Source organism: Schistocerca nitens, chromosome 4 (genome assembly GCF_023898315.1).
Source record: "Schistocerca nitens isolate TAMUIC-IGC-003100 chromosome 4, iqSchNite1.1, whole genome shotgun sequence".
NCBI classification, from domain to species: Eukaryota; Metazoa; Arthropoda; class Insecta; order Orthoptera; family Acrididae; genus Schistocerca; species Schistocerca nitens.
In genome coordinates, this window is record NC_064617.1 from 614,693,140 (window position 1) to 614,765,228 (window position 72,089).

The window sequence follows — 72,089 nt, forward strand, 5'->3', positions numbered from 1 at the left end:
CCTATCCGCATCCTCATCTGAGGATGATACGGCGGTCGGATGGGCCACTTGTGGCCTGAAGACGGGGTGCTTTTATTTATTACTTTTAGAAAAATTCTTTTTTCTCTATATATGACCTGTAACTACACGTTTAAATGACAATATAAGGTTCTGAAGCTTGGGAATTATTTACGTAGCTCTAAAATTGCACAATAGCCTAAGGTATACTTAGAAACTAGTTTTACTCACTTTTCGACTACACCGCCACATGTGTTCAGACTTCTGGTGTGTCACAGTACGAACATTCCTTTACCATCACAGTACAAGTATTTAACCACATCTCTTACCATCGTTGAACCTCATCATCGTCTGAAAAAGTCTTTGGAGAAAGAATTTCTTGCCGGCCGGTGTGGCTGAGCGGTTCTAGGCGTTTCAGTCTGGAACCGCGCGACTGCTATGGTCGCAGGTTCGAATCCTGCCTCTGGCATGGATGTTTGTGATGTCCTTACGTTAGTTAGGTTTGAGTAGTTTTAAGTTCTAGGGGACTGATGACCTCAGATGTTAAGTCCCGTAGTGCTCAGAGCCATTTGAAAGAATTTCTTCATCTTTGGAAAGGGTGAGGGTCACTTAGAGTAAGATCTGAACTGTACTACGGATGATCCGAAACTTCACACCCAAATGACGGCAGAAGGCGAGCAATTGCTGTTAAACACTCGTTGTGCGGACGGCTGTTGTGCTGTACACAGACGCTCACGGCAGCATTCCTCGCTGTTGAGTCTGAATATCTTGACGGAATTTTTGTAACATCTCACAGCAGTCATCAGGGCTGATAAAGAGACCTCGAAGGAAAAAGCAGTTGAGGAGACGTTCTTTTCTATCCTTAAAAGCGCATGCCGTGGTACTTCAGTTGCAATTTTAATTATTTATGGTGACTGTGTATGGCACTAATCAATTGATGAACAATTATTTTCTCGCGGGTAGTGAGTTTCTTAACTTTCATTGCCACCACATATCCGCCTCGATATAGTAGTACGAAGTTTCCACTTGGCGGAATTTTGAATTTATTTAACTGCGCCAGAAAACGTCATATAATCAGAACAATACATAGAGAATTGCAGCCTGGTACTATACGCATTAACAGCTTATTACAAACAGATGTTATATAATAAAACGGATTTTAAATGTTGTCTGACCAATATCGAATCACCTGGCAGGCTTGATGGGTAGCTGCCATTAGCTCCTTTAGGGAGCATGTTGTTGGCAGAGCTTGCAGATGAGGAGATGATCCATGGTTTGTTCTTCTCCACGTCAGCCAAGGGTGGGGTCGCAAGAAAAATCCCCACTTCTTCAGGTTGGTCTTTCACCTGCAGAATTCATATCGTAGCCTCTTGAGAGTTTTCCATTTCGACCAACTCTCTTCAAGGTCAGAAGGCAATTTCTCAAATGGTACCATCGATTCTCTTATGTTGCGGCCTCCGTTACACCAGGAATTTAGTTTGAATTCTGAGAGTTGTTCAGTAAGGATTTCTGTGGTATGGAGGATACTTCGTCTTGATTAGAGAAGGGCAGTTGCTAGTGAGTACCCACACAGAGAATGATTTATTCCTTTTAGTGCAGCGGAACCACAACTGAGGTTTAGTGAACTGTTGGGCATCATGAAAGAGTTCAGTATTTGACAATGCCGAAAGTTGAGAAAAATAATTTTCGCTCCAGTATTTGTTAACTCGTTCTTCTAATTTATGAACAATCCTCCGAAACTGAGTACATATCTGTTAAAGAGAAAGTATGAGGAAAGAGAACATTTGTAAACAGTGTTTATCTTTAGTATTATCTTTCTCCAAGAGTAATAAATGGAAAATGATTAATTCATTGAAATACAAAACAAAAAAAGGTACGTGGTGTTTAAGCAAAGGACACCTACTAAAAATTTGATACCTCATGAAAAGCTCTCCAAAGAAACAACGCTAAGCGTGTTCTAAGGTTAGTCAACAACGTCATCTATATGAAGGAATGCACTAAAAGTGTCCGGACCGAACGTGGGCAGAATATTTTACAAGCTATGGGTTGTAAAAAAGTGCAATTGATACGAGCAAAGAAGGTAAGAAAGTAATTTTTTTAAGGAGAAAGAAATCCTCTTTGAAGATATGAAGCATATTGTTAACCAACGAACCTTTTCACTGTGGTGAAAGTAATTAAACAGCCACCAGCGCGTCAGTTTTCTCAGGAATTCCGTAAAATTCGTTATTCAAACTTCAAGTGCCTTTCTGTAACATTTTCTTTGGAGGTTTACACCTGGAAACGAACAATTTCTCGAATGTCATTACGCATCTAAGGAAACAGCATTTTTCTCGCGCGTACTACGTGTCTCTTAATTGCGTGAAAACTGGAAAGGTAAGCTGTGGAACATTGCAAATATTAATCCCACTGAAACAGAAAAATTAATAAACTATGGATAACGTGTGTTGTGCGCGACGAGTTTAATAACATTACTCGTCACCAATTACTGTGTGATTTAGCGCAAGTGAGCCAATATATTCACGAGAAGTAATATTATGATGGAGCTTCCAAGAGGTAATCGTTGCTCCCTCTGAATAATTAGACCCTTTAGGTCCAAGAACGGATACCTGCATCTCCTGCGAGTTCATTATTCCACGCTCATAATATTATGCGCTGGTCCGATCGGAGGGGACCGGTTTTCACAATAAAATACGTCAGCGTTAATTAATCCAACCTTCAGGGAAGTTACATCTTTAACACACACACATCTCACCAATCGTGCGCTGCGTTGTTGAACATGGACTTTGCTATACTCAAAACCGTCCGTTTCCCATAAATCTATCAAAGATTATCTTGACAATGATGTCACTATAGCGTACTGTGGTATTCATAACTTCAGTGAACTGGTGGAATGTTCTGAAGTTCATCCCTCCGTCCTGTAGCCAAGTAACGGATGTCAGTTTTTTCATTAATTGCCTTCGTGCGTTGTGCAAAGTCACTCAGATTTCAATGAGGATACACATAGTAGAAGATATTTGTTTCTTGTATTTACACCAGTCATCCATGTAAGTGCATTTACTATTTCCAGTCTCCTGGATTTGGCAATTACAACTTGTTTCATCATTCATTGGGTACTTCAGAAGGAAGGAGACCAACTTTAAAGGAATAGTACGGACCATAATGACGGGAACACCTCACGTAGTCAAGTATTCTAGCCTAAATTGTTTCCGAGATACAGCTGAAAGTCACGGTGATTGCTGTAGTATCCATGTGACAGCCCACGGCACCTTGCCTTTCTCCTCTGATTTATTGTCTGTGGTAATAACGATGTTTACAGTCGAAAAGTATGAAACGAAGGTGAAATTGTTTGTTCGCATTTTAAGTACTTTTGCGCAAGTTAAAGAAGAAAAATTCTGTCTACATGAGCTGTAAATTCATTGCGTGGCATATTAAATTTAAAAAATAAGCGGAGATCTAACGCTAACTGTGGGCGTTTGCGTGTCGTACCATACAACATCAATCATCCGCGCCGTGTTCGGCCTCCCAAAATGAACTAATGTAAATCAGTAAAATAGTTTACCACAAAGGGTTGCAGTCAAGTGCCAGTGTCTTGTGAGAACATACGTTCGGTCATCGCGTTTCAGCATCATCAACAATGAGCAGCGTCGCGACGGTTACGCGCACGCTCGTACGAGAGAGAACTGTGAACTGTCAATTAACTTTTATGAACAGTGTTATATTATCACAAGTGTCTAGAAGGGCTGGTGCAAGATATCGCTGTGCGTGACGAGCGTAAGAACTTTCGTTCGACCATTCGGCCTCTGCATCATCAACAATCACCCACGTCGTGCCGGTTACATGTACGCTCGTCCAAGTGATGGATAAATTCTAATGTCCGATACCACCCGTCGGCTTTGACCAATGAGGTCATACGTAAGGCAAAGATGCTGCAATGGACAATCTATGAATGGAACGGATCATACACTTAAACAAACGAATGTAGCATGTCATAAAATGGGTCTAGTGAAGCAGGGGATACAACCCGTCGGCTTTGACCAATGACGTGATACCTTAGTCATAGATATTACGTCTTCACTTCGAGCCATATATAATAAAACAGTTCTGTGTTCCAATAAGCGCTATCATCAAAGTAATTGAATGTGAATCTAAATTCGATCGCTTGGTATCTCTTAAATTATTCATCGTGTGATTTAATTAAGTTAATTGCTTGTTTCTTATTCAAACAGTACTTAATATTTTTCGTAATTATGTTGAGGTAATTTGGAGTATTACTTTTTTATTGTAGAACAATTTTTAGTGTCTTATTTTCGTTTATAGGAAGGATTTGTCTATACCAACGAATCTTGACGATTTAAGAGAAGCCATGGGCAAAGACATGTTGACCACAATTTGCTTCTTGCAAATGAGTGGTCTCATGGCTGAATAAGTCCGATGTGAGTGCGGCGAACATATGCGCCTCACCAGTGTATCAAGTCGCCGTACTCACGACTTATTTGTATGGAGGTGCAGCAGAGACTGGTTATGGCGATCTGTTAGGAGGGGAACGTGGTTCGAGAAATCTAAGCTCGCCCTGAGAGACATAATGAAAATCACATACTGTTGGTGTTTAAGATATCCTGTGTGGCTCTGTGTGCATGAACGTTGTGTGAGTGAGCGTACGGCAGTAGACTGGTACTCGTTTTGTGCGGAAGTTTGTGGGGAATATATGAAATATAGGGGCCCGTTGGGGGGGGGGGGGGGTTATGGTCGAAATTGACGAGTCGCATTTTGGGAAAAGGAAGTACAACAACGGGGAACCTCAGGTGGAATTATGGGCGTGGGGGGCAGTAGTTTCAGGTTAGCATTGTGACGATGTAGTGTTCAGAGTGGTATCAAACAGAACTAAGGAAATTTTGGTTAGGTTAATTGAAGATCAGGTTGCAGAGGGTTCTATTGTTATTTCAGACGGATTTTCTTCATATAGGGATTTAGGAGATAGGAGTTATCAACATCTAGTAGTAAACGACAATATTGAATTTAGATCTCTATCGACAGGTGCCTGCACTAACAGCATAGAGGGGTACTGGTCAGCGGTAAAATCTCTTATAGGGAAAGGGAAACGTCAGATTTCGACTCTTCAAAACCACCTAGATGAGTATTCGTGGAGACAAAGTATTCCGCGGACATATCGCCCGTTTAAATGTTTTATTAAACATGTTGGCAAAATGTACCGTCCCAAACATCTCAGTTAATTTCAGAGAGGGGGGAGGGTGGGGGGGAGGGAAGAGGGGGTTGGTGAATGAGTGTGTGTGTGTGTGTGTGTGTGTGTGTGTGTGTGTGTATGGGAGAGAGAGAGAGAGAGAGAGAGAGAGAGAGAGGTTTCGTAATGTTGTGTTTGTTGTGAGTATGGGTAAGTGAGTTTTGTTACTGTCTGTCTAGGCGAGCTTCCGTTATTCCTCAATATTTCCATGTGGTAAGTTCACTTTTCCATTTGCTTCTTTTACTGTATTTCATATTTTGCCATATTTCACTGTTTTAATCCACCAATATGTGTATTTTCGTGTTGTGAAGTACGTAACAGAAATTTGACAGCTGTCGATCTTGTTTCGTTTTCCAGCTCTAGTATCAGTACGACATTTTCGAATGTGTACTTCCGAAACCCCCGACACAACTAAAATTTGTATCCCGTGTTTCATTTAGAGTTTACTGAAGCGGAGGATACACTTCGAATGAGCTTTTAATTTGTATAGGGTGTTTCATTTACAGTTTAGTAAAACAGGCGATACATAGTTCAAATGAACAACAGGACAGCAATGCTTCTTAAAACCAAGAAATTGACGTACGCTAAACTTGTATCCCGTACTGCACTTAAGCAATATAGTTCGAAAGAGTTTCGAGATACAACTGACATACATGTAATGTGATGTATTCTTTGCTAGTAATATATTTCATTCATTTCCTTCCATTGTATTTTGCGGAGAAATACTAAGATATAAATACCCGATATAGTTAACGTGAAAATACTACTGGCCCTTATATATGTGAAGTACAGTTTTTCTCTCTCGCATTCCTTTGTCTCTGATCATTCTTCTCAGCTCTTTCATCTTTGTAATACATGCTCTCTGGCGAATTCTGACGTCATTGGTCAAAGCCGACGGGTTGTATCCCCTGCTAAACTAGACCCAAGTGGCTACATAAAAAGAAACTTACCGCATATGAACTTCCAAAGGAGTCAAAGATCGAGGCTGACAAGAACGAAATAAGGACATAAAAGAAATAATAATGTCAGAAGGTCAAACTGTAACGAAAGAAACAAAGTCCAGAATAACTAATGAAAAAAATAATAAGAAACACAAATGCCAGGCACAAATGAGGTACCACCCAAATTAGTTCTTCCCTACCACCCGCCCTCAATCAGACGCAAAATTTAAAAAAAAGTAAAAAAAAAATGAAACCACGAGTCAATAACATAAACCTTCCGGCAAAGACACAGCAATACCCCTCGGCCCACCATTGTAACTGGAAAATATTAAAACGATAGAAAAACCTGCCTCCCGAGAAACCAAAAAAGTAGCAGTAGCACAATACAGTAACATAAAAAAACGCAACATAATACAAGAAAAAAGTATCAGACCCACCAACACCTAACTAACAAAACGAGGCTTGTACATTTTACTGACTACTTTCATAAATGCAAGAAATAAACAATGGCTTGCAACACAGAAATACTCCTCTTTCCCCACCCGACAACAGATTGTACAGCCCCCTAATACCCCTCGATAGCATTAGTACATGCCCCCGACTTATAATCTTTAAACTGAATATTGTGATTCACTACCAAATGATAACAACCCCTTTCACCCAACCACCTGTATGAAGCAAACCCATCCGTCATGGCTACAGAACCTTCTTCCACATATTTTCTATTAAAGATGTCAAGACTTCCTTTGTCCAGTTTGGCACAACCCTAAATACAACATCAGCACAATCTCCTCCAGAAACTACTACCCCAAAAACCCAAAGCCCAACAACCTCGTGCCCCCTTTCGTACTTTCTCTTCTTTCCAAAATGTGATTCATCGACTTCAACTATAACCCCTACCCCCCCCCCCCCCCCCACGCAATGACTCCTACACTTTATAAATTCGCCGCAGACTTCTCTACAACACCAAACCCCTGCTTCGTGCTTGGCAGATTTGCAAGAATATTCATAGCAAAAATAGTAGGTTAGCATGACAATTACTTCTAAATTCAGCCACGATCTTTCGAACCACGTCTCCCTGCGTATGGATGTCGATATGTTATTTTTTCTGCACCTGCACATGAATTCGTCGGAAGTTCGTAATGACGCAACCTTCGTCAAAGACATATAGTTTCCATAGACACTGTACTTGCAAAATTCAGCAATGACGTCCAATTATTGCAAATAATTTATAGTGTCACTTATTTTCTGAAGCAGAATTTTCGCAGTAAAAACAACTGACTCATCCATAACGAACAGCGTCAGAAATCAAGACCTTATAAATCACGACGTCTTATAAATTACGACTACTTTCATTAACAAAAGATGCCGAAAACAAATTACGAGATGAAAACAAAACAATCTACATCGAATTTTTAATATACGCGCGTAAAGAGGAAATCCAGAGAAATCATTTAACGTTCATCGACAGCAATCTGTGGCACAAACAAAATGACATCACACATTACGTCATTGTTCAAAGGCGACGGGTGGTATCGGACACTAGAATTGACCCCAAGTGATAATTGTGAACAGATAATCATCATCATTGCCTGTGTATCTATCACCGAAAGTTCAACCAGGGTAAGTCTGTGAAATACGTGTGACGGCGTGAAGCAGTGACAGACATTACGATCGTCAATAATACGGTACAGTAATAAGCAAATTTTAATTATGACCTCTCATCAAATCAGCAAGAATGTTAGTCGGCATCAACACTTACTACTTAGTGTGTAAACAGTTCAACCTGAGATTTTCTTATCGTCTCAGAATATAATTGTTCATAGCAGACGTAGGACAGAGTTGTCTTTAGTGTTGGTGGCGCCCCTAAACCCGTCTGCATATTTGTATATATAATTTCAGGCAAGGCAGCAGCAGTGTGTAGCAGAACTAATATGACCGCCGCTGGAGTATCAGGTACGTGGCGTGGACAGGGCGCACGGTCAAAGCGAGAATAGTTTAAGGGTTCAAATGGTTCAAATGGCTCTGAGCACTATGGGACTTAACTACTGAGGTCATCAGTCCCCTAGAACTTAGAACTACTTAAACCTAACTAACCTAAGGACATCACACACATCCATGCCCGAGGCAGGATTCGAACCTGCGACCGCAGCGGTCGCGCGGTTACAGACTGAAGTGCGTAGAACCGCTTGGCCACACCGGTCGGCAGCATTGTGTAATATGCACAGCAGAGTCGATTTTTTGTTTCAGAATGTCAATGCACCACGTCGTAAAGCAGCATCTCTGAGGCGCTGGAGTGTGAATAATTGCGTCTGTGAAATAGACTGGCCTTACAAGAGTCCCAACCTAAAGTCAGTAATCACCTTTGGGATGAGTTAGAACATCTTCGCTCCAGATTCTTCGTCCAATATCATTGTATCACTAACTCCTCTGGTTTCGGCTCTCGGCTAAGAAATCTGCCATTTATTTAGACATTCAGACACCTTACTGAAAGCGTTTCCAGTATAAAGGCGAAGGATGGACACATCCCATATTGATGTCCAGTAAAACGTGCCTGGATAATTTTGAGCAGATAGTGTACTTCGTTCTAAACATCAGAAATTTCCTATGATCGATATAGCCTTGGTTCACAGCATTTTTGTTTGCCTGTGCTGCGGCAAGTAAGGAAACTGAATAATGAAAATTGATTTCTGAGTGCCTGCGAACGCAGGATGCATTGCAGAATACGAACAATATAATCGTCCAGCTGGACATGAGGAGAAAGGGAAGAGAGCCCTTCCTGTTAGAGTGAGCAATAAACTCAGTAAATTATCTGACGTAACCTGAATTTCGTTCCTCTGCAAGCGTGGGAAGTATCGCAGAAGGCATATAATAAGCGAGGCGCCGTTAACGGGACGAGCGCTTATTCCGCGGAGCGAGCCGTAAACTCAGCAGGAGGTTTTATTCTTCTGTCGCCGCACAGTTCCCTGGAAAAGCTGATGGCTACCCTTTTGCGACAGACTCGCTCGTTGGAGGTTTAACTGTCTGTAACGAAGCAATGTGCCTGGTTGCGATAATTCCAAAGCGAATGAAGTTCTGAAATGTGCATGAATTGGCTATATGTTTAGTGCGTCCCTCCTAAGAGTCGTCAGGCGCATTTCCTCTGGTGTTGCGGTAGATATTTGCAACTTCATTTTTGCAGCGTGTAGCTGGAGTCAACCCAAACAAATACGGATCATCATGTCTCTTTCAAGCAACGTCCAGCGTCGGTGGAAAGTGTCGGCTTGTCTCCCGTTACAAACAAAATTGTTCTTAAATCGGAATTTTACGTATCCATTCGACAGAGCGGTTCCAAATAAGTCTAGTGCGATATTTGTTTCAGCGATACGTATTGACAGGGACGGTAAAACACAAGGAATAATGAGTGGTCCTGCAGCGACACCACTGTCATGGCCCGCGCTGACTGCTGCCGTCATGCAGGACTGCGCTGCGCATTCGCTGCTGGAGTACCACCGGCTATTCCTCGTGTTTTATTGTTCCTACTAATAAGAATCGGTAAAACGAATATCGCACTAGACTAATCTGGTAGCTCTCTGTCGAATGGGTACGTGAAATTCCAGTTTAAGAACAATTTTGTTCTAAACGGGAAACAAACCAATGCATTCCGTCGACACCGGATGTCGCATGGCCGGCCGCTGTGGTCGAGCGGTTCTAGGCGCTTCAGTTCGGAACCGCACTGCTGCTACGGTCGCAGGTTCGAATCCTGCCTCGGGCATCGATGTGTTTGATGCCCTTAGGTTAGTTAGATTTAAGTAGTTCTAAGTCTAGGAGACTGATGACCTCAGATGTTAAGTCCAATAGTGCTTAAAGCCATCTGAACCATTCTTGGATGTCGCATGAAAGACGTGATGAGCAGTGTCTGTTAGATTTCTACAGTTTAGAGAGGTAGTTTTATCGTTGTTCTCGGTTATGGAAGCAAAACAATAAAAATTATGGCACCTAGAATAAGGGACAGCTTAAAATGCTGTGAGATCTTTGAAGCACTCAGTAAAACAGTACAAGCAGTAAGGAAGAAAGGGTAATATACTGAACAGTATATTCAAGACCCCCCGGAGGGAATAATAAAAATGGAAGATCAAGAAACATGTTCTCGTATTATAAAGGTTATAAGACATGGATACGGGCTTTCTGAACCAGTACATCGAAGATGCAATGACAGAAATAATAGGTAGGTTCAAGAGTGAGACTGAAACGCAAGGTGGAAGGATATGAAATAAGATTTGCTGCCGATATTGTTACCCGCAGTGCGGAAGAACTGCAGGGCCTGTGTGCTGAAGATAAGATGAAAGTAATGAGGAGTAGAAGAAATGTTAGCGATTACATAGGGGATAAGAAGCGGACAAACTGATAAATGGTACCTTTGAAGCAAAACAACGCATGGCGGGCAAAGCAAGGAGACTGCACGGGGCAGACTTCCACAGACCGAGAGGGATTTCCTCTTTAAAGGAAGTTGCTAATAACGGACATAGACCTTAATTTGAGGCAGAAATTTCTAGAAATATAAGTTTGGTTTGTAGAAAAATCTGAAAGAACGTGTTCTAAAAGTTTGAGATGTTTTAAAAATTTTTTTTATAGGGGTCCACAGCCTCAACTTGTTGTGAGAATTGAAACATGGTCTTAGGAACAGAACTAAGATGCATTTCCTATCCACATGAACCGCCATATACTGTAATGTAAAGTGAAGCTGGAAGCTTAAGTAGTGCTTGAAAGTTGCCAAAGATCGAAACTGGCGAATGGTATAGATAATAAAAAAATAAAAGTCTACTTGGACAATACTGGACAATATCTTCAAAAAGTTTGAGATGTGGTTCCATAGACTGCTGAAAATAAGCGAATTGATAAGTTACGAAAGAAAATTAGAAATTGTAAATATGTGGTAAGGTCTTATGGGACCAAACTACTGACGTCATCGGTCCTTAAGCTTACACACTATTCAGTCTAACTTAAACTAACTTACGCTAAAGACGACACACATACCCATGCCCAAGGGAGGACTCGAACCTCCGGCGGGGGTAGCCGCGCGGACCGTGACAAGACGCCTCAGGCCACGCGGCTACCCAACGCGTCGAAAATTAGAAATTTTGTAAAAGTGCCGCTGGGAGCTTCGAAAGTAATAGCGGAATTCAAGACAGAATATCCCATGGCTTTTGACGCAAAAACGGGAGACAGGCAAGGAGATGGAACGTCACCATTCTTGCTGAACATAATAATACAGGAATCTCTGAATACAATAACCGAGGTAGAATAGGGAAGTAACGTAGGAGTAAAAATGCGTGTAGGGACAGTATTGTATCTCTAGGATAGTGTGCTTTGACACACACGAAGTTTCGTGGTCCGTGGTTCAGTGTAGTGACCGATTTCAGAATAACAAGAAGGAATGGGCACTGGAGACCACAATAATCTGTTCTCGGCATTTTATAATGTTTTTATTGTTGTGAGACATGAAATTGTATTTTGTGTAGCATTTGTAAATATTTATAATTCTACCCTGTTAAGTGCCGTATAATATGTGGAAGCAGTCTGGAAGACATTGTTCTTCTGTTACAAAGTTTCATGCTGAGAAAAATTCTATGCGTTTTTAAAACAATGTTATATAACATGCGGGCAGCGAGGAGCTTCGTGGGTCGTGCACCTTGAAACGAAAGGTCGTCTTCCACCATGAAACATGTGATACTGTTTTAGCAGATGAGCTGATTTCTTTAATGTCTTATCAATTTTACCTATTTCTAAAACGCAAATTCGTTTTGGTTTTGCGTAGCTTCTATTTAAAAATGTATTTAACTTCTAACTAAGGTTTGATAATATTTCCACTTAATCTGTTTTGTCTTACTTATAATTGGTACACGTTAGAGTAATAAAAATTTTTCAAGAGGAACCAAAATAAGAACACATAAAATTATAATCAGACCAGTGCACTGTGTGGGACAGACGTACAGAGAACACATAAGTAATCAGAGAGAAAGATAAATGGTTTTGTAAATAATATTTGTACCAGTTTGTGAGGGAGGAGAATGGCGAAGACAAAAGAACAGGGAGGTCGAGAAGATACACACGTCTAGGGATTGTAGAGGGAACTTGGTAGATCAAGTTTTACGTAGTAACCTATGTCCGGAAACGTCATCCAACGATGCTACAGACTGTCAACGTTAAAGGCGTTGGCGCATGTAAAAGTGTGTATATACACATTGATGCCGTGATAGTATTACAGACTTTCAAGGACGATGGAGACGGATAAATAGATCAATTTGAGGTAAGAGTTCCTGGTTCGGAAACTAACAAACAGAAAGTTACAAGCGAAAATTATTCTGATAACTCTGACAGTGAAATAGACGTACCGGTACAGTTCTTGCTAAGAATATAGGACATGCGACTTTCAGAGGTGGCTATACCGACCAAGACAAAAAAGTCAATTATACATGGGCTCCAAAATTTATACTTGATGAGTTCACTTGTTCATCTTCGCTAGTATGAAACACATCTCCTCTATTGAACAACTGCTCATAGCTCTTAAGGTATGCATTTTAGAGCACATGTTTAAGAGACTCTTTCCGTGCTTTGGTCCATACTACCACCTCTGAAAGCTGATTACCCTACACTTTTAGCAACAACAGTAGCATTACATGTATTCCACTATCAGAGGTAACAGAATCGTTTCCGCTTATAACTTTCGACTCGCTCGTTTCCGATACAGGGTCCCTTGTCTAGAATCGACCATTTATCCTTCTCCATCATTCTCAAAAGTTTGTGACGTCATTACAGAATCACCGTTTATGTACGTACCATGTAATTTTACAGGCACCCATGCCTCTAACTATTATGTTCTGTAGCGTCGTTGCATGACGTTTCCGGACATGGGTTCCCTTGTAAAGCATGATCTACTAAGTTCCTTCTACAGTGCGTACAATGAATTGTGAAACACCCTGTATAATGAATAAGCTACTGTTGGAGAAGTCAAAACACGGAGACTTATATGGGGAGGCTATGTCTGCAGAAAAAACGAGGGATCAAAATTGAGAGAAGTGTCAGAGAAGAAACCAGAAGGACGAAGACCTTTAGATCAACCGAAAATAAGATGAAGAGACCAGGAGACCACGGATCTTCATATACTTGAAGAAAAGGTAGAAGACGCCATGGACGGAACGCTGTGGAAGAGGCTGCTTGATGAGGTCAAAAAATAGTCAGCAGTTTGTGGGGCCAGCAGAGTAACCATGTAACATAAAGTAAGAAATGTGGACGTTCTTCGCAAATTCAGCGAGGATAATAATATATGGAAAATACCAAGAAGGGGCAGCATGATAGGACATGAGTTAAGACATCAGAGAATAACTTCCATGGTACTAGAGGGAGCCAGAGAGGTCAAAAACTGTAAAGGAAGACAAGTACACTACTGGCCATTAAAACTGCTACACCACGAAGATGTGCTACAGACGCGAAATTTAACCGACAGGAAGTAGATGCTGTGATACGCAAATGATTAGCGTTTCAGAGCATTCACACAAGGTTGGCGCCGGTGGCGACACCTACAACGTGCTGACATGAGAAAAGTTTCAAACCGATTTCTCATACATAAACAGCAGTTGACCGGCGTTGCCAGGTGAAACGTTGTTGTGATGCCTCGTGTAAGGAGGAGAAATGCGTACCATCAGGTTTCCGACTTTGATAAAGGTCGGATTGTTGCCTAACGCGATTGCGGTTTATCGTATCGCGACATTGCTGCTCGCGCTGGTCGAGATCCAATGACTGTTAGCAGAATATGGTACCGGTGGGTTCACGAGGTTAATATGGAACGCCGTGCTGGATTCCAATGGCCTCGTATCACTAGCAGTCGAGATGACAGGCATCTTATTCGCATGGCTGTAACGGATCGTGCAGCCACGTCTCGATCCCTGAGTCAACAGATGGGGACGTTTTCAAGACAACAACCATCTTCACGAACAGTTCGACGACGTTTGCAGCAGCATGGACTATTAGCTCAGAGACCATGGCTACGGTTACCCTTGACGCTGCATCACAGACAGGAGCGCCTGCGATGGTGTATTCAACGACGAACCTGGGTGCACGAATGGCAAAACGTCATTTTTTCGGGTGAATCCAGGTTCTGTTTACAGCATCATGATGTTAGCATCCGTGTTTGGCGACATCGCGGTGAAAGCACATTGGAAGCGTGTATTCATTATCGCCATACTGGCGTACCACCAGGCGTGATGGTATGGGGTGCCATTGGTTAGACGTCTCGGTCACCTCTTGTTCGCATTGACGGCACTCTGAACAATGGACGTTACATTTCAGATGTGTTACGACCCGTGGCTCTACCCTTCATTCGATCCCTGTGAAACCTACATTTCAGCAGGATAATGCACGACCGCGTGTTGTAGTCCTGTACGGTCCTTTCTGGATACAGAAAACGTTCGACTACTGCCCTGACCAGCACATTCTCCAGATTTCTCAACAACTGAAAACGTCTGGTCAATGGTGGCCGAGCAACTGGCTCGTCACAATACTGTAGTCACTACTCTTGATGAAATGTGGTATCGTGTTGAAGCTGCATGGGCAGATGTACCTGTACACGCCATCCAAGCTCTGTTTGACTCAATGCCCAGGCGTGTCAAGGCCGTTTTTACAGCCAGAGGTGGCTGCCCTGGGTACTGATTTCTCAGGATCTATGCACCCAAACTGCGTGAAAATGTAATCACATGCCAGTTCTAGTATAATATATTTGTCCAATGAATACCCGTTTATCATCTGCAATTCTTCTTGGTGTAGCAATTTTAATGGCCAGTAGTGTAAAATGAGGATGTTGGATGTTACTGCTACTCTGTGGTATTGAGGCTGATGCAAGAAAGGAATTGGCGGCAGGTCGCGTCAAACCAGTCAGGAAAACCAGCCCCTCAGCTCCCCCTGCCCCCTCCCCTCTATTCCCTCCCGAAAAAATACGTAAGGAGAACATTGTCCACTTGAGTCACCTTATGACGAGAAGCCGTTGCGAAATCGATTCGCTCGGCAGCTGGGGTAGAATGCAGGGCAAAAGGAGTACGCTCTTTTCTCCAGTCGTATCGCACATCAGAAAGAGGTGTCAAGTCAGCCGGCCAACAAGAAACTGATTCTACGTGCTCTAGTGCAACAGCTTCGTGATAAATGAAGACCGGTTGGCCGCAGGGATGCGATTGCGGTCAACGCTACGGGTCGCAGGCGGTGGGTCGAGCCGCCAGGGAATAGGATAGAGAGGATAAACAAGACGTAACGCAAATCTAATGGTTTTCGTGGAACGAAAAAAAAAAAGAAAGAAACACACATACAAACGCCACAATCTTTACTTTAGTGGCTTTCCATGTGTGTGCGTAACTGCTTGCCGAGTCTGCGACCGCTACTGGCAATAAATTCAAGTTTTCTCCATTTAAGCAGTATTCTCCCATACGCTAGTGCTAGTCACTTCATACCGCACACTGTAATGAGCAGCTGCCACAGTCGATAACCATCGCTGTGACGTTGCGAAGGACATACACGAACCAGTTACTCTGACGAGTAGTTTCACGGTATTATTTGAAGAAAGACCTGCAGTGACGTGTAAAGTTAGGGGAAGTTTACAAGGGACTTCTGCAACCGATGTTAATGTATGCTTGGCAGGGAAGGGGGAAGAAGGCTGTTAAATATGCCCCGTGGCGGCAGTGTACTGGAGGTCAAGCGGTCAGGATTTGATAGTGGGAATGACAAAACAGGAAGTTAAGTACAATGAACAGGATATATTTCAATACACGGAGTACAAAGGGCGCGCCTAGGGTCGGAAGTTAGCAGGTTTAGGCCAGTCTAGGAGGTCGAATAATTAATTAAAATGGGTGACGGAAGGGGAAGCGGTTCATGTTAACTTACGTTGGTGGCCGGTCGCGAAAGGCAGAGCCGGAGGCTCTACCTTCCAAGAAGACGTCTGTTCTGCTCGAGGTCTGGATTCCAAGAGAGAGAGGCGTCCATACACGTGATCGGTATCCCGCGCACGCTATTGGCTAAAGTCAATGGCATGAATTCGCTAGCAGTTGCAGCAGAGGGCTCAGGGCGTCTCCTGTCAGCAGCTTTAACTGTACAGAACCGCCTTGGTTTTGAAAGGCAAGCGATTTGTGTCACGTAGACACGGCGTGAATTACTCTGGGAGAAAACGTGTAAAGATTCCACTGGGCCTTTGAAATAAATTTCTTAAACCAATTCCCTAAAATATTCCTTGACTGGCTGCCATCCTGTACAGACGCTATCGAGATGATGTTTTAATAATGTTAAGTAAGACGTTATAAATCTGATCAGCTGAATACTGTGCAGAATGGCAAAGCTAGGAGTGTGGCCGATAGGAAAGGCTGTGAATTTAGGACTAATACGGTGCGATTTATCGGAAAGAAGGGATACAGAGGTTCTGTATAGGGGGAGCCATTGTGAAAAACTTCAGTCCCTCCAAGATCGATCCTACGCTTGCCAAAACCAGTAACAGAGAGAAAGATCTCTTTCCCAGAATCGCTATAGCTAAAAACTCGCCCCATCTGACTGGGGAAAGCTCATTGGTCACCTGTGAAACACCGCATCGTCCTGACGCAGCAGCACGGAAGAAGGATCAAAAATATTGAGGCTGTTACAATACTTAATAATAATTATACATTGTAAATTACAATCAGTTTCATTGTCTTCTGTTCCGAAAAAAAGGCAGGATAGATTTCTAATACTCACACATTATGGTCACAACTTCTGAATTTTTTTCTTGGTTTCAAAATTATGAATAAATTATTATGAATAAATATACAGCGATTCACTCGTCTTTGACACAGAGGAGAGACCCACGTGACAAAACGGAGATCGCTGATAACTTCGCTATTGAGGGCCGGTAAGCACCAAACACCAAACAAAACAGCGCCACTATACATAACTGAAGCAACATAATGAATGGCAAAGGTAGAGTACCTGAGGACAACGTGCGAAATCTAATAATGGATAATTCTTGTAGTATATCGAACCCACTGAGAGCCATCCATCCCCATATTTGTGCCGACACAGAACGTGATAAAATTCCTTCCCAACGCGGACTGAAATCCATACAGGTTAAATAAATGTTATCAAAGAAGCATCATGCGCTCTCAAGAATGTGATGAACTCTGAACGAAAACTGCACTTTCAGGAGAATCCGAAAATATGACCGACAATTGCTCGGATGTTGAATCTATTCCGTTAAATGTGGGAAGCAGCACATAGAGTGCCAACAGAAAGCGACATCTGCTTAGATGTACTGATAAACACAATGCACGATCTCCTCGTATACGTGAATATTAAGCAAAAGAGCAAGCATACAACCAAACAATTCTGCCAAGAAAGTAAGCTAATGCTGTATTTTGTCTAAAGGACAGGTATCTTCGTTCTTCTTCCACAGATAACTGAATGCGTCATGGACATTCCTTTTTACGTGTAAATTACTCAGGCCCCGTTGAAATATATTAGCATTATTAATCTTCTTGACACATTCTTGTACACCATATATACCGCCAGTAACCGAACAATAATGACGTTCGTCATATAGCGAAAGCTAAATAACGTCATCGAGAATTACGAGAGAGGCATATGAAATAATGAATAATATGCATATTTCGCAACATTCAAACAAAATAGAATTCTCTACAAGCATCATGCGACAGTTACCGAGCATTAGCTGTCAAACGGCTTTATGAAACGCTTTGTTTATTGCTGATCTCTATTGGATGGCCAGCAACTAATGTGGAAATATTCAAAATGAAATTTGTGTTTATTCGTTCCGTCTGTTAACAAAGATGAAAATAAAAATAACAGAGTCTATTCTCAAATATGTTGTTGATCCCGTATCGATTCTCATTATCATTATCAAAGTCCTATCATTAGGCGCCACAGATGAATATTGTAGCAATATAAATGAAACTTTCCGCGTTAACGGTATTAGGACTGTTTCACCAGAGAGAGCAGAAAAGAGAGATTGCAAGAAATGGCGAGAGCAGAATCAAGAGATCAAACAGAACTATGTTCTAAATGAAGGCCGCAAAACTAAGGAATTGTGTTCGTGTACGACGATAGAATCAACGCTCATGTTAAAGAGCAACAGTGTGAAATACCTCTTTATCCTTGTTTTTTAGTGTGTGTGTGTGTGTGTGTGTGTGTGTGTGTGTGTGTGTGTTGAGTGCATGGGTGCGTGTCGTTCCGCCAGAGAGCTAGTATCGTGCGGAAATCTAATCTACAAACGGCAAGCTCAGGGTATTCGACTGACTGAAAAGATCAAAGGGGACCCGCGGCCCGGCGTTCCCGTGACTGTGAAAGTAAGATCACGACACCGCCGGACGAAATTGCCTGCTTAAAGTAATGTCTCAATTAGGTCATGCGATCGGCACTACCTTCTCTGGCTCTAAAGTTAAGAGGCACGACAGCCCAAGGAGAAAATTGCGAGAGCGTCGAACATCTCGTGCAGATGGGAGTGCGGCGGGTTATTGAGGATCAGTGACCAGAACGCTATACAAGTTTCGTTGAATTGCCCACCCCCACCCCGTCCCTTCTCCCTTTGACCTTTCCAGTCATACCCGTTATATGGGCTACACGTCCCAACGTAAGGTGAACTGGTACCACAACACAGATTTTTCTTGGAGACTAAGTTCGTCGTGACGACATCCTCAGATAGAACGTTCTCAACCTTAGTGCCGCGTCGCATTTGAGCCCGAGACCTATTTTACGAAAGCCCAGGAAAATGAAAGGCTGTGAACGGTAAAGGCAGTTCGGTCTCGGAGTTCCTGGATATTACATTCCCTGTGAGTGTGGTAGCAATTGTTTTGGTCATTCCGTATGTACTGTCTCAGAACTTTGTGCAGAATACAGTGGCACATCAGATATCGACATCTGAACAAAACAGCGGTTACTGAGATAAGACTCTCAAATAAGTACAAAGGCGAGTCACATGGGAAGAAAACATTCTCCCCACATCATCGATCTATTGGAATTCCGTCATCAAGGAGGCCAATGAGATCAGAATATGCAGGATCGAATAAAAAGTAAAAATTTAGTAAAAGTACGCAGAGACTGTGCCTTTGGAACGTTTGGTATTCTGGGCACAGAGATAAACCAGTTTTCAAGACGGAATCCCTTTTGCCGGCCGATGTGGCCGTGCGGTTCTAGGCGCTTCAGTCTGGAACCGCGTGACCGCTACGGTCGCAGGTTCGAATCCTGCCTCGGGCATGGATGTGTGTAATGTCCTTAGGTTAGTTAGGTTTAAGTAGTTCTAAGTTCTAGGGGACTGATGACCACAGATGTTAAGTCCCATGGTGCTCAGAGCCATTTGAACCATTTGAATCCCTTTTCGGACATCCATGTTTTCGTAGCAGTGGGACGACGAAGTTGCAGAACGAGTCGGATATGGTGATAAGTCAGAAAAGCAATTGCCGAACAGTACGTTGTAAAAAGAATTCATGATATTTTCTCCTACTGTTGCATACACCGGCTGTGAAGAGACTGTCGCACGTGACGAAATAAGGGCAACTTTGCATTCACGAATTCAGTGGCAGCATGGATTCGAGCGACATTCATGTTACGGAACTAGCAAACACCATAGTCTTCATAGCATGCTACAGAAGATAGTCAAAAAGTGTAAGACCTTATGAGCGAGGTGGCAATGAAACAACGCCACCTCTGTGTTAATCGATTTGGGTATATGGCGTCCACATTTGCGTCAATGTGAGTTCGATTTCCGTAGCTCCATCTCGTTCAGCAGAGTAGGAAGAACGCCTCTCAGATGAACGAGATAGATCGGTCTAGTTAGCTCGGTTGGCATGAGACACAGCCCAATGATCTGATCACAAATTATATTCCGGCGAGAGTTTGGAGGCGTCGGGACATTTTGTTAAAAATCAGAACTCACCTGAAAAAATCAGGACGACTGGGTGCCGCACTCTAAAAGTAAAGAACGTTTTAATATGACGAGTCCCGCAACGCCCCTCCCATTCCCAGTTTTCGTAATCGTTTCATTGGCCTTCCTAATCGTTAGCGCCAGTATGAAGCTCACAGCAAGCAGGAACTGTCGCTTACTGTTTATTTCAGCAATTTTAAAATGTTTGACAAAATTAACGATCTCACCAAGTGTGAAGTCCGTAGTTAAATACGGTTCCTGAAGGGAAAAAATGTCCGTCCTGTTGCAATTTACAAACTAATAACCGAAATTATGGTAATGTGATGAATGGAGTTTCAGTTCGACAATTCTGTATTATGTTTAATGAAGGACGAACAAATATTGTCCTAATACAATGATTTATCCGCCTGAAGTTTTGGGTCGTTGGCATTGCGTATAATTCTCACGAAAAAACTTAACTGTATTGGCTGTCGAATTCGATGTAATATATATCGATTCCTTGCGAAACTCGATCATATCGCGGTCTTGTAAACATTCCACCTGTTCAAAGTTTGGTGCGTTGTGCTGTTGTACGGTAGCTTAATGTTTCCAGTGCTCCTATACAAATGCAGACTAAACAGTAAAACGCTGTAAAAATTCTCGTTGATTAAAGGACACAGTGAGAGTGCAGAGTGCACAGGTTGTGGTGCACTGACATAAGAACTCATATGAAGTCCAACATACATCAAAAAGCTCCTCTTCACATCAACAAATCAAGATACAAAATCAGTAACGATAAAGGGTGAACAAAATGTTTCCGTTTGACAGCGTTTGGGCAGCGTATATGCAACCCAGCGCGACTCGTATGCGAGGAGTCGAGGCCTTTGTGTGGCCTCCGAACGGCAACTTTTTGATCGCGCATTGTGCTTATCGGCAAATGTAGTTTCAAAGATGGATATACAACTTTCGGCAGAAGAAGCCACATTTGCATACTCTACTGTGCTGTAGAACTAGAGTTTCAAGTCCATCGACTGCACGATCGACATAATTAAATCACGCTTCAACAATAAGTTGTGGTGTTCGCAGGCAAAAACCAAATCAGTTATTATCAACGTGTTTAAGGCGTTTGAAAGAGTATAACAGTGATATTTGAATCTCCCAGCAACGTGAAGTTCAAGCGGATTCCTTAAATGGCTAGGCTTTTCCGTACAGATATGCCACTGCAAAGAGTGTTGAAGTGAACTTGGTGTGGAGGGCGTTTGACTTCATGTGTATTAGAAGTGTTGTGAAAGTTCAAACTAAAGAAAACTGTTGTAGCAATTTCGATTAACAACACCTATATAAATTATGGAGGAAAGACAGGGACAGGTAAAACCAATCTTCATTTTTGGTTCTAACAAATGAGTGAAAATAATTTAATAGATTTAGTACGTCCTGCGCATGTTGTGCACAATGCTGCCAAACTGACGGAGATGGATTACCCGCTGATATAGAGCTCAGAATTAGTAAGATCATTCTGGGTCATAGTAAAACTGTGGGTCACAATAAAACTATGGTCATAGTAAATTTTTTGGTCATAGTGAAACTATGGGTCATAGTAAAACTAGAAGCAAAACTAGATGGTTCTCCCTTCTACACGTGCTGAAAGGGTCATTGTTGTTTTCCGAGCATTAAAATACTGCTTCCTGTCGCTTGACAATGTCCAATCAGCACGAAGATTTTTTTCGAAAATCATCTCTCCCACCCTTTAGTGCCTTTAAAATCAGTTAAGTATTTTCTCTAACAGTGTTCTGTGCACTGAAAAAAAATGTAACTGTAGTGGAACTTGCAGTTAAAATCATCATGTTACTCTTCACATTAGAAGCGAGAAAGTATTACAGATCTATAAAACCCGCAGTAAAAACAGCGTTACATGAATTGTAAAACGAAATGTTTTATCTGTTCAAAAATCACTACAGTTCCCTATGATATTTGCACTGCATACAGAGTGAAGGATGTGAATGATTTATGGTACATCTTCAGGCCATAAAATGGATAGTCCTAAATAAAACCACTAACTTGATTAGTGTTCAAGAACTGCATAATTTTGTAAGATCTAGTGCCATTAACTTCACTGTGGGTAAAGGAGAACTGTTTGACGAATACTGTTGAATAAAAAAATACTGTGAAGGTAAACTGCTGGTTCATGATACAAAATCAAATGTTAGTATCAATAAAATATGGCAGGAAATTTTAACCGACTTTCACAATGAGCGAATCTGTCTAAAACGTATTAGGAGCTTGGTTGAGATCTCACTAGTTATTTCAGGTAGTGATGCATCTGTCGAAAAAGTGTTTTCACTAATTAAAACTTTGTATATGGATTAAAACAAGACTCAACCCGTAATAGACCTGAAAATGATAAAATCTACGTTTGTCAGTCTGCCTTGTTTGGGCATCTACAATTTGATATTAAATGAAAATAAATGTCCAAGCAAACACACAACACTAAAAACTACTATCCAAGAACCGCTAAGAGTGTACCATCATCTTTCAATGTAAACTGTGTGAAATTTGTGTTTATAATTATTTCCAAACTGTAAATATGCAGTTCTGCTCTTAACGTTTCATCAGTGGTATGTTACATTATGTGAAAATAAATTACTATGAAGTTTATATTGATGGTAATTCTATGATGTCCTCAATTTTTTGTGCAGTAGTTTGAAAATGTCCTGAATTTGGTTGAAATGAATGTGAGAAACCTGTTTTAGAATAAACCTCGTAATGAAATAGTTCCTTACAAATTGGTTAGTTACAATACTGCTACAGTGGTTTCTGTGCCCGCAGTTCGTGTCCGCGACGACGATATTTTTGTAAACGTATAGATAAAATCATAACGAGTGTTTCTCATTAATGTGTAATTTAAATATCAATCTCTTTAAAACAATAGTTACACAGGCTAGTATAGTGGCTCCAGAGAATCTCAAGTTTATTATATGCTTTGCGGAGTGATGAAGGAAAACAAACGTATCGAGTGTGGAAGGATATTTTTCATACAACATACAACCGCCTAAAGCAGCAAACAAGAATACATTATTTGAGCTTCGGTGGGCTCGGTGTAATACTGCCCAATGGCCCTTTGCCTCGTTTTTCCATTTGCTGTTTGAGGCTGCCGCAGCTGTAGTATTCGCTCCGTACTGGACTTTTTTAGGCTCTTAGCATTCATTTCCACGCGAGATTTCTTTTGACTTACGTTTTCTATAATTCCAATCATAATTGTATGTGAGACATCTTTCACTATTTTGTGGTTTTCAATTTAATTCCGACTCTCACTCGGATCACAACGAATATTTTTATCGTCTCACTCTGGATCCTAGTGGTCCTCTGCAAGATCTTCCGTATATGTGTCTTACGTAAACGCGTTTCCATGTTAAATTTATAACTATACACCAAGCTAATTCGTAAGAATTATGCGCGTGTGCCTATCGTACGATGGCGTCACAGACAAAACAATTATCGCGTGACAAACTCGTACAGACATGATCCATCTGATATGGACTCAACCATTTTTTGTGCATTATTAGTGCCGTAGTTACTAGCGAGTCAAATTTAACGGTATTTTGTCGCACAATAAAGTTCGACCAACGAGTGAATAGATACTTTTACATAAAAAAAGAGTACTTTTCTTACATGTGTCTTGTGATATTTTTGCCTTTGGAGCCAAAAGAATCCTTCCCAAGATTCACCCCATAGTCTGGTTAGGATTGCAGTAGCCGAAGCATGACATTGTAAGTGGAATGGGAGGAAAGGAAATAGACGGTACAATGAGTACCAGTTGCGTGAGAAATTGCGCCAATTTAGTAAGTGGATAATATGATTGGCTGCCACCAAGGGAGAAGCGCGCAAATTCTCTAAGATTCAGTTACTAATATCTAATAAACTATAATTCAGATTTAATTGTCTATCATGTTAAATACTCTCCACATAATTCAGATCTCTTTTTTAAAACAATTTTAACTAATATTAGATTAACGAGACTCGAACGAATTATTTCGTGCATCATCGGCTCCACCAAAAATGCGTTACGAAACCAAGTGATACGGGCTGTCTTGTCAGTCGCGCACGAGGGGTTGGACAGTATGGTTAATGTTAAAGGCTGCAAAGCTGTATTCAATAACTGCGACTTTGCGTGCATGGCAGAGAAGAACAGCATAGAAGTGTACATCATTTTTGCGAATATATTTCCCGTAAGAAATTAATGTAGCAGACTACACGAAATGTGAATCTTGTAACCCTATAGGTGTACGTTTGTAAGATACATTGTTTACTGTTTGATTCTTTATTTGCGAAGTGCGAGTAATTCATGTGATGAGACAGTAAAAGAAAGTTTCTGACATCACAGTTTGGAACTTATTAGATAATTTAGAGGAAATGACAGACATATCACCTGTTATTTTACAGCCTCACCTAAATAACAATGAATTCGCGACCTGAGCACTGATCTGCGCTGGGCAAAGGACATCTATAGACTATCTCTCAGGCTGGTGGAGTATTACAGATTTCCATGGTCCTACATTGAAGTGGCAGAACAGTCCTAGGCATATTGCATACCTTGCATTTCCAGTACAAATGGAAACAGTTACTAGTCGTTTGCGGTAACAGGGAAGAGGGAGAGGAAGTACGAATTAACGTGGAGAATAATTGTTGCTTTGGAAACAGACTAAACTCGTCACATTCGGCAGCTGGCGCTCAGTTAACGTCTGACTTCACGGGAATTCCACACAACCCCTCATATCGATCAAATCCGATTATTCTTCTTTCTTTTGTACTGCCGTAGCCTACACATTCAGCATGCAACACCAATATCAAACCGAGCGAGGTGGCGCAGTGGTTAGATACTGGACTCGCATTCGGGAGGACGACGGTTCAATCCCGCGTCCGGCCATCCAGATTTAGGTTTTCCGTGATTTCCCTAAATCACTCCAGGTAAATGCCGGGATGGTTCCTCTGAAAGGGCACGGCCGACTTCCCTCCCCATCCTTCCCTAATCCGATGAGACCGATGACCACGCTGTCTGGTCTCCTTCCCCAAAACCAACCAACCACCCAGTATCAATATAACTTATAATTATCTCACACAACTTCTTTGTCTGCTTGTGTTTAATATGGCTTCTGTATCACGATGATCTTTGATGTGTCGTATATGTGTTCTATTCATTATTTACAGGGTGGCAATTATTGAACTATATGAAAAAACGTAAATTAGTTACAAACTACGGCGTGAACACACTTTATTCAACGTCAATACAGATATTCGGATTTAGATAATGAGATGTTCAATATGCCTGACATCATTTGCAATGATGTGGCGAAACGAATAGCGAAGTTCTGCATGAGCCACTGAAGTGTCGGAACATCGATGATGTCGATGACCTCCAGAATGGCTAATTTCAGGGTTGTTGGGGTTGTTGCTATACACCTTGTCTTTGATATAGCCACACAAAACAAAAAGGAGCCTCATGTGTTCAGATCCAGAGAATATGGCGGCCGACCGAGGTACCCCAGAACCAGAATGCGGTCCCCAAAGTGCTCCTCCATGACATCAGACACTCTCTTGCTTCGATGGAGTGGAGCTCCATCTTGCATGAATCATATATTGTCGAGATTAGGATCTCTGTGGACAATGGGGATGAAATCATCTCTCTGAATCTTCACGTACCCTTCGGTAGTGCCGTCAAGGAATATCGCACCGATTATTCCGTAACTGGACATTGCATACCACACAGTCACCTGTTGAGGATGAAGAGACTTCTCGATCGCTAAAGTTGCATTCTCAGCCCCCCAAATGCGCCAATTTTAATTATTGACAAACCTATCCACATGAAAGTGGGCTTCATCGATAAACCAAACCATATTCACGTTAGGATCCTGTTCGTCGATTCTATGGACAATAGTGTTGGCGATACACAACCGCTGTTCCATGGATCTGGGGTTCAACAGCCGATGGGTTTGAATTTTGTATGGGAAGAGATGCAGGTCTTCAATAACAATTTGTCGCAGTGTCTCTCGGTTGACTACCACCTGTTGTGCAGTTCGTCTGATCGATTTCCTGGGGCTGGTTTGAAACACAGCGACTTCTCTATGTTTTCAGGCGTTTTCGCCCTTTTTGGATGACCGACACTGCCAACTCCGTCATCACGAACACTACCCGTTCTCTCAAAGTTGCGAAACAAATTCCTGATTGTTAGCACACTTATCTTCAGCTTTACCTCGGTCACAAACTTCCTTTGAGCCACAGCTGGGCTGTCAATCCTCGCATAGTAGGCCTTCACAAGCGCTATACGCTCAGGCACGCTGAACCGTGACATTTTCACGTGCATATGGCCGACAACAAAAAGACGCGTGCGCATGCGCATACTAGTTCCCATCACACCCTACGGCCAACCGTGCAGTTTGAACGTCCTAACGCAAACCGTTCTGGAGTTATGACGATTTAATTTCTTACAGTTCAATGATTATCACCCTGTATGTCAATATAATTAATCTGTGCACGTAATTTTAAAAGTAATAAGAGTAATAAGAGAATGGAATCGTTAAAATTTTATTTATAATACTGGTTCAGGCATAGGGTACTTAGGTTTTTAATCATGTGACTCATGGAGCAAAGTCCCTCTGCAAAGAAACCTGCGTGGTGGGAATAGAAAATGTGGATTTGGCGATCGGACTGCAACGCTCTCCTGTGGCAAGAGTTAGTCAGTGGCTAGCACGTAAAGTGTTCGAATCTTATGAGCTGAGTGAGGCAAGGAGAGCAGCCAGATTTTTAATACAGCCTTGAATGTGGATGAAATTTGGATCATTCTTGATGGCACCCGCTCCGCACTACGAAAATCCGACGCTAAGAAGAGAATTTTCACAACATGTTATACAACAAGAGCCATGGGTACTTTTGCTGCCTTTTTGAGCAACCGTAGGAGATTGCCACACCCACCACCTTTGGCTAAATTAACCAACTGCGTACGATAATACTGGATGGACCAATTGTTTGGTTTTTTTCCCAGATAATAATGTACTTTTGTTTAAACTTTGTGTTGAAGACATATATTTTATCCTTAGTCATTTACCTAGATTGAGTCCTGTTCCAAGTGCTGCGATATTCCCGAGTATCCTACTTTATTGGACTGAAAAGTAATTAATTTCCATAACAACATTTAATAACTTCGTGCGGTAGTAGGTTTCTTTACCAATCATTGAGTTTTGTTTCTAAAGAACTCCACATGTTTTCACAAGAGGATAGTAGAAGTTTCACTAAGGTGTAATTGCCAAGAAAACATCTAAAGTGCTTATGTCATTCTTATTGAATTATCACTACAGTACCAAAGTTACCTGAATAAAACTGTTATCAAACGAAGTACGTATTGTCTAGAGACTTGAACGGTTAGCCCAAGGAATAATTAATGTACAGGTTTGTAATAATATGCATATTTCATACGTTTGCAGTTAATAGTGTTTTACATACTGTGTGATAACAAAACCAGTTAGCCTTGATCTTAGTCACTAATAAATTTGTTTTAAGCTCGCCATAAAAATTGTTGAGCCACCTTTACTTTACAAATTTCAATTACTGTTCTAATGAAATGCAATTACCAATTTTGCAATATTTTTGTTCTGTAATAAGTAACTGGTTCAAATGGCTCTGAGCACTATGGGACGTAACATCTGAGGTAATCAGTCCTCTAGAGCTTAGAACTACTTAAACCTAACTAACGTAATGACATCACACACATACATGCCCGAGGCAGGATTCGAACCTGCGACCGTAGCGGTCGCGGGGTTCCAGACTGAAGCGCCTAGAACCGCTCGGCCACATCGGCCGGGCAAGACAAGCCGCTCGTACATTGCTTGCTAAAGTGCACTACTGTCTCGAGCTCTATAAGCAAAACTAAACGAGCGAGGTGGCGCAGAGGTTAGCACACTGGACTAGCATTCGGGAGGACGATGGTTCAAACCCGCGTCCGCCCATTCTGATTTAGTTTTCCCGTAATTTCCCTAAACCGCTTCAGGAAAATGCTGGAATGGTTCCTTTGAAAGAGCACAGCCGACTTCCTTCTCCGTCCTTCCCTAATCCGATGAGACCGATGACCTCGCTGTTTGGTCTCCTCCACCAAATCAACTAACCAACGCAGAAATAGTAGTTCAGTATCAAGTAAAGTAGACACCAATAGTTAATTTGGTCAAGAACAGTGCAAGTACTTTGTAAAACTTTGCCTAATTAGTATGGCGACTGTTTCCTTTTACCCAATCGAAGTTTACTTGGTTACTAATAGAATCTTGGTTCGACAGCCGTTTTTTCTGCCATTACTCCTTTCAATAGATGTCTTTAGAAAAACAAAAATAGCCCGATACCAGTTAAATCTAATTCCTTTCACAGGAGTAACATTATCGGGTGTGTTGCTAGTAGCAGCCGGTAGTGTTTTAAGAACATTTTGCTCTTCGAGCCGAAATGCGGAAGTGAAATCGTCTATCCGCGTATTCCGTTTGAGTCGACAAAGTAAAAGTGGATGTTTAGGCAGAGGGAGTGTTTCCGCGTTTTGGCTGCAGCACTTAGAGGCTCGTCCATCTATCAGACGAGGCAGCGGTGGCGGCTGAGAGCGCTGACGCGCCGACACGGGCCCCACGCGAAGCGGACACCGCATCGGCATTACGGCTTGTCCGCCGACTGCCCCAGGCCACGCTGGCTGTCCGTCCTGCCTCATCCACTGCGCCAGCAGTCCTCTGGCTGCCTGCTGCACACCCGCCAGTCGCGGCTTCGTGCTCCGCTCCGCAACCAACCACTGCGGCTCGCTAATTATGATAAATTGCACGTCATTAGTCTTCTCGTTTATTTGACGCAGCTGATGCAAAACAGCTGATAAAGTCCTCGTTATAGCGAGTGCGTCATTAGCGAACTGCAGTAGCCCAAGATAACTGTCTAAAGTGTCTCTTGAATACATCACAAGCGGGAACTAAGTCCTCGATGCGGTTAGAATCGTTATACAACTACTTAGTTGTTCATTCTATTTGTACCTGAAGATCTTGAATTTTGTTAAGATTAAACTCATCTTAGCACTTTTGCTGAGAGGTACGTATTGTGAAATATGGAAGTCAAGTTTAATACAGCTGTGTCGTTGGTTTAACGTACATGATCGCTATGCTTCGATTAGACCCGCTGCTACATTCACCGAAAAGCTATAACTTTTCTTTGAACTTTATACAAAAGGTGGTTTCGGAACCACATGACTCCAGGAGTGCAGGAGAACTCATACGAAGTTTTGAAGTTAGGACCGAAGAGCTTTTAAAAATAGACTCTTCGAAGGGTTGCAGACGCGGAATGTTTTAAACTTTTGGCTAGACCCTGTAAGGTTGATGCATTAAGTTGTTCTGAAAGCGGTGCTGATATTCTAGATAATAAAAGCGAGTTAAAAGCTGTGAGCTATCTGGGGAAGTGAACCTTGCATTACTGAGCAACTGTTTCACCAGGTATCAAGTCTAGCTTACCAAATTCCCAACCAGACTAACATTAATTATTTAATTATAATCTTTTAATAGTCATCTTACGACAATCGGTGATATATATAAAGAATTATCAGTTTATATTTGGACATTTATTTTAACATTGATCATTGTTCCGTTAAAATTTCAGCATATTAAACTTGATTCATATCTAAACTGGTACCTTATTTAGGATTGTGAAAATGTGAGTTTGTAATCTTACGGAACATATCAAATATGGAGCCAAGATTGGGAGACTGCATACAACACAGCATTCATAAAATAACACAATAAGAACGTTGAAACATATGCAGGAGGAAATTAACCACAACCAACCGATTCAATTTTCACCCAAAGAAGTTACGGTCGTAGCGCAATCCTGTCCGTCATGAAATTACCACATATTGGTATACTAAATTCATACTAATTGTCTGTGAAATCTTCTCGAATAGAATAGCTGAGGGCTACTTTGATGATTACACCACATGCTTCACGTGGTCAACTTGGTTTACACAAAGAGTGTAACTCCACAATAATTTTGATAGTTAAAATAAATTACATCGAAACGCAATTTACAAAAGAAAAACCTCGAACTGGTTACTATCGTCTTACTAGTAACCTGATGGGTCAAAATTTCTTGTAGTATGTAAAAACAAAAATTGCTGAACAGGCACTGGTTGTAGTTTGTTCAACAATTAGTTGGTATGTTGTAGTTAGATACTGAAATGAGACGCTATATTTATGATATAACGCAAAGGAAAATGTGTTATAAATTTAGCACCGCGATAGTGCCTTTCAAATTGTCCGCTGTGCACGGTAGACCACTTACGGGGTTGTGCGGCGTTAGATAGTACAGAACTACCTGCGGAAGAAAATCTTTCAGGCCGGGTCGGAAGTCGTGCTTGTATAGCTCAGTCGGCAAAGGTTCAGTTTCGAGTCTCGCTCCGACATATAGTTTTGATCTGCCAAAAATTTTTAAGTCAGCGCACACTTCACTATAGATACAAAATTCATTCATCTCCATTATCATTGCCGTATGATGCTCCAGAACGATTTCATACCACATATGTCTCTTATGAAATGCTGCAGTGTAGTCTCAATATGTTCGAGCAACTACCACAGCATGGTGTTAATTATTCTGGGAAGCTGTAGCGGTGGCTCTAGGATGTGGTATGAAGTCGCAGCATTGATAATGAAATATAAGTTATCAAAACCGCTTACAGAATAAATCTGAAAGAAAAACTTTGGCATTCGTTGGACCTTCTTTCCCCACAAAAAACCTTAGAGGGAATTTGACATATAAAGAGCAAAATTCTTAGCCTGGCAGAGAAAGCCTATCTTTTCTTGTGTAAAAAAATCTCATCTATTTCCGACTCTGTCTCCTTTTAACATTGGAATTCATCTAACGATGTTTCCATTGAAATCCAGTTCTGCAAGATCTGCAGAATATTCATCTACGACCGCCATTACATTTTGATAGACTCGAAATGTTTCGCACCTATAAATTTATTTCGATGTGAGAGAAAGCCGACGTATGAGAGTCTATGTTTGCCTGTTTAGAGATGGCTGGATCTGTAAACAGTGATACCTCAGAACCGCTGTTCTCCCAGTGCCAAAGTACCAGTTTGGGTGGAGCGGTAGTCTTAATGAATAATATTTATTTTTCTTCTGAATGCGGTCCTCATCTAGAGTATATTTGTATCCATTTGGTACAGAAGAAATGGCTGCTACTCAACACCTGCGGCCTTCTTAAAACGTGCTGACTGGTACTACTGTCGTTTTGTGGGGCTGTATGTGACTTCTGTTAGCGAAGAATCTATGTCACTGATGTTTAAACACCGCCTATGCTCAGAAGTCAGATATATTAATATAAGACTTCCCATCTTTGAAATAAACTGAGCGGCTGATTCCGGCGGAGGTTCGAGTCCTCCCTCGGGCATGGATGTGTGTGTTTGTCCTTAGGATAATTTAGGTAAAGTAGTGTGTAAGCTTAGAGACTGATGACCTTAGCGGTTAAGTCCCATAAGATTTCACACACATTTGAACATTTTTTTGAAATAAACTGAAATCACTGAAAGCCTTATAACATGCCAGGCCCTGTTAGATTTCACACGAATTTGCTGCGGAAACAGCCCCTTTCCTGGCTCATACTCCTAGAAAATTTCTTGTGCAGTGAATACTCCCGTGTGGAAGGGAAAGTGCGAAAGTCACTCCTACTTACGAAACGGGTAAAATGATACTACAGCCCATCTATTACAGGATCGCAAAGATTACTCTAAGTTCGAACATTATGACGTGCCTGTAGAAAAAGAAGCTTTACTGAAAGAATGAGTAAGAATTCAGGAAAAAAGAATCATGCGAACAACTGCTGCGACAGCTTGCAAATGACGTAAGTTAAGAGGTAAGTTCCGGCTTCCTCGATGCCCGAAAGGTGTTAGAGTCTCTTGAAATACACCTTACGTCGTAGATCCTTTAATCTCTTTTATTTCTATTAGATTATTTGTTTTTAAATTGTTATTTTTTGTTTTATTTATCACATCGCATAACAAAGCTACTGCCGGCCGCGGTGGTCTCGCGGTTCTAGGCGCGCAGTCCGGAACCGTGGGACTGCTACGGTCGCAGGTTCGAATCCTGCCTCGGGCATGGATGTGTGTGATGTCCTTAGGTTAGTTAGGTTTAAGTAGTTCTAAGTTCTAGGAGACTGATAACCACAGCAGTTGAGTCCCATAGTGCTCAGAGCCATTTGAACAAAGCTACTGTGTCGCAGAATAGCTTCAGAGATATGCGTCTGTTGCGAATTTTTTCCTATAGTATGTTACATAGAACGGCGAGTGTTCAACAGAATAGAAAGGGACATCTGTTGTCCCTAAGGAAAGTTAATATGACCTCTAATGTTCCCAATATAAAACAACTTATTAGAGATGCTCACCATTACTAGCAGATTATTCTGTAGGAGTGTATTGTCGCTGGACAATCGTAGGAAAACGCGGAAAGACATGCACAAAATTTCAATTTAGAACAATGAACAGCACATCCATGCGTTGATAAACGCAATATCATGCCCGTAACAAATAAGAAAAACCTTATAGCAGCCGACTACAAAATTATTCGTGAACATCTGGAGCACAACACATCGAATAAATATTTAAGAGCAACATGAAATGCGAAGAACAAGTTAAATCTGTACTAATTAGGTTAATGGCAGAATTAGTTATGTTGAGTCTGGAACTCGCCATTGTATTAGGATATGTTCCACCTTGGGCAATCACAATTTTTTGTCGTTCTGCCTAGACACGTTAGACTGAATAATGGAATATCAGTAGTATTTTTCTCATAAAAAAAAATGTTTGGATGGACAACGAAACCGAATGTGTTACACAAAAACAAATTTACTTTAAAAATTAAATTTGTTCGAAAGGTTCTGGTACAATGAGCGTGATGAGGGAGGATTCTAACCTCCGCCGGGACCAGCCGCGCAGTCCATGACTGCAGCGCCTTTAGACCGCTCGGCTAATCCCGCGTGGCAGTGATCTACAGCTGACTGCTCTAGGATCCTTAGGAAGTAGGAAAGATATCAGAAATCGAATGAATTCAGAGAGGCGCAGCTACGATCGTAACAGGTTGGTGCACAGTAGCCTATATGAAAGTGTAAACAGATAGATTAGAGAATTTGAACGGTGTCTTAAGCAGAATTGTACTGTCATTTTTGCAAAACGTTTTTTCACTAAATTTAGAAAACCAATTTTCTTTGTAGAGTTTGCGACTGCTTGCACTAATGCATAAACCGCGCGACTGCTACGGTCGCAGGTTCGAATCCTGCCTCGGGCATGGATGTGTGTGATGTCCTTAGGTCAGTTAGGTTTAAGTAGTTCTAAGTTCTAGGGGACTGATGACCTCAGATGTTAAGTCCCATAGTGCTCAGAGCCATTTGAACCACTAATGCATATCTCGCATAGGAACCGTGGAAATAACATAAGAGAGATTAATGCGCGTGCAGAGGTATACAGGCACTGTTTTCCTCGGTCAGTATGTGAATAGAATAGGGCAGAAATTCACTAATACTGGTACTATGTACCGACCTCCTTGCAGTGCACCGTGGTTTGTGAAGCGTATACATAGACGAACACACTGGCGTCCATGAAAACTTACCACCTAGCAGGCCCATGCACAAATGGTTATGACTGCTGAACTGTAAATCATCCATGCGAGAGGAATAATATAGTGTGAAGCTCCAATATGATGCAGTTAGAAGTTCTATGCGTAAATTATTGAATCAAGGAAGGCATGGATATACAGGGTTGTGAAAAACGGTATGGCCAAACATTCAGGAAATATTCCAAACACATAGATGAATAGAATTTGTTGAACGCACATGGGTCCAGAAACGCTTTATTTCCATGTTAGAGCTCATTTTCTGCTTCACTTTATAACAACATTAATCATAGGAAAAACAGAAACAGAACGTAACAGCATTACATGTAACGTTTTCTTACCTGAAATGTTCAAAATACTCTCTCGGTTTACGTTTCGTTAGAATGTACAGTAAGTTGTAATTCTTAGGTTCCAATGGAACGAAGGTAATGTTGACATGTAAATCACTTCACTGCTGTGTTGACAAGCGACTAGCCTCGTGGTTCTCCAAGCATCAAAATGGCTCTGAGCACTATGGGACTTAACATCTGAGGTCATCAGTCCCCTAGACTTAGAAACTACTTAAACCTAACTAACCTAAGGACATCACACACATCCATTCCCGAGGCAGGATTCGAACCTGCGACCATAGCAGCAGCGCGGTTCCGGACTGAAGCGCCTAGAACCGCTCGGCCACAACGGCCGGCTCGCACGAGTACATTTCCGCGAATTGTTCTTCCAGCAGTGAGTCAACACTAACTTCAGTGCAAACGTGCTGTTCACGGATGGGGCTTCGTTTCAACGTGATTAAATTGTTACTATTCACAATCACCAAGTATGGACTGTCGAGAATCCTGACGAAACTGTGCAACCTCGTCATCAACAAAGATTTTCTGACAACGTTTGGGACTGAAAGTTTGGCCACACCTTTCTGTTAAACCCTGCAGTTCTGGAGCAACTGTTTGAAAGCGTTTTGTATGCGAGATCACACATCATTAATGATGATTAGTGGAGAGTATTGGCATGAATACTGGTTACTAGCTGTGTTTCAGACATGACTGAAGGTGCATGCCACGCAAATGGTTGTAACGTCCGCATTCTGAATGCGCTTCGGTAGTATGCGCTGTTTAAATACGAAGTGAGAACTTTCCCTGTCCAGCTGCGGGTGTTCGTATTAACATTAGTGTGTAGGAGTCGTGATCGTATGTCGTATCCAGTGGCGCCAGAAAACGACACCCTTGGCGTTCGTCCACAACGCTGTCCTCCAGTGCATGCCAGCAGACTGCGGTCAGCGCGGTAGCGTGCAACACGTGTGCGGTCACCACTGTAGAACAGGCTGAAGCGGATCTCGTCTGACCGCATCTCGCCACTCAGCACTCCAGCGACATCGTTCACGTGCCCGCTGCAGTCCGAGGCATTTGTGGTTTCTGACAACGGTACCAGGGACAACAGCACAAGTGCCATTAGCACACTCTGCCTTGAATGGCGCTGTAAACAAGCTGAAATGTCACACTGCGAAGGCCCCATCTCTTAGAGACTCATCATTCTACACTATACAAACTCACGGACCTGCTGATAATGCTTTCTTTAACGTCGACAAGGAGCAAATACATTTGTTTCCACATTCCTACAGTGTCTGACGATTCTTCTGAGATTGGCGTAAGACTGACCATTTTGGTCACACAAATAAGGAACCTCAAGTTAGAATGAGTTAATCAGTCAACCAGTTAACGGAAGGACGAGAATGACAGTCCAATAATAGTACCAAGTGGCTTAATTTACGTTTTTCTCCTACAAAGTCCGCAGGTCGTGGTCGTGCGGTAGCGTTCTCGCTTCCCATGCCCGGGTTCCCGGGTTCGATTCCCGGCGGCGTCAGGGATTTTTCTCTGCCTCGTGATGACTGGGTGTTGTGTGATGTCCTCAGGTTATTTAGGTTTAAGTAGTTCTAAGTTCTAGGGAACTGATGACCATAGATGTTAAGTCCCATAGTGCTCAGAGCCTTTTTTTTCTCCTATAACGAGTGTACCCGTAGTAGTGTATTCGAACAGTAATCGATCTATCTGCCTATTTATGCACACTGTGTTACATTTATTTACGTTCAGTTGAAACGGTACAGTAGTTTCAGCTCCATAAGCAGCAGGTTTCGCTGCTCGCTCGCACCGGGAAACACAAACGGAGGCCAATTTTATTGCACGACGCGGCCGGCCGCGGATGCAACAGGACCCATGTGGACGGGTGGAAAGAAATGGGTCAGGCTTCATAATACATCTTTATATGTGTCGTGTATTATGCATTTCTTGTACGTGAATGTGAATCTGCACATGAACTTTCCTAATCCTCCTCACACCTTTCCACAAAGCGTGGCCAAATCTTAGTTGGGAAGTAGTTCTGTAGTATAGTAGTGCCAACCTTACTCCTGGGTGGGGATCAGAGAGACAGCACAGGCAGGTAAAAGTCAAAGACTTTCCAGTGTCACAAGATTTGCGGTGGAGAGGTTGGACACGGCCAAGTGGTTCGACCACTCCCTCCACCGGCGCCCGCCATATTCTGGGAGTGTTACAAAAGACTGGTAAGTGAGCAGACGTACCATCAGTGCGTCTGTCTCGATGTTCACGCGTCGAAGAGAGGTGTTTGAATATTTCCACTAATTCTTTTATTTCCAGCTTCGGATTGTGTAAGGAAATGAATGTTATCGTTTAATTTCGGAAATTTGACCCCCCTGTGTTAATGTATCTGGTCCCCAGTTTGCCCGTTATCCTCGTCACATAGTGGATGTCCCATGCAAAATATTGGGAGACTTTGGTGGTATACATTTGGCCAACGCAATTCCGTCTTCCATGTAGAAATGTGCGTGCAGATTAGTATATAACATACCCGAGCTATAAGTTGTAAAATTGTAATATCTGTAAACTGGAACAATTGCTGCCATCGCTGTAAAGTCGAGTGATAATGCTTAAAATAAATAGGTAATCAATTGTCATCAATCTTTAACATACCCTAAAAATCACGAAGGAGTCAAGTTAAAGGAATTCATTTGAAATAAAATATATAGAACGCAGGGACCTACACATCAGCGTGTGAGCCCTCCAGCCCCTTGTCTAGTATAGTACAGATGGGACACGCTCTCTAGGTAGCCCTCTCAAGCTCCCCTCTCCTGTTATCCGTTGCGCAATTTTCCTTCAGGGCTTGACGACATCAACTTTCATCTAGCATCCCTAGGCAAGGAGGTTTGACGGTAATCTTTCACAGGACCAACTGGCAGTCTCTGCACCACTCACCAAAATGGTTCAAATGGCTCTGAGCACTATGGGACTTAGCATCTGAGGTCATCAGTCCCCTAGACTTAGAGCTCCTTAGCCGGCCTCGGTGGCCGTGCGGTTCTAGGTGCTCCAGTCCGGAGCCGCGCTGCTGCTACGGTCGCAGGTTCGAATCCTGCCTCGGGCATGGGTGTGTGTGATGTTCTTAGGTTAGTTAGGTTTAAGTAGTTCTAAGTTATAGGGGACTGATGACCACAGCAGTTGAGTCCCATAGTGCTCAGAGGCATTTGATTTAGAGCTCCTTAAACCTAACTAATATAAGGACATCACACACATCCATGCCCGAGGCAGAATTCGAACCTGCGACCGTAGCAGCAGCGTGATTCCGGACTGAAGCGCCTAGCACCGCTCGTCCACAGCGGCCGGAGCACCACTCACCGATCCTCTGTATAATAACGTGTTGAATTCTACCTGCAAAGATCCACTTATAACCCCCGTCCTCTGCCAGGTAAACTAGCATTTTGTTCACTAATCAACAGTCTACTACACTTATTTACATAGCTTTTATGTATCCCCTCCAGACTCTAATTACTGAAATGAAATGTCGTATGGCGAGGGCCTCCCGTCGGGTAGACCGTTCGCCTGGTGCAGGTCTTTCGAGTTGACGCCACTTCGGCGAGCTGCGCGTCGATGGGGATGAAATGATGATGATTAGGACATCACAACACACAGTCCCTGAGCGGAGAAAATCTCCGACCCAGCCGGGAATCGAACCCGGGCCCTTAGGATTGACATTACGTCACGCTGACCACTCAGCTACCGGGGGCGGACACTTTAATTACTGTTAATCGCTAGAACATAATCACAGTGATTAAGCGAGATACCAGAGTCAATTATGTAGGCAAGTACGAAAGGAAGCTGATGCCTCGGTCACGGTCAGGACTGGAATCTGGAAGGAAGGAGCCGATTTTAACAGAGAGGAAACAACGCTCGGAGAGTTTAACAACGACTTGCGGAAAACTAAAGAGGATTGGAATAGATAACGACGAATGTAGTTCTGAGATTTATCCCATCTAGAAAACGTCTGTAAGAAATTCGAGAATTCTTCTGATTCATGTCATGTGGTATGTCGTTTCGCTTGTCAACAGGCCAGGGATTACAAGGCACTCTGAATATTCTTTCCGAGAAATGTTCAGGATTAAGGAAGAAAACGCTGTAGGGGAGACAGAGCAGGTGCAAGGGACGGCGCCGCGAAGCGGAAGCGCGCGGATCATCGGCGCGGCAGGTGCGGTAAAAGTGGCCGCCGGGGCTCGAACTGGCTGCCGCAGCGCTGAACGTGTGACGTCACGCCGGAGAAAGCTCGCCGCCGCCGCCGCCGCCGACTAGGGTGACATTTCTCCGCATGCCGGCCGTGGGACAGGGCACGCACTGCTGCCACGCAAAACTCATCGCTACGTCTCGCGGAACCGCGTCCTGCCTACACGATGGAAGATCCTACCGCGTCCCCACACTTGAACACTTTGCAGATGTGTTTTTGCACGTATGAATGATTTTTGTATCCTTCTTATCTATTGAATCTGTGCAGCTATGTAATATCTGTATAGTGAAAATAATTTAAACCTACAAACCCTGGGAGGTTGCACAGACACCGAAACAAAAACTTTTCTCTACTATCATATTTTTCTGTGAGGATTTCTTAAAAACGGTAGAGGGAGTCTTCTGTGGATGATAATTAATTAATCTACCACACTCTGCAAGGTTTTCTGGTCTGGGATAATGAAAACACTTTTTCTAATATGTTTTGCTGTGCGGACGAAAAGTAAAACAAACAACTTTTAATTCCTTATTACCAAGAGTCGACATTAACACAAATTCTTCAGTTACAGTAGAAGTTCAACAATGTCTTCATTGACTTGTAAACCTACTACGCTGGGTCGTGTCGTGTCTTACACCGTCAAAGATTGCGGGAATGTCTTTCATTCCTACTGCTATTGCTACTATTCGGGCAACCACATCCTCTTCTGATTCAACAGAGGTTCTGTAAACAAGGCTTCACATCTTTTGTCACCCATATGGGGCAGATCAGGGAATCGAGCAGGCCATGGTACAGGACCACCATTGCCAATACACCTCTGGAAACTGTCGATCAAAAATGGACCATTGAAGTATACCGCCTCCCCGTCATGCCGGAACCACATGCGCTGTCTTGTAGCGAGAAGCACATAATCCAGAAATTCTGCAATGCTCTGGTGAGGAAACAGTAATAATATCTGTCATTTGATGGCCCACCCAATTAAACAGTGACCAACACCAGTCCACTCATTCACGTAGAACGGCAACTGAGGAGCGCGAGTAAATGTGGCATGTGGATCAGCCTCACTCAAAACATGCCAATTGTGGGTGTTGAAGACCCCTTCAGGCCCGAACGTTACTTCGTCCATAAACAGGACGCGGGAGGGAAATTTATGCTGCATTTGACACTGTTCCAGATACCACTGCAGAAACTGTGCTCCGGTTCCACGTTGTGCAAACGCTGTTAGTAAAATGAATTAACAATTCCTCATGAAGGACATTTCTTACACTGTCTGATTCATCTCCACTTTACGCGCAATTGCCCGAGTACTGAGAGAGATTACGCCCTTTACCGCTTTAAATTATACTGACAGACAATTATGACATTAGAGAAAAATGGTTATTTTGATATCCGCTGCAGTCTCCCATAGCTTGTCGGTTTAAATAATTTTCACCCTGCATATATATCACTAAATTTGTCCGCCGCCACGCTTTCTGTCTGTATGTGAAGGCTAAACTCGGTAACTATTGTGGTGGTTTTTATACGCTTTTCACTAACAGTTCGGACGGGACGCTGGTACAATAAAAAAACTTCACAAGTACCTATTTTTTCCTTTCCTTCCGCAAAGCGCATTTCTTTTCAGAATTCCCATTGCGAAACCATACAAGGTACAAATGATTAGGAGAAACAATCCTGTAGTTTTCAAATACAGTATTGATTTGCTGCTTGATGTAGTCACCTCGATGAAACATCTAGGCATAACGTTGCAAAGCAACATGAAATGGAACGCGCACGTAATGTGAAGGAGCATGCGTTTGTAGCGAACGTAAGTGATCGTCTTCGGTTTATTCGGATAATTCTGGGAAATTTTATCTCAGCTGGAAAGGAGGCCGTGATCTTGAGTATTGTTCGAGTATTTGGGACCCCCACCAAGTCCGGTTAAAAGAAGACATCGCAGCACTTCAGACGCATGCTGCTAGATTTCTTACCAGTAGAATCTGACAACACGCAAGTATTCCAGGAATGCACCGTGAACTCAAATGGGAATCCGTGGAGGGAAGAAGTTCTTTTCCTGAAACTTTTGCTTTTTTTGAGGAATTTTAGAGAATCGGCATTTGCGACTGACTTCAGAACGGCCGGCCGGAGTGGCCGTGCGGTTCTAGGCGCTACAGTCTGGAACCGAGTGACCGCTACGGTCGCAGGTTCGAATCCTGCCTCGGGCATGGATGTGTGTGATGTCCTTAGGTTAGTTAGGTTTAATTAGTTCTAAGTTCTAGGCGACTGATGACCTCAGAAGTTAAGTCGCATAGTGCTCAGAGCCATTTGAACCATTTGAACTTCAGAACGATTCTTCTACAGCCACCAACGTATCTGTCACATAAGGTCTTCAACGAGTCAAGATAAGAGGGATCAGGGCTGGTACGGAAGCATATAGACAGTCGTTTCTTTTTTCACGCTCCATTTGAAATAGGAACAGGGAAGGAAATGTCATGGTAAAAGGTACCGTCCACCACGCGCGGTGTGGTGTCTTGCAGAGTATGTATGTATACGTAGAGATAGATGTCTACATCTATATGATTGCTCTACAGTTCACAGTTAAGTGCCTGGCAGAGGATTCATAGAAACACTTTCAAGTTACTTCTCTACCGCTTCAACCTCGAACGAGCGCAGGAGAAACGAACATTTAAACATTCCCGTGCCATCTCTTGTTTCTGTTATTTTATTACGATGATCATGTCTCTGTGTGGGTCGGCACCGACGAAATAATTTCTCATTCTGAGGAGAGAGCTGGTGGTTGAAATGTCATGAGAAGATCCTGTCGCAACGAAGAATTTGAATGATTGTCATCCCAATACACGTGTCATATCCGTGGCACTCTCTCCCCTATTTCGCAATAATAAAAAACGAATTGTCCTTCTTTGAACTTCTTCGATGTTCCCCGTCAATCCTGTCTGATGCGAATCCCATACCGGGCTGCAGTACTCCAGACGAGGGCGGACAAGCGTAGTGTAGGCAGTCTCTTCAGTTGATTTGTTGAACTTCCGAAGTTCAACAACAATGGAAATCACAAGAGTAACGTCTTTTGATACTCAAACCCCTCCACTTAGAGGAAGAGGAGCCATCCTAACACCGGTATTATATGGCAGTTTTGTTAAAGAAGTTGTTTACGAGAGTTATTATTATTATATTACAGCTCCCGTGTGGAGTTGATAGTCTCCTATCGGGCGCCTCCCCAGGTGGCGGATAGGGGAATGCTCTCCAGATATGGAGGGTACCGGGGAAATAAAATACCCGGGGTGGACCAAACCTATCAACCGAAATCCACTAACGTCTGCCTGGTATCCAGCGGTTAGGGGTCAGCGTCAGTTCGCCTAGATGGTGCGGCTGCAGCAATCTTCTTGATCTCAACAATCAAGTCGTATTCCTCGTGATCTTTCCTCGAAAGGACCACCACCAAGTTAGTTTTCAACTTGAAAACCAAACATGATGATAACACAAGGAATGAATCCACTACCCCGGGCACCAGTCGCAAGGGTGGCTTTACCTGGTCATCGGATTCCGGGGGACCAGGAGCATCATGTTACGCCTAAGGTTGAGAACCAGATGACGTCCAAATTATTACACACAAAACAAAGACACTTCATCGGTACACTTAATACTAATAATCTTTTCAAACTGGGCAAGATCAAACAACTTACAGACGTGCTGCAAAAATTCCAGATCAAAATCCTTGCAATCCAGGAAACACGATTTACGGACGAAAACCATTTTGATACAGACAACTAAAGGATCTACAAAGGAAAACCAGCATTTAAAACTAATGAGAAAGGACTCAAACAGTTTGGTACAGCATTTGCAGTCCACAAATCTATCAGTGACTCTGTCATTGACTTCCAGTCTGCCTCAGAACGTATATCAACGCTCTCCGTCAAATCGGCCAACAAAGCATATACCTGATCAACGCACACGCACCCACAAATAACTATAACAAGAAGAACCGCCAAAATGTGGATGACTTCTGGAATGACCTTGAAGAGACGACAAACAAAATTGCCAAACACCATGTAATAATCTTGTTAGGCGACTTTAACGCACAATTAGGTAAAGAGAAAAAATACAGAAAAATCACCGGAATCCATACAGCTCACAAGAGAACTAACAAGAATGGGGAAATATTGATAACCTTTTGCGAAAATTTCGGCCTCGTAATTATGTCAACACAATTCAAAAAACCCAACAAGAAACTGTATACTTGGAAGTCGCCCAACACAATGTTGGGTGAATTCCAGATAGACAATGTGGCCATCTCCAAGAGTAACACAGCAGAAATTCTGAATGTGAAAACGAGAAGAGGATTTTTTGACTCAGACCACCATCTTCTACAGATAAAGACCAGATTACAACCCAATAGAAAAAAGCCAAAACTAAACAAAGTGCTGAGACCAGACCCCGAATACATAAAACTCAACAAGGAAAACATCTCACAGGAAATTAGTCAGACAAACACCACAAACTGGACAGAACTTGTGGACGTCCTCAAATCCACAATGAAATTGGGTCAACTCCCGAGAAGGAGAAAAGAGAGGTGGTGGAATATAATATGTGACCAAGCAATAGAAGAAAGGACCAATGCCTGGAAAAACTTCAATAGTCACAAAACACCAGAAAAATGGCAACAATTTCTAGTAATCCGAAAACAAACATCGAAAACTATTCGGAGGGAAAAAATAAATTATGACAAACGGCGACTAGATGAGATAGAACAAGACTTTAAGAAGAACAACACCAGGAACTTTTGCCGGCCGGGGTGGCCGTGCGCTTCTAGGCGCTACAGTCTGGAACCGCGTGACCGCTACGGTCGCAGGTTCGAATCCTGCCTCGGGCATGGATGTGTGTGATGTCCTTAGGTTAGTTAGGTTTAAGTAGTTCTAAGTTCTAGGGGACTGATGACCTTAGCAGCTAAGTCCCATAGTGCTCAGAGCCATTTTTGAACCAGGAATTTTTATAAGACGTTTAAAGAACATATTGCAGGATACCAGCCACCCAATCTTTGCTTCAAGAAACCGGATGGTTCACTAGAAACTAACACGAAGAATAACTGCCAAATCCTCGCAGACTCTTTCCACAAACTTCTCAACTGCGAAAGACCTACAGAGGATATTCACTACGAGACGTCTACACCAAATCCTGACGCTAAACCGCCAACCATCAACGAAATAGTAGAAATTATCAAGACACTGAAAAACAATAGAGCCCCAGGAGAAGATGGAATTATTGCAGAACTATGGAAACTAAATGATGAAATATTAACAGGAAAAATTCACAAAATCATATTAAACATTTGGGAAACAGAACAGATCCCATCTGAATGGAAATGCGCACTCATCCACCCACTCCACAAAAAAGGGGACAAAACTGAACCAAATAATTACAGGGGTATCTCACTCCTACCGGTCACATATAAAATCCTATCAAAAGTTCTCATGAATAGATTAGAAGAACAAGCTGACCCACAAATAGGAGAATACCAGGCTGGTTTTCGCAAGGGACGATCATGCATAGAGCAGATCTGGAATCTGAAAATGATTCTCCAGATGAGAAACACCCGAAACACAGTGGTTACTTTTGTAGATTTTAAAAAGGCCTACGACTCAATAGACAGAGTAGTGCTATGCAAGACGCTCGAAGAATTCAGCATTGACAGAAAGACAAGAGCAATCATTCAGGAAACATTAACTGACACAGTCTCCAAGGTTAAATTTATGGGGGATATCTCGGAACCATTTGTAATCCAAACTGGAGTGCGACAGGATGACGGACTTTCACCATTACTCTTTAATATCATTCTTGAAAAAATCATCAGGACATGGGAAAAAGAAGTCAAAGGAATCCAAATTGGCATTAGAAAAGATAATAGATTCAACGTGAAGTGTTTAGCTTTTGCATATGACCTTGCAATCCTCACAAATAATAGAAAAGAAGCCACTAACGCCATAGAGAAGTTACACGAAATTGCACAAAGAAGTGGTCTGCAAATCTCATATGAGAAAACCCAGTACATAGAAAGAGTGCCACAAGATAAATTGCCTATTGTGACAAACCATGGGAAAATCTTTCAAGTACCACATTTTAAGTACCTGGGAGAAATCATCCAGCCATCAGGGATCAACCTAAAGGCCAATGAGGAAAGAATAAAAAACTACAGAAAGCATATAAACTCACGTGGAACTATTATAGCAAAAAGTCCATATCCATTAACGCAAAATTGAGGCACTACAACACTGTCGTACTTCCGGAGGCACTGCATGTATCTGAAACAACACAAATAGCTGGGCAAACTAAAATCAAAGAAATAGAGAAACAAGAAAGGAAAATTCTCAGGAAAATTTTTGGCCCGATACAAGAGCAAGGAATCTGGAAGAAGAGACCAACATCAGAATTATATAAATACACAGACAAGATTACGGATACAATAAGGAAAAGAAGAATGCAGCTCTACGGACATATCCACAGGATGAATGAAAACAGAATTTCAAAGCGAATTCTTAAAGTCATCAACTCAGGCAGGGGAAAAACAAAATGGATAAAAGAAGTTGAAGAGGACCTCAGACAAGCACACATAACAGTAAACGATGCAGAAAATAGAACTGAATTCAGGAATATCATCAAAAAACATAAATTTGACACCACAACACAGAAGAGACCAGGATGCAAATGGACAGCGGAGCGAAAGAAACAATACAGTGAACACATGAAGAAAATTTGGGCTCAGAAAAAACATAAACAATCATCATATAGGAATTCAAGTTCAAACGCTCTCTTAAATGGGAATAATCGAAAATAATAATAATAATAATAATATATTACAGCTACCTATATACGATGTCACATTCACTGCCCGTAATTTTTCGTACAAGTGCATCTATGATCTGTGAATTTGTTTTTCTTCTACAAATAATTTTGTCACCAGGTGACATATTAACTTGTTGACGACATATTAACTTCTTAACCAAAGCTGAATTTTCCTTTTTGAAAAACTTTCAGATCCGAAATGGCTAGATATCTCTTAACTGAATAACGTTTATTTCTGTGCTGAGAAGGAACAAGGTATACAGGGTGGTCCACTGATCATGACCGGGCCAAATATCTCACGAAATAAGCGTCAAACTTGTCTAGCTTGAAGGGGGAAACCAGATGGCGCTATGGTTGGCCCGCTAGATTGCGCTGCCACAGGTCAAACGGATATCAACTGCGTTTTTTTAAATAGGAACCCCCATTTTTATAACGTATTCGTGTAGTACGTAAAGAAATATGAATGTTTTAGTTGGAATACTTTCCATTCCATGGGAAGAATAACGGGCCCGGCCGCGGTGGCTGAGCGGTTCTAGGCGCTTCAGTCCGGAACCGCGCGACTGCTACGGTCGCAGGTTCGAATCCTGCCTTGGGCATGGATGTGTGTGATGTCCTTAGGTTAGTTAGGTTTAAGTAGTTCAAAGTTCTAGGGGACTGATGACCTCAGATGTTAAGACCCATAGGGCTCAGAGCTATTTGAACCATTTTTGAAGAATCACGGAAGTCACTCTCTACACATCTATGGAGTCTGACAAGAACATTGATCGGGAGAGAAGGCGTTCATCTTCTTAATTTCTGTCTAAAGTTGGTGAACCTCGGCTGATCACCTATCAAGAAGCAAATGATATTAGCTTAAACAGTATTATTATGAATGAACTCAGTTTTGACGACCCTGAGTGCTTGAAGATATCGCTCTCTGGATGTGAGATTCTGTTGCTTTATCGAAAATGGAAGAAATTCATTGACGTGCCAGAGTGGAATGGATTCATGGACTAACCGACAGTTAGTTCGTTCAAAAATAATGTGCCTCCCATACTTAAACTGTCCCATCAATCACACAGATGTCAAAATCGACGTTATCAAGGATGAACTGGATGAATCCTTCACTGGTTATGTTAGGATGCTCGGGTCACGCAATCGAACATCTCAAACAAGAAAGCTTCCATATTGGGAGCCAAATTCAATTGAACTAAGAGCGTCGACAATAAGTCTTAATCCGAATCTTTTGTAAATGAAAGTACTGAGCCCAATCAATAGTGAAGCTAGAAATGACCGTGGCCTCACTGCAGAAATCACTGCATGTGATCAAGCAAGACACATTTTTATACATTTATCTAGAGTTCGTCGTTTGTTTTTAAAAATCAACGACACAATGAAATGGAGAAATTACTCAAGCGAGGAAACGAGAATTGTGCAGGACACAAGGAAAAAAAATCGTGGTAAGTTCCTATGGGACCAAACTGCTGAGGCCATTGGCCTCTAGGGTTACACACTACTAAACCTAACTTAAACTAACTTATGCTAAGGACAACACTGACACCCATGCCCGAGGGAGGACTCGAACCTCCGACGGGGGAGGCCGTGCGAACCGTGGCAAGGCGCCCTAGACCGCATGGCTACGCCGCCCGGCAGGACACAAGGAGTTCTGAACGTGCCCATCGCACAACTTCTGAAGACTGGGCGCGGCTGACAATGGAAACAATAACAAAGGAACGGAAAGGATGGCAGCCTCGGCTGTTTGTGACATGTCAGACGAGGGAGATCTATAGATACCTCTACACCCGAAGGTAGGACATAGGTATGTGTGCCTATTGGAAATTTCATTTCGTTGAACAACTTTTACTTACAAAAAATAACAAAATGGAATTACTTTGGTTTCAAGTGCATCAACGCTTAATAGCGCCTAAAACTGAAGAACTATATGCTACAACTTTGATGAACTGACATTTTTCATTTGGAGTAGCCGTTTTTGAATTACAGACGTTGGAGCCGACTTTTCTGCCAAGTTGGTAAAAATGACCAAATTTTGACAGCTAATTGCTGCCAAACGGTTGCACCAATTTTGACGTTTAAGTAGGTCATTCGACGCAAAATTAAATGCTCTTTCATTTGGTAATGATAACTTTTTCAGTAGGATGCATAGTTTCCGAGTAACAGACGAAAATCTGAAAAAAGTGCCAAAATTTCGTTACTCTTCTGCCACAGAAAATTGTGCAGAAGGTTTAGAGGGTCGAACACTTGGATGCTACATACTCTCAAATGTATACACAAGAAAAAAAAATCTTCTACCTTATTTTTCTAAGCAAAGGGTGTTTTTGTATCGCCGTTACTGGACTGTTAATCACTAATTCTCACTGTTCACCGCCACCTGAGTCATAGTAGGAGCTTAGCCAAGTTAGCCTGTGAAAGTAGAGAGCAGGTGAGCTCTAGAAAGGATACTAGCCTTGAGATGTCCGGCTTCTAGTAAATCTGCTGCGACGCGCGCACTGAATTTAACACACGGCACTGGTATCTCCCGCGTAAACAAGTGCTGATGTTTACAGTATCTCCTGATAAAAACAGCGATGGAATTTTTGTTAGCTGGTGTTCCACTACTTTTGATATGAAGTTAATGATCTGAAATTTCAAAACGGCTACGCTATGCTACAGAGTGAAAGATTCATCCTGGAAACAGTCCCCAAGGCTCTTTTCTCCGAGGAGCAAGGTAAGCAGGAGCACTTGTCTGAAGTTTGCAACGCAGAAGAGAGACACAAAAGGAAAGCTTTGAGGGCGGGCGTGAGGCGTGCCAGGGTAACACAGTCGGTAAGAGCATTGCCAGGAAAATACAAGGTTCCGGGTTCGAGTTCCGCTCCAGAACGCAGTTTTAATCTACCAAAAATTCGTGTGGTATGGACTCTGAAGCGGAGCATAACATATTATAGTGCCCTAAGTGTTTCTGTATTTCATTTCTAGGATGTGATCAGTTGTCGTAGTGGTATTTTGGCTGCGTGCATTCTAAGCATTTAAGTGAGTCGAAGACCATCACTAAAGTCTATCCTATCGTAGATGTAGAAAGTTTGTAATGTGCTACGGTGGCAGCAGCGGCATAAAAGCAAATACTTGTCCATCCGTTTGACGTGACAGCAGCACCTATGGTGTTGATGGTAGCAAAGATTTCTTCGGATGAAAATTAACGGGAGAGTTTCCATAATTTAAGGAGGTGTAAAACAGTCATCACGATTAATGAAACAGTTATCCACCCAGATTATCACAGTTTATTAAACAACTGAACCTCATAAACATATGTTTTATTGTTATCCATGAAATGTGGAGTAGCTACAGATAGGCTGTAAATAGTGATGTCTACGCTTTGCGAATTTAAACTCATCTGGCCCTTGCCACATATACGTAAAGTAGAGACGACCGCATTACCTAGAGACAAGCTTAATGCAACCATAGTGAGACACTTTCTTTGTTGGCGTTTCTTGAGAATCCTGGCTTAATCTAGAGAAATTCTTCGAAGATAATAACAGCCGTGTATTTAACCTCACTTAACAATTGCACGATCGATAGCTCGCACAGCGTCTCCTGCATCACAATCTTTGGCGCGAAGGGGGCGTGGCAGGTTTGCGACGGCGAGTGCGGTTGAGACAATTTTCCTGTCAGAGACGGTGAGGGAAGCAGCACTGACAGAGAGGTCCGTGGTGCAACGGACCCACCGATTGTTGATTACACCGCCCATATGGCTTCCACGTTGGTCTAGGCGAGAATCTTTTGGACACGTGCGACCTGCTCCGGAAACGGAGTGGACGCAGTATTCCTTTGGCCGATCAAGTATAGGGGCGAGCGGTGAGTAGTGGTCATCCACACGTCTTCTGCCGGCTCCCAGTTTTTCCACTGTTTGTCTCACGGTGGCTTCGTATGCTCAGTGAGCTGCTTTTAGTTCGCTGCTCCGGTGCCGGGACCCTGTGGCATTCATAAAGGCTGATCTTGCTCTCCACTGTGAGCGAGATAATTGTGACTGGTTCGCTTCCAGGGCGTGTTGTGTCCTGCTACTTCTATATCGGATTCGGTTCAGACTTCTGTTTATGCTGTTCTCTGTTCTTGTGTCTGGCCAGACGACATGAGGAGCGTGTCGCTCCTATCAAAACATAGCAGCTGCCATTTGCTAACTGTCACTGAATATTTGATAGTTTGTTTTAAATTATTGGGGTTTTGTAAGTTGCTTTAACGTTTAATACGTCATTATTTAGGATTTTCAAAGTATTTTTGTCTGGTACGTTGTAGGCCTACACTAAATCACCAAGTCATCTTCTTCAGTTATTTGGAGTCCGTTAGCTTGTGCGCGTTACCGCGGCAAATCTTGTTGCATGTATTTCGGTGGCTATGCTTCCAAGTGAAGTTTATGTTTACATAAGTGAGGTTAATCAGCCAACGGCTTTCTCCCACCTATGTTTTCCGTCCCACATGACGGTTAAGTGTTTACTATTTCCGCTTCGTGGAGGGATTTGAAGCTGAATGTCGGTTTGGCGCTGAACTACTTCGCTATCAGGTCTAAGTGGAAGGTAATTGCCTTGGTCAGTTACCTTATTACCTTTTAGCAACGTTTCATAACTATTTTGTCTTCAACGCCAACGTGTAATCTGATGAATTACGTTTTATTCGTTTTACTTAAACATTATTTAACAGTTTGGTCTTAATATGTCAAGGCCCTGTTGGGCTAGCTAATAAAGTCATTTTGGTGACAAGTACTAGTACTAATATTCATTCGACTGATGTTCAACCCTTATTTGGCACGGTCGTTCCACTCCCAGGCAACCTTACTCCAGTAGTGCGTGCCAGACCTCTACCTTCCCCGTTGTTAATATCATAACTAATACTGGAGATGTATTTGTAAGGTCTTATGGATCACTTGCGTTCTCCTTTTAGACATATCTATCTTCGTGAAAGTTGTCAACGTATGGACTTCGGATGTGCCCTTGAGCTATGTCTCTAACAACATAAGCCATTTGGGATAAATGATCGTAGTTAAAGACTACCTCTGGTATCCCGACTCGGCGAGTTTGGAAGTCCACCGGAAGGCATGGACCTCGGTGACAGCCGGTAGACCGCACTGCTCAAATCTGCGAGCGCTACGTCACCGCCACAGCGTTGTCACTCGGAACTATTCCCCTCTTGCCGGCGTATCAGTACTCGCTGCTGTCCTTTAATTCCAGTACCGCAGCAGCTCAGTGAGTCAGTCGCGATTTGACTGCGCTCTGATATTAATCTCGCTACGCATCGTTGGTTTGGTTCTGGATTCGATACCTCTTACGTTTTCGATCTCGTCTCACCCACTGGACTGGTTATTCTGTCCTGCCCTCTCCATTATTTGTCTTTCTCTCTTTGTTGTCCACCTATTTACTCTGAGGCGACTTGCTGAGTCCGTTGCGAAATGGTGCACCAAGTACCGCACTGGTCACAATTTGACACAAGACGCCGGTCAATCTGGGAGGTGAATCTCAGCCATTACGGGAGACACTTGAGCACCTGCTCTATGGTTCTGGTATCACGCCTTCTCTCCCTTAGAAAAGGGACGAGGATGTGCAGCAGGCAGTTACGGACTTCTTCACGCAGCAGGGTGTGTTTTACCAAATTGGTATCTTCAGCCTGGTGCCTCAGCGGAATGAGTGCATCAATACGACTTTGCCTCATTGCCATGCGACCTTCGAACGGAGTTCTTTTGATTGCCCCTCATAGTTTTGCCATTACAGAAGAGATAAAATCCATATATTTACCATGCACGTTAATACCAGTTACAGAAGTGAGACTCCTCTCCATCCGAACAGGCCTCGCAAGGCACAACGGTATTGACCGACGCCATATCATCCTCCACCGATAGGCGTTACTGGATACGGATACGGCGGGGTATGCGGTCAGTACACCGTCCTCGCGGCCGTTGCCAGTTTTCGTGGCTGTAGGACCTAGTTCATAATCAAGTAAATCCGCAATTGGCCTCACAAGGACTGAGTGCACCCCGCTTGTCAAAATCACTCGGCAGACTGGACGGTCACCCACCCAAGTGCTAGCCAAGCCCGACAGCGCTTAACTTCCATGGTTTGACGGGAACCGATGTTACAACTGCAGCAAGCCATTAGCGGAGAAGTGACACTCATTAGATTTTTAAAAACAATTTTAGTAATCCTTATGCAAAGGTATCAACACCTACATGACGCCAGAACAAATGAATGGTGCAAATATCAGAAGTCCACAGGTGAGTAGTCAATGTTGCTGCATAAGAGATTATGCTTGCAAGGAATATTCTGGGTCTTCCGAAGGTTGATGGAGACATCTACTAAGTAATTCCTGCATAGATGAATCAGAATGAGGATATTATGTTGAGAACTGGCGGCGTGGATTTTGCACGGACTTTTCGTCCCTCACGCTAAAAAGTGGACAGTCACGTTTTTCACTATGCACGGACGAGCAGACGAACATTTAGATCCTGAATTGACGACATAGCTTTCGATGGAAAATGGAAAATAAACTCCTAAGGTTGGATTATGTATGTAGTGAGAAACTTACAAGCAATTAATCCAACTTCGAATAGTAATTACAATTGATAAGAAACGTCCAAGTCAAATAGTCTCACTATAGAACTCCTAAGGTTGGATTCTGTATGTAGTGAGAAACTTACAAGCAATTAATCCAACTTCGAATAGTAATTACAATTGATAAGAAACGTCCAAGTCAAATAGTCTCACTATAGTTTAAACGCTAGTATTCGTGTTCACCATCAAAGGAATAGAATGTTAAGGTCAAGGACGTCGAATACTTTCGGTAAAATTATTTGGCTAATGGTCGATAGTCAATTCGTTCTTTTGTCAGGCAACGACAACTTACGCATTACAACTGTCGAAGTAACAAACGTTTCCTCTCCAGTACAACTAAGACATATTTTACCTGCTGAAAGCACGTCTTTTAATTTAAACCTCTGTTGTCTCAAAGACTCGTCTCCTGATTTCCAATAAGTTCCATTAGAATTTCTAAGTGCAGACTATAACTATTTCTCAATTAGACCTCTTTTCTTTTCACTTACAAGCTCCTTCTTGTTAGCTTTTGACCGGAAACAGGCCACTAAAAGATAAGAAAACAAACAGTAACATTTGATGAATCGACGATTATTTTTTCCTTTTTTCATCGACTGTACTGATCCTCAGTCTCCGCTCATGGGCAGCTTCTCGGCTAAAATACATTCTCTTGGCATTTTTACTCCCTAAAAAAGTAATCCCCAGATTCCTGCTGTCAGCTGCATGTCTTTCGTGACTTACTCACATCTGTCGAAGAGACTGGTGCTTCAAAAGTCGTGTTCAAAACGGTCAAGCTGTTGCAAAACGCAACAGTGTGATCGTAGTTCGAGCCGTCTAACAGCATCTCGCATGGCATGTGTAACACCCGCGAATAATCGTTATTAATACATTGCTGTTTATGGAGGTACACTCGCATAATTTATTGCACACCTGCAGTAGGGCAAGCAGGATGCCAATTGAGAGCGGACACATGGGATCTGGGCCGGAGCACATTTAAACCGGTTCCCACCTCTTCTGCTGAGGCAGTCGCACTCACCGCGCGACCGGGCACTAGTGGACCGCAAATTACTTGGTCCAGCTTTTGTAGCGGATGTGGTGAAACATCGCTCTATTTTCTCAAAATAAATGGTTTTTAATGCTACGTAATTTTAAAGACGGAGGCAGCCCTTCACTGGGAATTACTAGTACAGTAGAAAGAACCGAAAACTAGTGTTTAAGTCCTTGATTTTTATGCCCACAAACGCAACAGGAGCAACGGGTTAACTTATCACGGCACAAATAAATGTGAGCTAAACGAGTGTCACTTTTGGAACATACCTCTCAAACAACACAGTGGCAACGAATTAGAACACGATATCGAGCTGCACTCAAAATCTATCCGACCTTTCTTCTCATTGAAACCAACAATGGTATCGCGGCGCACGTGCTCTTTACGTTTGTAGACGTCTACATCCACATGGATACTCTGCAAATCTGTCAGAGGTTAATCGAACCACCTTCACAATTCCCTATTATTCCTATCTCGTACAGCGCGCGGAAGAAACGAACACTTATATTTTTCCGTGCGAGCTCTGATTTTCTGATTTCCCTTATTTCACTATGGTGATCGTTTCTCCTATATAGGTCGGCGTCAACAAAATATTTTCTCATTCGGATGAGAAAGTTGGTGATTGAAATTTCGTGAGAAGATCCCACGGCAATGAAAAACGCCTTTGTTTTAATGATGTCCATCCCAAATCCTGTATCATTTCAGTGACACTCCCCTATTTCGCGATAGTACAAAACTTGCTGCCCTTCTTTAAACTTTTTCGATGTACTCCGTCAGTCTTATCCGGAAAGGATCCCACACCGCGTAGCAGTATTCTAAAAGAGGACGGACAAGCGTAGTGTAAGCGTACTAGTAGATTGTTGCATTTTATCAGTGTCCTGCCAATAAAATGCAGTCTTTGGTTAGCATTCTCCACAATTTTTCCTATATTTTCCTTCCAATTTAAGTTGATCGTAATTGTAATTAGATTTGACTGATTTATCGCGTAACCGAAGTTTAACGGATTCCTTTTAGCACTCATGTGGATGGCCTCATACTTTTCGTTATTTAGGGTCAATTGTCAGTTTTCGCAGCATACAGGTATCTGTTCTAAATCGTTTTGCAACTCGTTTTAATCTTGCGATGACTTAACTAGTCGACAAACAATAGCATCATCTGCAAACAATCTAAGATGGCTGCTCAGGTTGCCTCTCAAATCGTTTATATACATAAGTAACAGCAAAGGGGCTATAACACTACCTTGGGGAACGCCTGAAATCACTTCTGTTTTACTCGATGACTTTCCGTCAACTACTACGAACTGTGACCTGTCTGACAGGAAATCACAAATCCAGTCACATAACTGATACGATATTCCATAAGCACGCAATTTCACTACAAGCCGCTTGTGTAGTACAGTGACAAAAGCCTTCAGGAAAACTAGAAGTACTGAATCAATTTAGAATCCCTTGTCAATGGCACTCGACACTTCGTCTGGTTAAAGAGCTGGCTGTGTTTCACAAGAGCGGTGTTTTTTAAATCCGTGTTGACTGTGTGTCAATAGACTGCGCAAGCCTGATTTTTTTTTCACGACTGCATAAACAACCAGTCGCTGGATATCCGCTGACAGGTGAACACAATAAGTGGTAGCCGTCGGATTTTGCGTTGACGGTAGAATCACAGAAAAATTGCAACAACTTATTGCCTCTAATTCTCTTTTAGGCTTGGCAACTCTCAAGTTGAAACAATACGCAAGATTCGGCAAGTGTTCGGGGACGAATCAACGGGTAAGTCACAGATAAAGGAGTAGTATAAGCACCTCAAAGATGGCCGCTAGTCAGTGAAGAGTGAAGCACGTTTTAGTACGCCTCACAAGGTACTAATGTAAATAAGGAGGACCACCAAAAGGTTCTGCGTCGTCTTCATGATACAGTGAGACGCAAACGGCCGGACTTTCGGGCAGCCGGCAGTTGGCACATTTACCGTCATAACGTACCCGCTCATCGTTCTCAATTAATTCAGAATTTTTTGGCCAAAGCCAACACGGCTGTCGTTTGTCAGCCCCCCTGTTCCCCTGACCTAGCGCCGAGAGACTTCTTGTTTTTCCCTAAAGTGAAAAGACTGTGGAAGCGACCAGATTTCATAACCGGGAAATATTATGCACAACTCGGCGGATTAGCTACCCACCATACAAAGAGGCGCTTTCCAGCTACGCAAACAGCAGTGACAGCAGCATCGCGAGAGGTTGCAGAAGCTGAAGGGGATTACTTTGAAGGTGACTAGAGCCAAACAACTGTATCTGAATAAAAATTTATTTTATTTATAGCAGTCGGATACTTTTTGAAGAGCCATTATAGTGCCGTGATGTGAAGGCCTGAAAGTGTCCAATAATTGGAACTGGTTAAGAAACAGTCAAATAGTTTTTCATATTAGATGAATATAAGAAAGCTGAATGTTCAACTATTGCTGAAATGGGTGAACCAATACTTATAAAATGAAATTTCTTTTTCTAACTGTATATTTTTTAAGGTAGCTACACTCTGAACAGAGGATATATTAATAACGACAAGACATTAGTGAACAGCAATTTTTCTAGATTAACAATGAAATATTAAGAATGTTGAGCAAGAGTGTTGTTATTGTCTGTAGTCCGAAGACCGCTCTGACGCAGCTCTCGACGCTACCCCATCCTGTGCAAGCCTCTGCATTTCTGTATAACTGCTGCAGCCTACGTCCATCTGAACCAGCTTACTGTAGTCAAGCCTTGCCTCCCTCAACAATTTTTACCCTTAAACATCCTTCCAGTACCAAACTGACGATTCCGTTCATGCCCCTGAATGTGTCTTATCAATCGATCCCTTCTTATACTCAAATTGTGCCACAGGCTTCCTTCCATCGCCCCCCCCCCCCCCCCCCCCGCGCCCACCGCAACTCGAGTCAGTCCTCCACATTAGTTACGCGAACTACCCCCACAATTTTCAATATTCTACTGTAGCACGACATTTCTAAGGTTTACTTTGCCGGCCTTTGCCGGCCGGTGTTGCCGGGCATGGATGTGTGTGATGTCCTTAGGTTAGTTAGGTTTAAGTAGTTCTAAGTTCTATGGGACTGATGACCACAGATGTTAAGTCCCATAGTGCTCAGAGTCATTTGAACCATTTTCTTAAGGTTTACTTTCTCCTCTTATTAGAACCGATAATCGCCCATTTTCCTCTGCCATATGAGACTACACACCATACAAATTAGAAAAGACATTATAACACTTATATTTATGTCAGACGTTAACAAATTTCTCTTTTTCAGCATCACTTTTCTTGTTATTGCCAGTCTGCATTTTAGATCCTCTTTAACTTTCCCATCGTTAGTTATTTTGATACGCAAATAGCAAAACTCATCGACTGCTTTCAGTGTCTGACTTCCGAATCTAATTCCATCAGCAACACCTGATTTTATTCGATTCCATTTCATTACTCTCGTTTTACTTTTCTTGATATTAACCTTGCAACCTCTTTTCAATATACCGTCCATTAGGTTCGATGAATTTAAAAGAACCCACTGCGTCATGCCAGATATGAAATACAAGAATAACTGTACTAACTATAAAAGAACCTTGGCTGTTTCATGTACCACACTACAAACATAATCCGCATCAATAAATTACCAGTAATGAGAACTGTCGAGTTTCATAGCGTGTGGAAAGTGTTATCAATCGGAGAAATCTAATGCTTTGTATGAAGAACAGCTCACACAAAGGTCTTGTTCTTATCTTCTCAGTCGGCCGGGGTGGCCGAGCGGTTCTAGGCGCTATAGTCTGGAACCGCGCGACCGCTACGGTCGCAGGTTCGAATCGGGCATGGATGTGTGTTATGTTCTTAGATTAGTTAGGTTTAAGTAGTTCAAAGTTCTAGGGAACTGATACCTCAGCAGTTAAGTCCCATAGTGCTCAGAGCAATCTTATCTTCTCATAATATTTAGTACTGCAGTTACACTCTACGGATTGTGTTACCCCCCTCGAGAATGAAATCTTGAGGAAATTTGCCTCCGCTAGTTTATGAACTTTTCGAAAAACAGAAAGTAAATAAAAGCCAAGACTCAAAATCACGTCAGCTGCAATAGAGTTGAAAAATGAAAGACAAAATTCAAAAATTCGTCAGCGTGCAATAGAGTTCAATGAAAAACATAGTGTTGTTCCAAGGTAATTAATTGCTCAACATTTTACAGCAGCGAAAGAAACGCTGAATTTTCTGCGTGGAAGGTTATTTATTCAAAGGTGAGTAATTCCTGCATCTTCTCTTAAGCTTTTCAGCCGGATAATTCGTAATTAACAGTTAGCAGCTGTGCCTTGTAAATCTATCATGTGCAAGACCTTTTGTTATCTTAACAGTAAGCTATTACTACCGGTGTCACGACCTCTGCTAACAGAATTACTAGATCTCTACACAACATCCCAGATTTAATGAAAGCTGTCTAAGTAATCTTTGCTCCTCTGCTCCACTAGATCCTCGTTTCGTCAGGTAATAGGTATCGTCTGAAATACCGATCGGTAATATACGAGCTAAAGTAATTGCTAGGCAGTAATAAGACAGCAGTCAAAATAATGCCCAGCGTAACAAAAGTGAGTAATCAGGGCTAATCAGGGCATACCATACGTGGCCAATAGTCTCCACTCCGCGCTCTCTGTAACGTCAGGCTGCGCATAGGATATAACAGTGCATATACAACATGTCCATACCAAGAAAGTGATTTTTGGAGGCTCGAGTAAACGGAGAGAACAGGCTGATTTCGAACGCTACGCTACAAATTCCACTCTGTTCCAACCTTTTTACTTCGGAGTACCACTTGCGTCTAACGCCCTCAATTATTGCAACAAATTTTGTATTGTAGGCATCCACAGCTGTAGAACTGTATCATGATGACGTAGACGGCTTCAGCTGTAAGATAAATATTTGTGATCTAACCAGTTTCGTGGCGTTAGTCACATTTTCAGGGATACATATTTATTTCATAACTTGTTCAAACAATAACCAGTAGATAACGCAAAATTCTCTGTCCTATTGTGATAAAGATTTTCAGCTGTCAAGAGATCGATAGTACAAGTCCCTGCAATCCGCCATATTTTAAATTGGACTGTCGATCTCTTGACCATTGAACATTTTTATCAGAAGTGTACAGAAAATGCTGGGTCATCTACTGGTTGAACTAAGCTACGAAATAAATATGTACCCCAGTTATTAGTTGTCCGCCTCCGGTAACTGAGTGGTCAGCGCGACAGACTGTTAATCCTAAGGGCCCGGGTTCGATTCCCGGCTGGGTTGGAGATTTTCTCCGCTAAGGGACTGAGTGTTGTGTTGTCCTAATCATCATCATTTCATCCCCATCGACGCGCAAGTCGCAGAAGTGGCGTCAAATCGAAAGACTTGCACCCGGCAAACGGTCTACCCGACCAGAGGCCCTAGTCACACGACACGACGAGTTATTAGTTGAATACATCCGGAGTCTATCATCTGCTGCAGCTTTACCCTTTAAGGGTCCCTTGTACCATGCAAATGATTATCTGATGTTTAAACACATAAATATCCTTCTTGTCAATGTTTCCCATGTCCCTCTTATCACCTGCCCATTTCTTACCTATCAGTCCACATGTACTGACCCCGGGCCTATGTGTCGCTGCTGTAATCGTTAGATCTGATCAATGGTGTGCTTCCGGGTGTTCTGCCGAGTTGTTGTTTCAGTTTTGTGCAGAATATTTTCGACGACCGATCCAGTCGTCTTCTTCAGCTGCTGCGAATTTTGTTGTTATGTTTACTCACTATCAGGACTCCAACCACAGTGTGAGATATTGTTGATCTCCCGCCGCAAGTTATAGCCTAGTTCAATTCCCGACGCTCACTACTCTCTTTGATGCTCTTTTGTTTTTCAGTTTCGAAGTAGTCACCCTGTTTACGAGAGGTGCACTTTCTGATTTCTTGGAATTAATCGCGAAGAAGTTTGACGATAGTTTCACAGGCAGTAGATTGTTTCACGTACTGACATCAACTTATCCCGTGTTCGATGGAAAATATTATGAACAAATCGATGAGGAGGCGATGGGTAGCCCGTTATCACCTGTCGTGGCGAACCTATCCGTGGAACACTTTGAAGAAAATGCACCAGAATCCCCCAAGCTGAAACCAAAGTATTTCTGTCGTTAAGTGGACGACGCGTTTGTGGTGTGATCAAATGGAGCGGGAAAGCTTCAAGAGCTCCTGGAACATTTAAACTTTATCCACTGGAATAACTTTATCCATTGGAACATAAAATTCAAGACGAAATTGAAAAAGAAGGCCAACCGCCTTTCCTCGAGAGGTTAGTTAAGAGAAGAACGAACGGATTCCTGAGTCACAGTGTACGTAGAAAAAAAGCACTCTGCCCTCTATCTCCACGTCTCGAGCCTTAATAATCCGCCACAAGGAAATTCCGTGTCAAAGACTCGGGTTCCATAAAGATCGAACACTTTCAGAACAATTCGCCGAAGAATTACCTCACCTACGAATAGTGTTCCGAGGGCATGGGTACTCAGATCATGAAACTGAAAGGACGAAGCAACCAAATTAAAGAACGCCCTAGAAGGAAGACGAGACTGACACCGAGGAAGAGAAGCCAGAATCGCTTATCTCCATTACGGTGGCATATTGGTAGATTCCTATAGACACATAGCATCCAGAGCATTGTTCTCCCTTCAAGTAAGATAAAAACTATGGTTTGTAATGTTAAAGACGATGAAGGTCTTCGGAATTCGAGTGTGTATCGCATCCCATGCGAATATGACATGCCTTATGCAGGAAGAACTGTCAGAACAGTTGATGAGGGATTCAAGGAAAATCAGCGGCATATCCGACTAAACAATGAAGCAAATCAGCTGTCCCCGAGTACTGTCTCAAATATAATTATGAAATGAAATGCGATGCGACCAGTATGGTGGTGTTAACGCCAAGTAATTAAGGAATCTATCGAAGTAAACATGTCAGAAAATCTCATAAAAACGGATGGAGGTTTCGATTTAAGTAACGCTTGGGAACCGGCACTAAATTTATCTCGCCAGCCATCATATCTACCAGAGCAGAAAAACGCCGAGAGAATATACGATTCACAGAATGTCAGTGTGCCAGGAGGTACCTGGATTGGAACAACTACATCAAAATAGTTGAAGGAAAGTCAGATGGTAGACGAAAATGAACTGGAGAAATCGCAAGGAAATGTGTTATCTGTTAAAGAAATAGCTTGGAAAATACTCCTTAGAATGACTCTCGGACATTCTTCGTCAGTCTGAAAACGTTACCTGGTAACATCAGCTGAGATAGACGAAATTGGAATGATCGAAAGGATACCATTAATTTTGTTTAGTAAGTGCGAAGGCGGCAAAAAGGTTGTGGTCTAACTCCAGCAGTGGGCTCTACAATTGTGGTCACGGACAGGTTTACTGTTAAAATTCTTAGAGCGCATGTTTCGAGACTCAAGCAACGTATAATTTCTTCCAATATACACGGTCCAGTTACGATAGTGTGACAACAACCTATGTGCGGGAGGGGGAGGGGGGGGAGGAGGGAAGGACGGAACCAGTTGAGAGATTTATCTGACGTACAAAAGGGCATGATCGGTAGCTTTCGGGCCAAGGATGGAAAGCATTTCCGAGACAGCATGGTTTTTGAACTGCTGGCGTGCCACGCGTCAGGTATACCGTGCATGGCAGAATGTTGCTATCCAAAACCGGCATCGAGGCAACTGTAGTACACCATGGGCCATAGGTCACAGGGTTAAACGACGATTGCAGAGATTTGTGCGGGCTAACAGACGTGCAGCTGTTGAGCAACTGACCATCCAGACGAACCAAGGGATTACCAACAGTGTCTCCTCAACTACAGTTGCGACTGCGCAGCAGTGGCCTGCTTCTTGGCCCTACGTTGACTGCTGTTGAGACTAGAACTTGCACGGCAACACCGCATGAACGCCCACTGAGTGACAACAGGTGACTTTTTCAGTTGAATCTCATTTTATGTTCCACAGGCGTCAAACGTCTGAAAGCAACAATCGTTGGAAAGCTACAGGCCGGTGGCTGAAGGAGCTTTCTGACCTGGGAAACGTTTTCGTTGGTGTCTACCAGCAGCGCAATGCAACGTGTCACACAGCTCGCAGTGTACGTGCGTGGTTTAAAGAGCACCGGGACGAGTTTGCGTACTCCCCTGGTCACTAAACTCCCCGGATATAAACCCAGTTGAGAACCTGGGGACGACTTCGATCAGGCTGTCCGCACCGTGCATCTTCAACCGAGAAACCTAACGCTGCTGACTACGGCACTGGAGCCGGCATGATTCCACATCCGTGTCAATAGCTCCCAGAACATAACTGACTTCCTTCCTGCACGTCTCGTAGTGATCCGCTCTGGAAAAGAGTTTATTCAGGCTTTTGACAGGTGGTCAGATGATGTCACTGGACAGCGTATATCTCGTAAAGTGCATAAAGCCTACGAGAAATTCGAGATCATACACATTTTTTTCTTTCGTGCATCATTTGCGAATGGCACAGACCATAAGGTGTAGTATGGAGTGAGGAGGCGCTTTCTCCGTGCTGGGGGCGGTGGCGGTTTCGATGGCGGGAAAGCCGCTGCTCCGTCATCAGCCGTGGGCGGGCCGAGCAAGGTTAAGGTTCGCCAGTTGCCCCCCTGACCCACATATGCTCGCGCAGTGCACTCTGCCAGGCAGAGACTCCTGCATGTCAGCTCACCACCGATCGCCAGGGTCACCAGCATTTCCTGCTTCGCCATTATTAGCAAGAGCACGCCAACTCTACCATCTATGTACGTACATATTGAAAGGTGGCTACACTGAGCCACAGCGCCAGAGATCGCGCTAGAGAGTATTGTTCCGCCGCCTCCACTGGCAGTGATTATTGAGATGTCGTAGTGGTCAGTGCTTGGGGAGAGTTTGTGGTAGTCAGTACTTGTTAAGAACTCGTAGCAGAGAGTGTTTGTTGAGATGTGCTAGTAGGGAGTGCTTGCTGAGATGTGATACTGAAAAGTTCTTGTTGAGATGTGATAGTAGCGAGTCGGTGTGGAGAGATTGTAATGTCTAGAGTGCTTTTCATCAATATAAATTAAGGTAACAAACTACTTTTCTTTTCCTTCTCATTATTTCAATGTCCTGAATAATGCGTCATTACAGGTTCAGTCAACAAAGCATCTGGCTTGTGTTCTTGTGTTAGAGTGTAATTCTGGTTTTCTTGAGTAATTATGGTATTTCTATTTTCTTTAATTAATTCAGTATAAATGATATTTAAAATTTCTTGTGTTGTTGAAGAAGAACCGTGCCAGATGCGTACGTTGAGTCATACTTCCACACACAGAACAGTTACACTTGTGCTTTGGTTTCGTAGGTTTTATAGTTGCTGGGGACTTAATTAATTAATTGTGTTAATGAAAATTTCCATTTCATTCTTTGTTGTTGTTCTATGCAGTCAGATAGCGTAATAATACTAGTCAGGGCCAACCGTTTACGAGACTTCGTAATCGGACAAACAGCTACTAAAACAAAAAATTAAAATTATTTTCATTATATATTTAATTAAGCCCCCATGCACGTGGCGACCGCTGCTTCGGATCGTCCCTTGGAATTCTTCTGATTGTAGAAATAGTAGACAGTAGGATTGTTGTAGTAATTTGTAGTTTAGTAATTGTAGTCTATATTGCATGTGTAGATTTGGTAATTGTCATTCTTGGCCCAAATGGCTCTGAGCACTATGGGACTTAACATCTACGGTCATCAGTCCCCTAGAACTTAGAACTACTTAAACCTAACTAACCTAAGGACAGCACACAACACCCAGCCATCACGAGGCAGAGAAAATCCCTGACCCCGCCGGGAATCGAACCCGGGAACCCGGGCGTGGGAAGCGAGAACGCTACCGCACGACCACGAGATGCGGGCCAATTGTCATTCTTCTGATGGTATTTTTTTTTTTTTTGCAAAATTTCATTTCTGTTTCTTGTCTACGGGTTTGACAATTAGTGCAATTATTTCAATTGTTCGATTAATCGTGTTTGAGGGAAACATTTCGTGTGAATGGTATTGTTGGAGATAAAGAGTCATTGTGTGTAATTTCCGTATAGTGACGAGTTTTGTATATTTTGTAAATGATCACGCGATCAATGAAAAAGGCAAAAATGATTGATAGTGAGAATCACGAAATTGTTAACATGGCGAACTCGCCAACAGAGGAAAACAGTGTGATGAATAATGAAGTGGAAAACAATGTAATAAGTCGGGAAAATAGTCCGGAACCATTTCAAAATTTTTCTCGATCAGAAAATTTACAGAATACGAGATTAACGATAGAAGATTCTGAAATAGTATCGAACACAGATAGCTTTACAGCTATGACAAAAGAAGTTGGTTTCGCGGGAACTGTTAGGGGCGAAAAGAATTTCGAACCGGCTATTATGGAGCAGTTGATGAGTGCTATATTAAATTTGGGAGCACGAATGGAAACACGGTTAGACTCACAACGATCTGAATTTAAAACAGAGATGGGAACTTTGGCAACACGGTTTGACTCACAAATGGAAACACGGATGGGAACAATGGAAACACGGTTAGGATCTGAATTAAAAACAGAGATGGGAACTTTGGAAACACGGTTAGATTCACGAATAGGGACATGTTTCAAAAATATGAAAGATGAATTGAAGAAAGAAATCAGAGAAGTAGTACAACCGATTTTGAATTCTCACAATAATAGATTAATTGCAGTAGAGATTAGACAAAGGGAACAAGATATAGAACAGGAAGAAAGAGATCGCGTGATAGTACAAAAATTTTCAGAGTTAAATTTACAACGTGCACACGATAAGGAAGAAATATTTGAGAGAATCGAGGAATCCGTACCAAATGACTTAACGCAACAGTGTGAACAGTTAACTACTAAATGTGACAATACCGAAACCCGAGTCGCGACACTTACGGAAGACGTAAACTTATCGGAAAGAGTTGAGGAAATTTCAGATAAGTTGACAAATCTTAGTTTAAATGGGGACAGAGATTCGGATGATACAGCTCCATTACCATTTGCTGAAACCGAAGAGTACCAGAACATAAATAAGCATGTTGAAATTCAGGGAAAATTTAATGTTCGCGTTAAAAGGGAATTTGAGGCATTACGAAAGCAAGTCAAACATATTGAAGGCGAAATCGTAGGAAAAGACAGCAGAAGAAATTTGGAATCACAGATAGCAGAGGGCTTTGAAGAAAATAATTTATTTCATTTACGGAATGCAACAAGAGAGCGCCAGGCGCGTGAACTTGACAATAATCGACATTGGGACTGGGACAGACGCGGTAGGTCTTTGTCGCCACGAGGCGAAAACTTTGACTATAAACACTTTTTGACTGTTCGGAAATTTAAGATCTTTCGCAATTCTCAGAATGACATACATCCATGTTCATGGTTAGATCAATTTACGTACGCACTTCCCCAAATTTGCCATTAATTCACAAACTGAAATTTATGTGCAGCTATTAATGTCCTCAGGGGATTCACTACACTAAGTGAATATGTGCCGTAGCGTTCACAGGGCCCCGAGCTGTAGTGGTGCTATTTCCCTTTTAGTTTTCTGCACCGCTGCCTACTCTTTCACTATTCTTTGTATCTATACAAACAACTCTTCTACTATCCATCTATCTAGACAGTAGATAAAGAATAACCGGATTTGACTGTTTTACCCAAAAGTGACTTTGGAAATTACCGTTTGGACTTACTATATTTTCTGCAGCATTCATTCGTAGTTTAAACGAAATTTTACCTGTTTATCTTCGTGACAATATTACTTCATATGTTGACGACATTCTTATTGCTAAACGTTCTTGGAGTGAGCACAACAAAACTTTGGATTCATTATTACGTATTTTTGCACGAGTTGGCATTACAGTGAACTTGGAAAAATCTGAATTTGGTCGTTCTCAGGTGAAATTTCACGGTCACATTATTTCTACAGAAGGTATTCTTCCTGATCCAGAGAAACTAGACGCTATTCGTAATTATGCTGTTCCTTCCACAAAACGTGATGTTCGTAGTTTCCTTGGTGTCTGTAATTTTGTTAGACGCTTTGTTAGATTGGATGATTTGGCCACACCTCGTTTACACATTTCAGTTACGCGCACTTTGGTCCCAGAAAATGCTTTCATAAATTACGAGAAAATTGCTACTTCAATAATATGGAAAAACGCATTCGTTCTGTTCTTGCCAAATGCAAATTATGTCAACAGGCTAAGCCGCCAACTGTTTCTCACAGAGCACCGTTGTTTCCTATCATTCCAGGGAAATTAAAGGACATGGCTGCAGTCGATTTGTTCGGTCCAGTGGTTCGTTCTACTAATGGTTTTGCGTACATTTTCGTAGCAGTGGAATTGACATCAAAATATGTGTGTTTTACACCTTTACGCAAAGCAACAGCTCGTTCAGTATCTAATGCTTTCATCAAACATTTTCTTAAAGAAGTGGGTCATGTTGATAAGGTTATATCAGATAATGGATCACAGTTTCGCTCTAAAATTTGGCTTCGTACTCTACGGCGTCGTAAGATTAAACCAATTTTTATTTCACTTTTTCACCCTCAATCTAATGCTTCAGAGAGATGGATGAAGGAAATCAATAAATTGTGTCGTCTTTATTGTCATCAGAATCACAGAACTTGGGATCAGTATCTTCATATTTTTCAAAACATTCTGAATGAACTTCCTAATGACTCAACTTCTTTACCGCCTATACTGATATTAAAAAATAAAGTACCAACAAATCGCATTTCTGAAATCGTTCCTTTTCCGCCTTCACGGAAACTGCGGCATTCTGAAGTTGTCAACCTGGCTCTACGAAATATTGCCGGCCGCTGGTGGCCGAGCGGTTCTGGCGCTACAGTCTGGAACCGCGCGACTGCTACGGTCGCAGGTTCGAATCCTGCCTCGGGCATGGATGTTTGTGTTGTCCTTAGGTTAGTTAGGTTTAAGTAGTTCTAAGTTCTAGGGGACTTATGACCTCAGCAGTTGAGTCTCATAGTGCTCCGAACCATTTGAACCATTTTCTACGAAATATTGCATCTGCGGCTGCAAGAAGAGAGAAATCAGCTAAACGTCCTGGTCGTTTAAAAATTTTGTCAGTCGGTCAGAAGGTGTTAATTAAATCTCATCGTTTGTCTCATAAAGGAAAAGGCTTATGTCGCAAATTTTTTCTGCTTTATAACGGTCCATACAGAATTCGCAAAATTATCCATGATAACACTATTTAAGTAGAAATTCTCAAATCTCGGCGCTCTAAGGGAATACATCATATATCGAACGTAAAAATTTTTGTGGAATGACATACTTTAGAGAAACTAACAGCTACATGTAAACATGCAGAGAATACAAGGATACCGCGCAGTGTTTTGGCGGCGGCACATACTCAAAGCAACAGTCAGTCTGCGCGCCGCACAAGGCAGTCGTTGACCGCAAACAATCACCTCCTACGTCACGCGCCTACAGCTGATCGAGCGCTCAGTGTGAATGCACTGACAGCCGTAAACAAATACACAATCTAATTTCTCCGACTAAATTCTGTATAAAGCTATGGTGACTTTATAAATTATGTTATTAACGTTCAGTATTTTTCAGGATACGGTTGTATAAAATATTTAAGAACTTCAGGTAAATTCTGTGTGTGTCCGACGTTAAGAGGACTTACTATCGAGAAAATTTCAGGAAGAATGTAATTTCGAAGATGAAACTAATAAACTAAAAAGGTAATGATTAATTGAGTTTATTTTTCAGGTAACATATTTCCACTTAGGTACGTACTTTAGACGTAATTTGCTGCTTGCGATTACGTGATTCATACTTTGTGCTAAATTTCATGTTTTATGAATTTACTTGTGAAGTGACGTGCTTACGCACATTAACTGATTTTGACGATGATTGATTAACGAACAGGCTTGTTATTTGTATATATTATGCATCGCTTGGCTGCACTGCTTTTTCACTGATGTCATATTTTTTTATTATGTGCCTGCTGTGCTTATTTATTTAAATTGTAATTGTCAACTGATTAATTGTGCTGACTGTGGTTATGTATGTAAGTTTTACTTTGTGATTTATCTGGTTGCGCCTTCATGTTTACTTATTAAGGTTACATATGAACATTTATTTGCTTATGCTGATATGATGATAATGGCCTGTTTATTATGTAAGATACACATTTGCTGCTTTGCGTATGGATTGCATATTAACACATTTCCTTTGTTGTCATAACTACTTTTTAATTAGGTATATAGAAATGCTCACATACTGTGTATGAACATAGAGTTTAGGTCACACTATGGTATTAATTGTAGATTGTTCGCTTGGCAGAGCCTCGTTGTAAGGATTGTGCTGCATTCACTTGTTGACATTCTGTTCTCTACTGGTATATTTACGCGATATTGCATGTTTTGCTTACGCTCAGTGCCTTATATTTTTAAGATAAGAAAATGAACTGCTATAATTCTACGAACGACATTGGTACAAGAAACAGCATAGAAGTCACATGAGCTGGAGGTTTTTAGGAAGCTGTATAAATTTATGCTAATAGGAAGGAAGCTAACGACATGACATACCAACACTAGATTAGACCATTAACACTGAAATATCACGATCATTAACACTTCGTAATCGTACTTAATTACTGAGAGTTATTCGAACTAAGTCTGTTAGAGGTCATGTATGCATTTCTTTTATTTAAGGATGAACAAGGAACCAAAATGTATCTTATAATTTATAATGAGTAGAAGATTTGGGTCAGATGGATTACACAGAGGTTGTGTGTGGACACTGTGTCTTCGGATTGCATGAGATGATGAATTGAGGTTTGCACTAGGATTTTGTCTGTACTTGTTCGAGGAGACTGACTAGAGGAAAGAGTTGTTATGGAAGTGAAATGATATTGGCAATAAGGTTTATATGATCAACGTATTGAAGAGGTATTATAGAGGTATTGAGATTATGTGAAGTTGATGATTATTGGAGTTTTCGTGGACAAGAGGTAAGGTAAATGATATTGATGATAAGGTTTATATATATCGACGTATTGAAGAGGTATTATTGAAGTATTGAGATTATGTGTTGCTGATGATTATTGGAGTTCTGGTGGATAAGAGGTAAAGTAAGTGAGGAGCATATTTTTTTTTGTTGGTCTATATGGAACAAGGAGGATGAAGATGGCAGACTAGAACACTCAAGTAGAAAGAAGATTGTCTACACACACACTTTGTTAAATCACTAAGCAGTATATATATATATATATATATATATATATATATATATATATATATATATATATATATATATATATATATATATATATTTTTGAGAGAGGAAGCATTTGCATATCTTGGCTCACTGACAGTTGTTCAGCAACCGTACATTTTGATCTGGCTTGGCAAACATTGGTCTTGACATGATGACTATGACGTTGACTAACTATTATTGACTGTTATACATTGCTGCCACTACTACATGATACACATGATGAACATAAAATTTTGACAGAATTGCATTTACACAGTTAACACTATTCAATTACACAGTAGCACTAATGTGGATGAAAGATGAGTGAGTGTTTTTTGTGTGTTTTCCTTTCCCTATCCCAAATTGGTACCAACCTATCTCCTAAATATTATTTTACTTGTTGTTGTGGCTTGCACTGACGCCCATAAAAATTATAGGTTTACTGATATTTGTGTATTTGTAATATTTAATATGACAATTATCTGATATCATTTGTGTGTTTGTTATTATTTGTATGTTTAGTGTAAAAGCATTGTATGTGTATTCAAACTATTGTTCATGCCTGAACTGTCTGATTAGTGATGGTGCTGCACTTATCAACATGATGTGAGACATTTAGTCATGTTTAATTTCTGCTGATGAACAGTGTGATTAGTGACAGGGAATATTATGGACTGTGATTTGCACTTTTTCTACATGATTGGTGCCACTAGGACATGTTTAATTTCTGCTGATGAACAGTGTGATTAGTGATGGTGAATTTTATGGACTGCGGTCAGCACCTGGTCAACATTACTGGGTGCCACTGATGGACTGCTTCTACTGAAATGATGTCACTTGTTGGTGTCTGCACCTGTTTAACATTGCTGGGTGCCACTGATGAATTGCTTCTACTGAAAAGATGTCACCTGTTGATATCTGCACCTGTTCAACATTGCTGGTGCCACTAATGGAACTGCTTATACTGAAATGGTGTGACTTGTTGATGTCTGCACCTGCTCAACATTGCTGGGTGCCACTGATGGACTGCTTCTACTGAAAAGATGTCACCTGTTGATGTCTGCACCTGCTCAACATTGCTGGTGCCACTAATGGAACTGCTTATACTGAAATGGTGTTACTTGTTGGTGTCTGCACCTATTCAACATTGCTGGGTGCCACTGATGGACTGTTTCTACTGAAAAAATGTCACTTGTTGGTTTTTGCACCTGTTGACCATTGCTGGGTGCTACTGCTGGAACTGTCAACTACTTGTTTCTTGGGCTATGGAAAGCGTTTATGTGAATATTTGTATAAACTGATTTTTTGTGTATTACTGTTGGTGAAAAGTTATGAGACTCTTACCTGCACATATTCGTCATTGCTGACGCTATTGATTGAACTGTTTAACCACATAATACTTGTGTAAACTGTTATGTAAAGTCACATGTATGAAAGAATTTGTATTGCTTACTGTATTAGGTTATTGAAAGGTCAGTGCAAAGCCAAAATTTTATCTAGTTATATGATATTTACGCATTAATATTATCTTTTATTTTTGTCTGTATTTTTTTTGACGAATTTGGTGGTATTTTCACCACCAATGCTGGCAAAAATACCATCAAATTCTAGCCTGTGGAGGAAGGGCATATGAAAGGTGGCTACACTGAGCCACAGCGCCAGAGATCGCGCTAGAGAGTATTGTTCCGCCGCCTCCACTGGCAGTGATTATTGAGATGTCGTAGTGGTCAGTGCTTGGGGAGAGTTTGTGGTAGTCAGTACTTGTTAAGAACTCGTAGCAGAGAGTGTTTGTTGAGATGTGCTAGTAGGGAGTGCTTGCTGAGATGTGATACTGGAAAGTTCTTGTTGAGATGTGATAGTAGCGAGTCGGTGTGGAGAGATTGTAATGTCTAGAGTGCTTTTCATCAATATAAATTAAGGTAACAAACTACTTTTCTTTTCCTTCTCATTATTTCAATGTCCTGAATAATGCGTCATTACAGGTTCAGTCAACAAAGCATCTGGCTTGTGTTCTTGTATTAGAGTGTAATTCTGGTTTTCTTGAGTAATTATGGTATTTCTATTTTCTTTAATTAATTCAGTATAAATGATATTTAAAATTTCTTGTGTTGTTGAAGAAGAACCGTGCCAGATGCGTACGTTGAGTCATACTTCCACACACAGAACAGTTACACTTGTGCTTTGGTTTCGTAGGTTTTATAGTTGCTGGGGACTTAATTAATTAATTGTGTTAATGAAAATTTCCATTTCATTCTTTGTTGTTGTTCTAGCAGTCAGATAGCGTAATAATACTAGTCAGGGCCAACCGTTTACGAGACTTCATAACCGAACAGAGAGCTACTAAAGCAAAAAATTAAAATTATTTGCATTCTATTTTAATTAAGCCCCCATGCAATATAGTCCACAATTCGACTTGTTATCGACAGTATTGACGTATTCGGAAGAAGTGCAACATTCGCTGAACACTAGAAGGAGAAACGATTTGCGCTAGACCAGCGCCGGCCACAGTGTCCCAAACTTCACGTGTGCAACGTGTGTGGGCAGCGTGCGGACAAAGGACCGGCCTGTCACTCAGCTTTGTCGGCACTTCTCGGAAGTACCCGGAAGAACGTGACGTTTCATTTAGCATTGCGGTGCGGTCGGGACAACTCTAACTCGGCAGAATCGTGGTGTCAGCGATGTTTACCATGCGCTATTTGTTCGCGGTATGAAGGATGTTCACAGATCCAGCAGCTGTTTGCACAAAAAGATGCAGTCTACCGATCTATCATCACAATCCTTTAAAATGAATGGGAATGACTGAATAGATGGATGAGAGTTCTCAACTCGCATAAGCGAAGCGTACTGCTTATTTGCGATGAAACGACTTTATAGTACACGCAGAAACAATTTAATCATCTATATGAATATGAAAGAGCAAAAAATTACAACTGTCGACAGACGGGATTCATTTTTCTGTACATCAAGAAGTAGTTTGTGCTAAATTTGCTGGCATAGAACACATGAAGAAATTGGTGGTCCAGATGGCAAAATTTCTGAAGTCGCACCCATTATTCCATTTTCAGTTGCAACAGTTTTCAATGGAAATGAATGTAAGGTATAGAGACTTCATATATTACTGAAAAATCCGTTGGTTCAGTCAAGGGCATACTTGGAACGATTTTTCTATTTAAATCTCGCTATTGATGAATCTACAAAGGAAAAAGGAGTCCAGGAACGAAAATTAGAACATCTGACACGGTTTGCAGACTTCGCATTTTAAGTAGACATCTGCACACTGCCCGCAGTAAGACATTGGAAAGTAACTTTTTTTCACATTTGATGGCGATGCATTTAGAAAGTAAATAGGGTTTTAGAAGGGATACATTTTGACAACCTCAGTGGCGTTAAAGAAAACGCAAGGTTTGAAGAATTCTTTGTGGCCTTGGAAGAATTACAACCATAGTTTTATAAACGTTTCGAGGACACTGTCGATCTTACCTGTTTTCGAGCTGTTTTCGAGACCGTTTGCCGTTTCAGTTTCAAACGCCCCTGTGCGTGTTCAGATGCAACTGACTGTCCTGCAAGGTAATTCTAGTTTTAATTAAAAATATTTTTAAGTTACCAGCTGTCCACGGCGCCTAGACTGCTTTTCGCAGGTATATATTTCAAGTCTCCGTAATGAAGTTGCAAAATTTCTGCCATACTTCCATCCACATATTTGTGTGAAAGGACTTTTTTCGATTATGAAAGCAAATAAGTCAGGATCACGTAGTAACTTTAGTACTAAAATATGTGAAATTGTCTGGGTCTGTTCGTAAACCGACAGTTCGCACCAGATAAAAATTATGTTATGTCTTCAGCGCCCCAAAAATTATTAATTAATTTTGAAAACAACTTCTTCCTGTTTTCTCGATTGATCTGTGTTCAGTTTTTCAAGGCCTATCCCTGTGCCAACTTATAACTAAATCTGAGGGGGGTGCGATGGGGAGGTTCCCTTGTGAGCACTATAGGACTGAACTTCTGAGGTCATCAGTCCCCTAGAACTTAGAACTACTTAAACCTAACTAACCTAAGGACATCACACACATCCATGCC